The sequence below is a fragment of the Siniperca chuatsi genome, linkage group LG5, assembly GCF_020085105.1.
Source record: "Siniperca chuatsi isolate FFG_IHB_CAS linkage group LG5, ASM2008510v1, whole genome shotgun sequence".
Lineage (NCBI taxonomy): Eukaryota > Metazoa > Chordata > Actinopteri > Centrarchiformes > Sinipercidae > Siniperca > Siniperca chuatsi.
The window spans coordinates 6,021,181-6,093,269 of NC_058046.1; the positions used below are offsets into that span (position 1 = coordinate 6,021,181).

Sequence of the window (72,089 nt, forward strand, 5' to 3'; positions counted from 1 at the left end):
ATGTAAGGGTACAGATAGTTCATGTTGTAGCAATTACGTCCTGGTCTCCTCGCCATTTGTGAAAGGTGTAGCACCCTATCAGAAGTTAAGATTTAGGGTCTGGGTAGCCTATCCAGTGTGAGGGGGGTGGGCCGGAACAGGAGCGAAAAGGAGAGACAGCAAGGGAGCTAAAAGAGAGATAAAAACTCTGCTCTCGCTGGGGAGAAAAGGTAAATTACATTAGCCAAGCACTTGATAAAAAACAAATATACTGTGTGCGCTATGGACAACAAGTCAGTGCTGTGAGTTTTAAATGAGGGCCGAATCTGACATTGTGGGCTGGAGCACAGTTAAGTCCCTAGCTAGCCAAGGTTTGTGTAGCAATGGTATCATTAGGCTTGGTAAGTCACGGAGTGCAGAGAGCGTAGTGTAGCCACCTAACACGTGACCGTAACTGTGGAGAGTTGTAGATTAACAGTCAGGAAGATAAGAGCATTGTGAGCGTAGTCTACTTAGCTACCAGTCAGGGTCTGAAAGGGAGTTAAAGATGCATATGCAGCCAAATGGAGTTGGAGAGTAACCTCACGCCCCACAGACCTGCACCTGCGGTGAAGAGGAATTGGGAGTGTATCTGGAATGTGAGGGAGGAGAAGAGGGCAAGGATGGGGTTGCAGACCCCATCCTTGCCCTCTTTTCCATATCTATCAAGACCCCCCCACAACTGATACAGACATCCTGTAGATAAGCTGCTACCCCCACCCAACCCCTCCACTAGTTCTCTCCCCTCCCAGCATCCAGCACCGCATGGTTCGCTGCTGTTTAACACGACAACAGCCCAGAAAGTAAACAGGGACATTATTCCACACTGCTACCCAGCACACAGTCCGTCTTTAGCCCAACAGCCTCCTCCTCTTCCTGCCCCTCCTCCCCCTGATCTCACCCCTTGTTGTTTTCTCCATGTTCTTTCACTCATGCATGTACTGTGGCTAAAACGTGCGAGCAGAGCTCAGGGTGTAATCCAGTCAGATCCTGGGAATGCCTGCCAGGGGGAGATCGCAGTAACTGTGCTCCCATGAGGAAGGGGAGCAAATACACATATGCACGCATATACATTCCCTCTCTCTCTTTCACAACATGCCCTCTTTTCCTCAGTCAGGCAGCGCTGGCTGCACCTGGCAGATGATGTATTTCTCAACCTGCTGATTTAGATGGGAGTTAAGCTGGTGTGATGCATGGGACTGAAATGTGTAGGAGCAAGGAGGCATGCGAGACATGCTGGAGTTCAAAGCTGCTCAGCAAGACAGGGAGAGGAGGGTTTTCCTGGGCCGGAGAGGAAGCTGTGAGTGGTGGGTCAGCAGGAAGTGGGGATTGGTATGAAGATTGGGAGAGTAGCTAGAGGAACTAAATCCAATTGTTTGGACTTCCCTGTACTGGCAAAATTATGCATTTTACAGGTGTGTGCATACCTGTGAAGTCCAGAGTGCCTCGCGAAATCCACAATTTATCAAGTCTGCAAAGGGTCTCATGCACACTTTCTGAGGGCTTCCAGAGAGTCTGCTAGTGTGGCAAACTACCAGAGATGTGGACTCGAGTCTCTTGGACTTCAGGTCTTAATTTTCTTTAATTATAATACCTCAAGCCAACAGCAGCCAAATCACATTGCACAAGCAGGAGAGGAAGATGCAAATGGCAGGGCACTCCAGCAGAAAGACAAATAATTACGTTGGAGAAAAATGGAGATGGAATACAATGTCAAGATCTCTGCATTAGTCTTATCTTCTAGACCTTCTAGCCTTGACCTACTCTATAGGAAAAGTGCAATGAGATAACTTCTGTTATGAATTGGCACTATATAAATAAACTTGAATTATCAGAAACAGTGACTGAGGTGTTAAATCCCACCTCATAACGCATTTTCTCCCCTCGTGGATGACATCAGACACATCACAGTATGTACGACCAAAGTCCATGAGGGTACAACTCATATACAAGTCCATATATAAGTACCACACATGAACATTTGGATTCAGCCATGGACGAATGGATTTATGGGTAGATAGAAGCAGAACAGCAGCGATAGTGTGTGTCAAGATCCCTTTTGTGGCAACTTCACACCAGCAGGTCTCTGAAGTGTCAAAATCACAGTTGACCACAGAAACACTCCCTTTATCTGTTCCATATGTGACTGGAGGCTCTCCACACTTCCATATATCAAGCTCTATTATAGCTATCACATTCACTTCTGTTATCAAATGACTCTGACTGTGGTTTATCCAGGGAACATCTTATACTTCTTCTGCCTAATAATAACTTATTGCTCCCATCCTGTGACACCCCAGTGAAGTGAAGGCGACACTTCAGCAACCACCTGAAAACATGACAAAAAATGGAAACCAATCAATCAGCGGACAGGACAGTGGAGTGAAAGGGGAGGCGGAAGTGAATAATGAAAGGGAGGGAGGATCTTTTAAAGCTTTATGACATTCCTGTGTAGATGGAAGTGGGGGTCTGGTGGGATGGAGTGGCCTCTGATGTTCCACAGTGGTCCCAGAGCCCCACTTTCATTAGTGGACTGGCCCATAAAAGGGCACCCAGAGCATGTGACTGCCGGCCCAGCCAGCGCCGGTCCCCCTCTGCCTCCTTGCTTACTGCCTGCCTCCTCCATGCCGCCTGCCCTATAAAACATCTGGTGACACAAGACCTCAACTGTTTCAGCCAAGTCTGGCCTCCGCACTCGTAAACAGTCTTTGGTCTAATGCAAGACAGAGGTGCGGGACAGTCCAGGACCAGACCAGATTCAGCGCTCACGTACAGGAGACGGCGTTTAGCATCTGCAGCCCAGGACACATGAGGTCTGGTGTTTACTCTAACATCAGATAAATCAGCTCACAAATAATACATCAAACACACTGGGGGAAACACATACACAGTCTTATTATAGGCGATTCTTAACAGGTTGCTTGATTGGTTCAGAGAGAACCGGGACTATTCCAGGTAACTAAACAGGAGACTCTGGCCCTCAATTAGCCAGCCACTCCTTTTTAAGCACACTGCTGTCCATTGTCAGGCTAAGCAGTCACTCACATCAAACAGAATGCAATGTACAAAAAAATGCAACAGCTTATGAGGGGAAAAAGGCTGAACTCAAAGAGAGATGTCTGTCCATATTTAATTTAAGGCAGGCTGCTGTCGGGGAGGCTGTGACTGAGTGGATCAAAGGCTAGTAGCATGCTGGGGCAGCTCCTAACCACTTAGCACCTTTTCACTGCCTTTGATCTGATAATTAAGAGGCTACTCCAAGAGCAGGTGGCACTGATAAGTGTACCGCTAAACCAACAGCAGAGTGCATACACTGTCAAAGTCCTGTTGTATAACTGTGGATATACAACAGCACTCAGAAGAGTCCAGCTCATCTATTCGAAGTAAAGCTAAAACACTAGCTAGCTACGTGTAAATAGCACAAGCCACTCCAATAAATGACGAGGCAAAGATGAAAGTCATAATAGTCTGAGCCTGATGGAGGATGTTGACTGCTGAGAGCATGGAGAGGAAAGAGAAAACAGGGCAAGACAGAGGGGATTGTGGGAGAATAGGAGGAGGGTCTGGGGCATATTGAGGTGCCCTGTCCATTACTGGATGTGCTCAGCGATGAGGGCTCCAGAGGCGGATGTGAAGAGAAAGATGCCTGTTGTTTTGTTGGCCGCGGAGGAACAGGAAGCAGAGGTGTGCATGCCGTGTCATTATAACGGCTTTGAAGATGTCCCTGATCGAGAGAAAAGGCTCCACATTAAAACACAGCTCAGGGGAATGATCCAGCCTACCTGCAGTTAGGACAGATAGAGGGGAACACAATGCATGCTGGCAATGAATCTGTAAAGCACCTTGTAATACAACCCATTTGCCAAACCATCTTGAAATTATGTTCAATGCCAACAATTTTAAAATTCTTGCTTTCTACAATATCTGTGCATGGTAACAACAGTATGGTTAAGGTTACAGGAAGAATGTGCTTATGGCAAATAATAATATCAGGTTAATAAATACGTGAACACTAATTGCAGGTCTTTGACAGGACATAAAGTCTTCTGCATGGGGGGGGGGGCAGTTTTGCAGTTTTGACCGAGTCAGCAGCAGCTGAGCTTGTTGCAGGTTTAAATATTCTCGATTAAATGAATAATATTGTTTATTCTGCTGTAATATTATTTCCACGCAAGTTTCAGATTTAACTTTAGAAAATGTACTACAAATGTCATTTGTTTATTCTCAACATTAATACGCACATGCCCGTATCAAGGGCAGCACCCCCTACTGAAAATACATTCCTGTGCGTATGTTTATGTCATTATTAGACATTTATTATACACTGCTGTACATCTTACTTATTTTTTACTTCACCTCGAGAAATACTACCACATACTTTTGTGTCACCTACAACTAATCCAGTGCCCTTCTAAGCAACCTCTTGCATTTCCTCACATGTTGAATGGAAATATAAGACTGTGATGTTGCCTCTGCTGAAGCAAAAACCCTCTTTTAAAGTCAACACACACACACTTCTGTTATTTTGTAGCTGACTCATTCTTCAGATAACTCTTTAGTGTGTTGACTTTTTCAACCAAAATACATGGTCCTGTGCCTACAGTCAGCCAGTCCTGTGGAGATCAATAGGCCAGTGTCATTGGGATTATGGCTCCTATCTAAGTCCATGATGGGAAAGGACAGGGAGGAAGTCAATCCACCCAGCGCCCTTTTGAAGTGTGTTTATGGGGGACGGTGTTGCGATGCATCACGCCATGACAAATGAGAGGCGAGATAAAGGAGAAGATATCAGCCACAGGTAGTGGAGCTGCATCTTCAGATGGCTTCCATAAATCACTGCTGTGGCCTTTCCCCTTTCGACAGGGAAGCATTCAAACTGGGGAGAGGTGCCAACACTCTCTCTTCTCTGTGGTCAACAAAACTGTCCTGGGAATAAGAGATAGGGAGTAGCATATAGCCTAGAAACCTCCTCCTCCACTTACACAAGAAATTAGTCATAGCGAACATTAAAGAAACAGAGCAGAGCCTCCCAGACATGCATAAGAATGTAATGAAAAACTCTACCCAGTCTTTGGTAGATGACTTGAGAATGCATATAATGAAGGCATGAAGCTGATGGTATTGTCACATATGGATATTCCATAAAGAGGAAAATCCACAAGTGTTTGCTCAACAACAATGAACAAATACTCAAAAAAATTGCTGGACGTCTTCACATTCTCTAGCTCCAACAAAAACTAACAAAAAACATTTAAAGTCATTATCACTACGATTTCAGTCCTGATGGATTTGGCAACACCCGTGGTTACCATGGTAACAGCTAGTGTGGTTTAATAGTACAGGTATTCTGGGGGAAGCAATCACTCTTGAAGAGCTACTTTGTCAGAAATACAACAGAAGAGAAACTTCTGTACAGAGGTAAGTCGGTTACCTTACTGAGGAGCTGGAGGTATGCGGCTCACTGTGGCTGCTCCATCTTGTTCTTACATTCTGAAATATTCAAAACTGATCTGCTGTCAGAAAATGCCAAAAATGACATTTATGTTATGTTAGACCCAGTTTTGATGAACAATCGCGGTTAGCACCAATTGCGGTTAGCACTAATCGCAGTGACAAATACATTGTGTGTCCTAAGACTGCTTCAGAATAAAGGTCCATCTTTAAATGCTTGGATGGGATAGATGGATGTTCCATTTGCATTATAACTTAATAAAGCTCTGATACGGTGTATAGAGAGTGAACAGCAAACAGTGAGACTGCTATCAATGAGATCAAATTGCACTGGATTACATGCTGCATCATTTCCTGTGAATCCATTCTGCATGGTAGGGCAATTTGGCGATTACAACTTTAAGACCTTAGCATGCTTCAAACTAAGTGCTTGTAAGATCGTCTAATAGTGTCTGAAACCCCCTTTCTGATGACAGAATTGCGAGGGCTGTGTCCAGTTGTCTGGAGGTGTGAAAGACGGCAGGATTACAAGTCTACAAGTCAAGACTACAACAATACGCAAAAACACCCCAGAATTCTTAGGGAAAGCAGGGAGGCAATGGGATGCAGCCAATTAGGAGACTATGACAGCCGGCTTTTTGACTTGCTGTTGATTGTGGTTATTCAGACCAGGTATAAATTATTTTGACTTTAGACATGGTCAGTCGACACTTTGTACAAATTAGTTTTATGAAGCACACTGTGACCTTAAGTTCACTGATGTTTTATCGCAAGTTGTCCGAGGGTTAGTCTTCAAAAGTCAAACAGCAAGCCTTTACTATACCCTCCAGGACTGCAAACATGCAAAATTTCCAAGTGCAATTTCTCACCTCAGTGTATGCAGGCTACCTACATCCTCTCTAGGAAAAAAAGTGGAATAAAAGGAATATGCAAGATCATTTGTGTCTCCAAACCAGGAAGAATTTGCTTCAATTTTCCCTCAAATCATCAGAAAAATTATTTATCAGTTGAGCTCATTGCGTGGTTGTTGTCATATCAGAAATAGGTCAGCGTTTGTGTTAATGATAAACCAAATGATGAATTCCTTCCACACTCTGCGAATAAAGCTCCACAAACACAGAAACCTACCTCCTTGCCCCGCCAGCTAGCAGCACATGGGTGAAAAAAGGTTTGGGGCAAAAAAGAGAAGGAGAGAAAAATAATTGGACTTCCTTCCCCCCATCCTCGGCCACAGACATAATTAACACTGGCCTAGTCAGGAGGCCTGGAGAGAAAATCTGCTGTTTGGACAAAAAAATGACCAGTAACATATTGTCTCCTTTATACACATGCATGCAAATAGTGCTGATAGCTCTGACCAAGGCAATGAACCCCTGTAAAAAAAAACCTGGCAAAATCATTCATTCATAAAATCCCAATGTGTGACTATTACTCTAATTACAGAGCACGTCGGCCCCAATTAGCCCACTGCTTCTCCTCTGTTTCATTCTTGATTAACGGAGCCCTGGTAATTACAGGTTTCATGAGAGGGGGGTTTTAAGGCATTAGTCAGCCCACACAGCAAGCTGTTAACTCCATCCATGTCCTTCCACACTGCAGAACCTTCCTGTACAGCACCGATCCATCCCTGCATTACCAAGTGCTTGGCTTTCTTCGTCAAGGTGTTGTCTTTGTCTTCTGCACCCACTTTCACCACAGCATGAGTTGGACCAGAAGCCATTATGTTTCATAATGAAGAGGAAGAGGAAAGGGTGGAGAAATAAATCAAGAAAAAGAAAGAGAAAGAAAGTCATGGTGACAGGAGCAAGGCTAAGGCTATGGTGAGTGCAGGCAGCAGTGCCATGTGTTAATTACACATGTAAAGCCTATTATATCCAGAGAGGACACCTGCTGGCAGGGGAAATGAGGCCAGCCCCAACTCCTGCCACATAGAGTCAAGAAAGCCCTCTCTGCCGGGGAGATGATAGCACTCTGATTACATTTTCATACGGCGCCTGGATTGGAGGGCACACTTAACATTCAAATCATTCTCTGGGGAGCCGTCACAGGTTGAAATTGAAATGTTCCAGGTTGAAGGGTCATCACTTAGAGCACTCAGCAGCCACCAACACGTCAGGTCAGTGTCGCGATTTAAGGCAGATGAAGAGAGACAGGGATCAAGTGGGTGAAGTGTGCTCACACACACATACACACATCTGGCATGCACATACTCATGGATTTGTATTACATATTGTATTAAATATTCTTTGGACGCATTTATTCACTTACCTTTAACTCTCAGCCTAACCTAAACCTAATTCTAAAGTGAAATGGGACCCCTCAGCCCAGCTCATTACTATAACCTAACCTGAACCATAACCCAAGCCTAAACATAATTCTCAATATAGAAACTAATCTTAACGCTAAACAACAGAGGCGAGGAGCAAAAAATGGCTTCAGTCTGGATAAATTGCCTCCTTTCCATTTCATTGTTGTGAAAACGGCCAAAAGAAATACATGAAAACACACTCAAACACACACATGCACACGTACACACACACACACACACACACTTCACAATAACTCACCTTTGATCCACACCTTTACTCCACAAGCTCTAGTACAATCGTTGCTCTGTGGGGTACAAGGGCCTCCTTCAGTACATTCAAGATTTTTGAAAGCTATCATTTGAATGTAATCTCCTTTTTTTCAACTTCTTTCATGTATGTTCAAAATATCCCTGCTCAAATAATGTTTTTTATTGCCTGATGAATTCACCCTACATGTAGGCCTAACTTCTTAATGTTCTTACTCAGATTTGAACTTTTGTTAGCTAACCAAAACACAACATTTTTTTCAGTGTAATTTCTGCCAAGAATTGCTGTTTCCTAAAAACATTTTTTATTTATAACATAAATTAAATGGCAGTCTGTGGTGCAATCTAACATCATATCTTTCTTCCCCTGACTGCCTATACCTAGGCAAAATCTATGAACAATAGAGCAAAAAATACTAAGACAGAGATGATAAAAGTGGACTGTAGATTCACATCCTCATATAATTCAACAAGTTTAAGAGTTACCATTTTAATTGTTTTTATTTTTAGATTAAATGAAACCCTTGATTTGAGGGAGCAATAGCAGAAATCAAATGCACCAAATTCCACCCATCATGCAACAATTCTTCCTTGTGCTCCACTTCTTACAAAGCTATGCCACGTTACAATGAGCCCTGGATTAAACTCTGTACCAAATGAGGCTTGCTCTTTGGAAGGAAATGATATGATCAACTTCACACCCATCAGGGGAGCTTGTGTACATCTTGCCTAGGGTCTCGCATCCTCATACATATTCAAACGCCTTTCACAGTTCATTATAAACTCACAAAATCTCTGCTCCTTCCTATCCTAGATGGCCATTTTACATTCATTAAAAGGGAGGAATACAAAGCCTCCCCAAATTATAACGATACAAATTCCTCATGCAATTAGAATTTAACTATTCACCGTCTAACATCTAGGTCTCGCATCAAAAAACATCAAACGTAAGCCTGGCTAATGGATGTCTTTCTACGTTGCACAATTAACACTCAAGGACAAACAATAAAGGAGTGGGAATCATAGCTGTCTGATGTTTAGTTTTTTAAAGTTTTTTTTGTCCTTCAAGGCCATTTGATATGCAGGTCTAAATAGTAAACACCTTTGTTTCCCTCTATCAAGAGTCATCCCCTGAGAGAAGATAACTGGGATACAATCAGACCAGTGTTTGCTAAAGATATGCTGTGACTGAAACACTGTGTAGAGGGACAAATTAGAATCACTAAATCACACACACATTCAAAATGACACACATGGTGTAAGGAGAAGTAGTCAACTTTTTCATGCAACCCGTAAGTCAAAAGCCATTCTAAGTAATGGTGATAACAAATATGAGTAAACTACAAAAATACAGCAGTGTTTGAACACACATGAATGCAAATATTGCTTCTGCTCCATCGTCACCTTTCTCAAAGTAAACGCAGCCTCGCTTTTATCCATGCCATTCATTGATTCAGTTTTGTAATTGATTACAATGGATAAAGGGAGCACCGAATTGTGTAGGTGCAATAAATTAAATTTGGCTATCAAAAGTATCAAAGATAATCATAAATAATAACTTTAATGAATAAAGTCCTCGGGGCACCATCCTTAAACAAGGGAAAAGGATAGCTAATTAATTGATTCAGTCTCATAAAATACACAAAACCATCAATTTGGAACTTAATTAAATTAATAAATAGAACCAAAATTACCATTAATAGTTAGTAGGTTGAAGGATTTGGAGTTCAGCATAGACGCATTTTTCACTCTTGTGCAACATTAAAGAAAGCAGCATAATTATACACAAGCATTTATTAGAAGATAATAAAAGCAAATAACACAACATGAAATCTAACTAAAATGTGCTAACTAAATAACACAAGGGTGTGTGTCTGTGTGAGAGAGAGGGAGAGCGTGTGTGTGTGTGTGTGTGTGTGTGGGGGGTGATCCAACATGGCTGCTTGGATCCAAAATCCAAAAAGCTATTGCTGAGGCCGCATGGTGTAGACAAATGGAACTAACTCAAAATGGCGGCTGAGCCATGTTTGATAAAGAGTGTGGCTGTCAAATTGAAGTGTATATGTGTGATCGGTGTAGGATAATAGTGCCCAGTTAAAAGGGAGTTGATTGGCATTCAAAGACTCTGTGTGAAGCATAACGTTAACTAACATCAACTAACAGATGGAAAAACATCACAACAATAAAACTCAATAAACCAAATCAATACATATACATTCACAAAAGCCGCACAGTCCTGTGCTTAGCCAGGTACACTGTTAAGCTATGTGAAGCTATGTAATGCCCAGTTACGTTACCAGTCCATGGAAGGGAAAGAAGGTTTCTTTTAAGTCCTCCTTGTTATCCGGTGGTCCGTCTGTTGTAGACGGGCCAAGCCAAGAATTGTGGTTCCGGGAAAAGTCCTTGCTGTGCAGTATTCCGAGAATACTTCCGGAGAAACCTGGTCGCTCCGTCTGTTGTTCTACTTACACTTACTTCTTAAAGTTAGCCGGCAGACTTTGTGTAGTAGCTGTTGGCGCTAACTATTGTTGCAGAAATCTTACGCAGGCCCTCTAGTCGCTGCCGTAAGAGAGAGTATGGTCCTACTGTATGTCTGCTCTAAGCAAGCCACACTGGAGGACTGCTGCTGCTGAGCAACAGTGCTGAAGAAGCCTGGAGGGAAAAAGAGCTTGAGCTAACCACATTTCTTAAGACAAAGGCAGGCCCTCGTGTTGTGGCCTAATCGTAATCATCAGTTGACTGCTCAACGCAGACCTCTCCGAGGTCCGGGCGTCAGAACGAGGAGAAAAGAGAGAGAACAATTGCCGAGCTGGGGTTTTGTTGTCCTGGTGACATCACAGGTCACAGGTCAGACTGACCAGTGGTAGCTGGAGCCTGGGTGACCTAGCGCCTAGGTGTGAAATCCTGGAGGATTGTGGGGACTGAGTTCAATGGCTTTCCTTTGTTTACAGAACAAAAGAGCATGTTAGAAAGTCGTGCTGAGTGTCATGAAAAAAATGGAAAATTTGTGTACATGTACAAGACTATTAAGAGGACTATTTCACGATCTACCATGATACTGGGATGTACAAACACTCATATGAAGTAACCGAAATGAAAGTGCACTGAACCTGGGAAAAGGGAGAAGAAGATCACATATCTGTGTGTGCGTACATGTATCAGCTGGAGTCTGGGCGTACGGATCAGTGTATGTGTGGATGTTAGATCAAGCCAGATGATGATCTGGTTGACTGGTGTTAGCAGAGCTGATCTCACAGTTCCTGGGTTGGGGAGAGCTGAACGCCAATCGCCTCTCCTGCTGTTTCCCAGACCAAGCTGGCTGTTTTCTAATGAGACAGGCAGACAGGGAGTTGTCACACTGACGGGGGCGCCTGACACATGAAAATGAGACCCAGATCCGCATACTGGGATTGAGAAGGAAGACTGGGAGGGACCGGGAGGGTGAAGGAGTGAAAAGGGGGAAGGATGGGGAGGAGGAGGGAGGCCTACCAGCTGTCAGAGGACTGAGTGACAGGTCAAGGAAGGTGGCTGGGTAGCAAAACTCCTCCAAGAGCCTTTGAGTGACAAGAGACGAAAAGCACATCTCTGCAGACACAGCAGTAGCTGCAACTCTCCTGTCTGGCTTGTCTCTGTCATCTGACAGGCCTACAAGGACCAATCCTGTTCTACTCAGGGACTATTCACCAGCCAAGAGTATCAGCAGAACATTGCTTATTGATCTACATTTAGAAGATCATTTCTATTTATATTATGTTATTATATATAATAAACTTATTTTATATTATTACTATTCATTATATATTTTACATTATACTATACTAGGCTCATACTATACTTGTGAGCTATATTACAGTTCTGCACTTTATGTAATACTAGATCTACATTTCACCAGTTTATATGCCATACTATATTATACTATATCATGTTATAATAGTATGTATGTATAACATATATGTTATACTGTTTCTTGCAAAATGCACTACATCATATCTCGATATTAATACAGACTAAGTATAATTATATAGATAATCATATTATATAATATTCTGGTGTATACTGTTGTAGCAGCAATATCGTATTACTCTTATATATACTATAATCGGCTGACTTTGCTGCTACTAATCACACCACTACATCACTTTGCTTGAGTTGCACAGTTCATGTACAACACCGGTTGTGGGTACCGTGTGTGTACTGCTATTGCCTGTAAATTTGAGTTTTGAGTTTAATTGTTCTTGTATAGTTAAAATTTTATTCTATTTTTTATTTAATATACTTATAATTTATCTATGCTATTTTAAGTTTCTCTATTTATCTGTACTCATCTGTTTTTGTGTTACTGTAGCACCCGAATTACCCCTCTGAGGGATCAATAAAGGATTATTATTAGTATCAACTTTTGAATCTCTCATTACTTCATCCAAAATTCAGAGTGCTCTCAAAGTTTTTCTTATCCAAATTCCTCCCAGTATCACTCAGTTTTGATAAATACAACGGATTCAGTGACGCTAAATGTTGCAAAGCATATCTGGTTATTCCTCCAAGATGCCCTGCAGACATGCCTTTCTGAGTGATGACTGTGGGATTATCTCTCCATTACAGTGACTCTATCTGACAAGGCGTTCTGTCACATCTCAAACGGCTGCTTCCCTTGAAGAGCCAGGTGCTCTCTCCGTGTCGCTCACATCCGCAGATTGCCGGAGATTTGAGACAGCCCCGCGTTATGTTTCATCTGCAGGGGAGAAAGTGAGCACTCGTGCTCGGCGACACTCCCATCCTTCAAGGTGTTCTTGTTCCATCTGCCGAGGGTCCGGCGGGAATACTTCTCTCTGAGCTCCTTCCTCAGTCCCAGCGAGCAGTCTTTCATGTCAGACAGGATACCAGACAGGAATCCCAGCTAGCACTCAGCTTCACTTAAGACTTACATGTTGACAGAAAGAAAGAGGAGTGTTCTCTTATCTCTGAATGGTCTCGTTTTTTTACTTAGACAGCCCAGACTCAGATGCCAAACTCAAAACATATGCAGCATGGTAGAGGATGGATCAAGAGGTATGTACAATACTGGAGTTACTGCAGTAAGAAAACTATACTATAGGCGAGTATAGGCAAGGCAGTTATGTTTTGTATCCACTTCACTCAATTTTCTGGTGCATGAACTGGCCGTCTGCACTGGCCATTTTCACTGGTCTTTGGTACCAACTATGGTAGATGGCCAAAACCTGGTTTTCAGCCAGCAGCGTCTAGGAATGGCAATGCCACCACTTTATTCCAGACTGAAATATCTCAACTACTGAATAGATTGCCATGACTTTGGTGATCCCTTGACTATTTACCCTGTAATCTGGTGCAGACATTCTTGGTCTTTGTAAACTTTGTTGATCCTCTGACTTCTCATCTAGTGCCATCATCAGGTCAACATTTCAGTCTTTCCAGTATTTTGGTTTATGACCAAATACCTCCAAAATAATGACATTACTTCAGCCTCAGCTGTACTTTATACTTTGTGCTAATTAGCTAATCTTGACATGCTAACACTAAACTAAGATGGCAACAGTGTTAAACATTAATGGAAACACTGATGATGTTTAAACTGCACAGAAATCACAACCAGTACCACACATATTATAAACACTTTATGCCTAAATGATCAGAAAAAAACAAACAAAAAAACCCCCAACAACTTACATTTCTCTGTTCATTCTTTCAGTCTTTGCTCACCCAGCACTGGATATTAGGAAATAAAAATATTGTGGTTCTCTTTAAAATGAGCATCACAGTCTCATACAGCCACTAGCGTACAAGGCCTTGAGTTAGGTAACCACATCAATTACATATTAGCCCTGGGAGCAAACATTTTTAAAATGAAAGAGTTGTAATTTGTCAAGCTGGTGAACCAGGAGGGAATAGGACCCAAACACATACTAGGACGCAGAGCAGGTGCAGATCAATGATTTAATAAAATACAAAAAGGCTTACACAGGTAGTCTGGCAGGCAGTTGTCAAAATCAGAAAGGCAGTCCAGAGGCAAAAAGTCCAAGGGGGTAATCAATAATAATAATAATAATAATAATAATAATAATAATAATAATAAACAATTCTAATGTGAGGTCCACAAGAAACACTAAATCCAACAGACTGGAAAACAAGGGCCGGGACGCTTGACAAGTAGACAATGACAAACTGGCAACTAGACAAAGGAAACACACTGACGAAATACTCACGGAGTGAAGGACAACTGAACACAGGTGCAACTAATGAGGACAGGGCAGAATATCAAAACTGGAGGGAAAGCAAACAAAAGACAGGAGGTAAAACTACAAGACACGAGGGGAAGAGAATATTTCAAAATAACACAGGAAAAAAACTAAACTCAAAACCCTCAAACCATGACAGAGGCCATCAACAGAGAGACTGGCAAAGGAACCAGCAGAGCCAGAAACCAGGAGGCTGATGATGAACGGGAACTGGATGTTGCTGCAGCTCGTGGGATCAGAAGACTGCTGTGACTCCACAGGAACTGGTGATTGCATCAGTTCAGGAACTGGAGATGACTGCAGCACAGAAGAGGGGTCAGCTGCAGCTCAGGCTTAGCGGGTTGCTGCAGCGCATGACAGTCAGGAGACAGTTGCAGCTCAGGAACTGATGACTGCAACTTGGCAAAAGGAGCAGGTTGCGGCCCAACAGGAGCGAGTAAAGGAAGCGGTTACGGCCCAACCGGAGCATAACAGGTGGCTTCCGTGGCACAGGAACTGGAGATTGGTGAGGACAAAGAGCTGGGCAGCGGAAAGGACAAGGAGCTGGGCAGTGGAGAGGCATGATGTCGGCAGAAGCCACGCTTCCTTCTGGAGGGCTTTCAGGAAGGTTCCTCCAGGACAGGAACAGGCTGAGGTGCAGGCTGAACACTGGGGACCCGGGGCTGAAGCTTGGGTGCAGAGGAGGCTGGAAAGTTAATAAACACCTCTACCAATCCAGGTAGCAATCTAATCAGACATAGATATGGCTTGGAAAAAAAACTGTCTGGCGTTCCTTTGCCATGGCTGTCTCTTTCTCCTCCACACTAGCAGCGTTTTCACATGACTTAAGAAGGCACGCCATGGTGAAAACCACCTCATTCAGTTCCTCCACAGAAAACGATTCACCTGCTGGGTCCATTACTGGCCAGTTTGTACTGTCACGTTTTGTCAAGCAGGGTGGCAGGGAAAACAATAGATTGGACCCAAATGCAGACACACTGGCAGAGCTGGTGCAGTTTCATTCATTTATTAAGAACAAAAAGGCTTACACTGACATCAGGCAAGCAGGGGCCCAAACCAGGGATGTTGTCCAAATCAGGCAAACAAATACGACAGAGAGCAGGCAAAATCCAAAATTCCAAAAAATACGCAAGGTCCAAGAAACAAAGCAAAGAACACCAAGACAACAAAACACTAGGAAAGGGTGGAAGGCTTGACACATGTGGCAAAGACAAACCAGCAATTAGACAAAGGAAACACACTGACTAAATACTCAAGGCAGGGAAGAATTTTGGACAACTAGATACAGGTGAAACATAACTAGACACAGGTGCAGCTAATAAGGACAAGGCAGACAATCAAAACTGAAGGGAAAAGCAAACAAAGACAGGAAGTAAAACTACAAGACAAGAGGGGAGGAGAATATTTCAAAATAAATCAAGAAGTAACTAAACTCAGAACCCTCAAACCATGACAGAAAGTTTGCAGAACAGTCATCACCTACAATTCAAATCTCTGAAAGAAATCTAATAAAGTCAATACGGTTCATTACCATTTTCTTTTTATGACAAATAAAATTTGAAACAAAAGCAGTGTAAAAATCCTAGCAATTAGGAAATGGAAATGTACTAAATAAATACCAAATTATGACAAAAATGAACAAAGGCCTTTATAGAAGTTGCTTATTTGGGTCCCCTTTATCTCCATCCATCCATCCATTTTCTACCGCTTGGTCCCGTTAGGGGTCGCGGGTGACTGGAGCCTATCCCAGTGACTTTGGGCCTTAGGCAGGGTACACCCTGGACAGTGGCCAACTCGTCGCAGGGCTAACACAGACACAGACAAGGACAGACAACCATTCACTCTCACATTCATTCAATACGGGCAATTTTTAGAGTTATCAATTAACCTACACATGCATGTCTTTGGACGGTGGGAGGAAGCCGGAGAACCCGGAGAGAACCCACGGTAACACGGGGAGGACATGCAGACTCCACCCAGAGAGATTGTGCGACGTTGGTCTGGTCCGGGAATCGATCCCACGAACCCACGATCTCCTTATTGGGAGGCAGGAGCTTTAGCCGCTCTGCCACCGTGCACCCCTCCCCCCTTTATCTCAAACAAAATATTACTATCTGGAAGAATGTAATATATGACATTAAACCTGTTTAACTCTGCTTATTACAGGCGTTGCTTAAACAACAGTAAATATAGGCAAACTGGTGGCCTGTGAAACTTTGTGTCCTGTGTGACTGCATTTACTGTAAAATTTACAGCAGAGAAGGAGCCATTTTAGCTTACAGTATACAAATGTATGAATTCTCAAATTGCTTGTTTGAGGGTAGCAGACATCAGTTTGTGTTTTAACAGCAGGTTCTATTGTTAGATTACAGGACACATATTGTAATATCCAGTGGGCATCTTAGAGCACAGATCAATACACATTAGTGGGTTAAGAGAGACTACAAGGGGTATGTTTTATGCACCATATGGCAATATTATCCAAAAATGGGACTGCTTATGCTTTTCCACTGGACCATATGAAACTGTACGTTACGTTTGCAAGATGTGGTTTATTTATTGATGAGTGAGTGGGTCTTGAAAGCCAGACAGAACATTCTACCCAGGTGTCTTTTATATTTGGAGATGTCTGACAACACATGAGCTCCTGCAAATAACAACAACAAAGTGAATGGCATGGATTTTCCATCACAGTACAACTAAAATGGACAAAATGTGAAGAGTGTGAGAGCAGAGGTGGGGAGGGAGGGTGAGAGTGGCGTCTCTGGTGAGTGCAGGAAATGGGTGCAGATGACAAAAATGGCTGAGAAAAAAAAATGAACATGTTAGAGAAACATGGACAAAGACAGTCAGTTAGAGGAGCCCATAAAAGGCTGCAGCTGAATTGGCTGGAGCAGGAATCAATACAGGTGTTTCAGCTGAAGCTTGGCTAAAGAGATGGCTGGACTGTAGAGAACACATTGATGTTCAAGGTAGTTAAAACACTGTCGAGAAGGTGAGCAGTAAGGGCTATCTGTCAATGAAGTGTGTGTGTTGAATATGTGCGTGTGTGTGGTGGCCAGGGAGAGGTGGCCTATGAGGCCTCAACTCTCCAGTGGAGTGGTAAATCAGCCATCAGCCATGTGACAGGCTCAGTGCCCCCCTAGCCTGCCCAATGAGACATGACCCTCACAGCCCTCTTCTGCCCCCTCCTAGACAGAGCTTTGATATCCCTCTTCGCTCCATTGACCAACCGATGGGAGGGGGCACACCCACAGCATTCCTCCAAACCAGCCGAACGGAGCAGCTGAATATATCCCATCATGCAACAAAAGCCCAGAGGATCTGCATTGGCATTTGGAAGGAAAGGGATGGGGGGTGATGTTCACTCACCCCCCTTGGCCTCTTGGCCTGATAGAGCTAGCTGGAACCGCTGCTGAACTGGCGGGAGCCAACAACTGCTTCCTGTCTGCTAGCATTAGCGTAGCCAGCAGTGAGGATAAGCTGATTGTACTATAGGGCCACGGCACACTGACCTGGCTACAGCCCACTACCTGCCTCAATGTCTGACTGCAACCCTCTCAGACACAACACTGTCAACTGCCACATCAATCCAAGACAGACCAGAAAAATAGGAACATATGAAATTTCCACTTGATTTTAGGGAAAGTGCTGTGGAATGGCCTTAAAGGTTAGTTTACTCGTCATGAGGAATTTTACTCAACTTCTTTAACCCCTGATGATGCCATTAGAGTTATCTCAGCTTGGGCTGGAGATTAGAAATAAAAGATATATTTATATGAATAAAAGCATGTGTTTGAGTCTGAAAGATGTAGATGAGAGGGGACGCTACACTCTGGCGCTGGTTTCACAAATATATTTTAGACTGGTCTATAGAGTTAGGCCAGTCTTAATTTTACTCTAGTTTCACAAATTAATTAATTAATTAATTTTAAGCCTAAAAAGTTAAAAAAGAGCCATGTTTACATGGTAACAATCAGTGGCACCTGCTGACCAGTGGCACCAAATGACAAAAAAAGAAGAAAACATGGCTCGTAATTTGTGGTTTGTTAACAATGTTGTGGAGCAAGTAATGAGAAAGGAAAACATTTTAGAGAGTGCAGTAACCTGTGGGATATATACAGCCGTGAAGACATTGTCAGTCGTTTTCATTTGTCCAAGGAAACTATTCTGAACCTGACTGACGAGTTAGTATTCGCAGGGGCTGCCCTAGATGCATATTACTGTAATGTTTAGAATAAACAACTGACAAATGTACAAGATTATATAGTTAAATATGAAACTTGCATGGAAATAATATTACAGCAGAATAAGCAATATTATCCATATTGAAAACATTTAAACCTGCAACAAGCTCAGCTGTTGCTGACTAGGTCAAAACTTCAAAACTGAAAAGGAAAAAAAATCTTAAACATACAGGCTTACCTTTGGAGTGTTATTGAACATTGTTAATGATGCATCATGTTTCAGGTAGATGTCCATCCTGTCTGTCCTCAGAATGAGCACCTGATAGTACTTTGTCTGTGCAGAGCTTTTTAATTTATCTCCTTAACTCCACAAGTCGATAGTGGGTTAGTTGCTGCTCTTTGCGCACAAGAGGACACAGACATTCTGTGTCAACAAAATAAGAAAATGCTGGATTTACAGGCAAAAAGCCTCCAGGCAGCGTAAAATCCAGTTTAAATTCTGAATAAATTTGCCTGTGGATGTACAGATAACATGCAGCCTCACTCTATTAATGAAGCTTAGCATAAGTTCAATTAGGAACACCGACTATCTTCTATTTATTATTTTCTCTCTGTCTCTGTCTGTTCCTGCTTCAGATTTTGCCACAACCTCTTGTGAGCCAATCATCTCATTGCTGTCAAAGTTTAAAACTGTTTTTTTCTCAAGGAAAAAACAGCAGCCAGCTGTCATTTCAGTGTCAGATTGATGCAACCCTCCTCCACCCCATTCACCTCCAGTTTTCATCACAACCAGTCTTCCCAGTTGGTCCTTCCAGCAGCATAACAGGCTTCCGTATAACAACGCAAACACTAGCTCAGAGATGCTTTGGCTAGCTGCTGCAGTAACGTTAATAAAGTTCCACAAAACATGAAAAAACTGTTACTGGCAACCAACATACACTTGTTATTTTGTTGGCTTCAAATGAGGCTTAACATTCACACTGTTTCTCTTGACTGTCCCTCAATATTACAACATTATTCTAACATCACCCTGAGTACCAACTGTAGCCTATAACATTAGCTATTACGATGTTGGCCAAAACATAGCGTTGACAAAAATACTCCCTCACCAGCCCAGCTGGTCTTGGTTGTCTTGTTGGGACTCCACAGATAAATTCATTCATTTGTGTGATTTTAACAGAACCTTTTATTATGAGACTGCATGCTCTTTTGTTCTGTAAACAAAGGACAGCCATTGAACTCCCATGTGGGACCCAGGACTTCATACCTAGGTGCTAGGTCACCCAGGCTTCAGCTACCATTGGTCAGTCTGACCTGTGATCCGTGATGTCACCAGGTCAGCAAAACCCCAGCTCGGCCATTGTTCTTTCTCTCTTTTCCTCCTGGCATCTACAGCACTGCTGCTCAGCAGCAGCTGTCCACTACTGTAGCCTGCTTGGAGTAGACTCACAGCAGAACCAAACTCTCTCTTACAGCTGCGTAAGATTTCTGCAACAATACTTAGTTAGCGCCAACGGATGGAGCGACCGGTTCCTCCATCTGCACAGACTGCACAGCAAGGACTTTTCTTTAATTGGAACCAATTAACCAACCAATCAACCAACCAATTCCCTGCCTGGTTCATCCACATGGCCAGCTAACAGCAGCACGCCAATGATCTTCTTCCTTTAAGGACCGGTAATGTAACCACTGAGGATATAACTGGGCATTACATAGCTTCACACTGCTTAACAGTGTACTTGGTTAAGCACAGGACTGTTAATTTTGTGAATGTATATGTACTGATTTGGTTCATTGAGTTTATTGTTGTATGTGCTTTCCCCTGTTAGGATGGAGGAGGAGTCTTTGCATGCTAACTAACTCTCTTTTAACTGGGCACTATTATCCTACACCAATCACACACATCCACTTCAATTTGACCTTTAATAGAGCCACACACTTTTCAATCATGGCCTAGCCGCCATTTTGAATTTCCTTTCTTTGACTAACCATGCGAGTAGGGAATCTCTGCTGACCAGAAACTTTGAATGGGTGGGTTAACTATCAATCATTTTTTAATTTGGCCAATCAGTGGCTTACAATCCTCTGTCAATCAAAAACTAATTTCACCAATAAGAAACCTTAACTAGTTGTCAATCAGTTTTTACTGCAGTAAGAAAACTATACTATAGGCGAGTATAGGCAAGGCAGTTATGCTTTGTATCCACTTCACTCAATTTTCTGGTGCATGAACTGGCCGTCTGCACTGGCCATTTTCACTGGTCTTTGGTACCAACTATGGTAGATGGCCAAAACCTGGTTTTCAGCCAGCAGCGTCTAGGAATGGCAGAGAGGTTCGACACAAAGAAGCAAAGTTGCCTTGTTTCTCAATGTTTAGATCCTAAGTTTTCAGCTCTAGTCAAAGGATCAAAGTATCAACAGAGAGCAATGTTTTTAATAAACATTTTAAAGTGGAAGTAGAGAATTTTTGATCATAGCAGAATAATAGTAACTTTCACTACTGCTCATTTTAGAAATCGCACATCGCAAGTTTGGTTGGAAAGCTAGACGGCTAATGAGCTACCACAGACTGTATGCAGTAAACTGCAAGCTAATGTTAGCTAACTCGCTAACCTCTATGGGAAATTACAATAGTAAGCTAACTTTTAAATTAGGCCTTGTAGATCTAATATGAGTTAAGTTTTAGCAACTGGATTGCTTATCATTTCTGTGTTCAGAAACAGATTTTTGGGGACTGCTAAGGCGAAATAAGTAAAAGTTTACCTACTTCATACAACGGAACCCTACTAGGCATGCTCAAACCCTATTGGCCCACAGAACTAGTGGCCTCAGGAGGGAGGACTGCAGTTGGAGCACGATCCTGGGAAAATGAAGGCTCGCTAGCTAATGCTGGTACTATATTCTGTTATGATCAAGAAGTTGATAAGCCATAAGCAGACGCACTAGCTTGTTGAAAAGTTGTATGGTACAATGGAGTGTGAGTTGTTTGTGTACCTTCTCCTTTATACTCCTTTGTTCTCCTATATCCTTTTGACAGACAGTGGACTGTAAGCCACTGATTGGCCAAATAAAAAAATTATTGACAATTACCATGCCCTCTCAAAGGCTCTGTTCTGTAGAGATACAAACTTGAACCATGCGTCCGATATTCAGCTGCCATTTTGAATTAGATTTATTTTGTTTAATGCCATTTTGGATCCAAGCAGCCATTTTGGATCACAACACACACACCATTTGTTCTGTAGTTTAGTGCATTCAGAGTTAGACTTCATATTGTGTGTTTTTGCTTTGTTTATATTTTAATAAATGTCTATGTGTAATTATGCTGGTTTCTTTAATGTTGCACAAGAGTGAATAATTTGACATCCGCTTCTATGTTGAACTCCAAATCCTTTAACCTACTATCTATTAAGGGTAATTTTGATTATAGTTATTAATTTAATTATTAATCAGAGTTCTAAATTGATAGTTTAGTGTATTTTATGAGACTGAATCAATTAATTGGCAAAGCCCCCCCCCCACAAGGACTTTATTTATGAAAGTTATTATTTGTGATTATCTTTGATAATTTTGATAGCCAAACTTAATTGATTGCACCTACACAATTTGGTGCCCCTTTTACCATTGTAAATCCCATTAAAGGTAATCTTTAGATTATGAAAAGGGTATCCAGCACACCTCTGTGATGAGTAAAACTCCATCCATAGTAACGCACACATGGGCGTTGTCGCCTGCGACACCATCCAACAAAAACTGCCCACGCTGAAATTCATTGCAGCAGAATGATTCAGTTTCTGTTAGCGTCAGAATCAGAATCAGAAATACTTTATTGATCCCCGAAGGGAAACTCTTTTCTAGGACAATTTGAGCCAAGGCACCCCCAATCGCTGTTTGTTCTCGGAGGCTCAGGTTCAGGATGGTCCCTGCCAGCAACATCCTCTTGCATAGCTGTTGGAAATGTAGCTAGTTTGCAATACAAGTGAAGACAACAAGGAAGTTCTGTCTTTGAGCGGCATCTAGAGCACGCCCCCTGGCTACCCAGATGCGGAAGCTAGAAATCTAAGTTGAAATCGCTTGTAGTATGTCAAATGATGCCGCTGGATGCAGGAAGTACTACTTGGCAAAGTTAGCTTTCTCGGTCAACATATACCATCAAGACTGACTGGAAATCCATTTGAAAAGCGCCAAAGTTTCCCTTTAAGCATCTCTTTAATTAAGTCTCTCCTGATTGAACTGGACGCTTTTCCAGATTAAGCTGTCAGATTCTTCCAGAAGAATATTTTCTGCTGGAGTAAGCAGAGCTGAGCGGTTTGATGCATTTACTCGGTCAAAAGTCTTAATTTATGCAGAATACTTAGCAAATTTGTCCAATTTAAGACTATCAAGAACTAGACCCCATTTACACGGAGTCACTTCATGTGTCTGTAAATACATAAAAACTTTAAATGTATCCAAGAAGCATTCAAGACTGATTAATATACAATTGCTCAAACCACCTCAGGAGGAGGGAGGATAATCAAAGTCTATCTTTGTGGAAATCGGCCCCTGGAGTTGCATTATGAATGATCAGTGTTTTTGAAGCTTGGCCCATATAGACTGGTTCAAGACCTTTGAATCGCCGCCCACGTCTCGGATACTCAGATACCTCTGCTGCATCACCTATTTTATGTGTGTCTCTTGCGACACAGATGCAGTTTTGCTTTTTCAACCTTTATGGGAAAGCAAAACTGAATCAGGGAGCATTTTGTTAATAGCTGGAATGTTGAGAAGGACACAAACCGTACTGTTTCTGAGATACTGTACACTTACATCAAGTCACAGCATTCAGTGTAAATGCTACACTGCTGCACAGAATTGCTTCCAAAATACTTATAATACACAGAATAACATTTTGTATATTTTTCATTGCCACATGATCTTGACATAGTAAAAGCATAGGTATATCAATTTGAAAGCCCCGATCAGTGCTGTTTTACATGTCCACATGGTTGAATGTGTACTGTGTATGTGTACTGCAGTTGGAGTGCTGACAATTTAGACTCCAATCACCAATCGTGGGATGCTGCTTCTTCACTAAACAGCTAGTTAGGCTGTGAAATCAGTTGTTGCATAAGGAAAAGTATCTAAACCAAATGAAACAAATTTTAAAGGAATACCAACCAATACCAAAAAGTTTGCCACTTGCTTCTTGTCAAGTCTATTTTATTTATATAGCCCAATATCACAAAAGACAATTTGCCTCAAGAGGCAATATCACAAATCACAATTTGCCTCAAGGGCCATTACAATCTGTACAGCATACAACACCCTCTGGCCTTAGACCCTTGATTCAGATGAGGAAAAACTCCTCCTCAGAAAAAGCCCATGAAGTAGGATCTGAGCCACATCACCTCCTCTCCACCATAGAGACCTGGAAAGAGGACAGGCCACACAAACACTGAAGAGGACAACAACATTCACACACAGAAGGAGAAACAAACAAACACACAGAGGGAGAGAGTGCCATGATAAGATGCAAACTAGGGAGAGAGGGAGAGAAGGGGAGAGACTGAGTCTCCTGGGGGACAAAGATCCAGATCATCAGCATTTTGATACATTTGTGTTTTCACCATGGTCACCTTTGTAACCACTGTGAATCTAAACTCACTACAGCTGCTGTACTCCACAAAGGAGCAAGCTACAAAATCATGTACCACTAAAATGTTATGGTATCACTGTATCAGTGTGAACATCACACCTGATCAGATAATGCAAAACACAGCTTGTGAATGCTTCAATATAACTTTTTTAGATACAAAGTATCAAAGTAAAATTCTCCTGCTTCTTATATGATCTGTGCTCTCCATTTTATTGATAAAAATACAGAATTGTATTTGGAAAAACCTTGGCTAATGGCGGGATACCAAACCTTGCCTAACCTAACTAAGGCTAATACTAAATGGTTTGATCACAGTTAGAAACGTGAGCTTTGTAGTTCCAAATTATCTGTACTTGAAAGCTGCATGGGTATAATCACAGTAAAAGCTGACAATGCCAGAGTTAGTGAGCTCCCAGAATTATCTAAATTATTTGGCAAATTTAAGAAGGTAGCGCTATTTAGTATGGCACCTGCAATATCAGCAATGTCAGCTCCGTCTGACAGAGCTGACTGAGCTGGCAACGCAGACGGTGTTGGCTTTTGCAGTATCTATGGCATCAGCATCAGAGTGAAGCCACCGGGGTGTAACTCTCCGGAGGCTCAGGAGCAAGCTGCATATGTACTGCCTCCGATACCTAATGCCACCGGCTGCACAGAGCGCAAACACAGCCTCCGCCTTAGCACAGTCCTCTGGGACACCAACTCACTGTTGCACTCACACGCACTCAGCTTGCATCACTTTAGAAGTGAAGTAAACCAAAAGCCAGCGTCACAGAGAGACAGGGATTAAGGAATTTACTTCCCCCAGCCAGGTGGAGATGAGCCTTTTAGAGGATTAAAAACTCGAATTAAGAGTGCAGTGCAAGAATAAGATCAGCCTCTGTGTGAAGTTGCATTGCAAAAGTGGTAATAATTTCATGGACAGCCAGACTGCTCTATGGATAAAACAAGCAATTCAGCCTAAAATATAATTGTGGTCTATTGCCTGGTCCTTAGAAAGTAAAAGTAGAAGTTCCCCAACAAATTGTGCTGCTGTTAATAAGTAAGTAAGTAAGTAAGTAAGCAGTATTTATATAACACTTCAAAGTACTTCTCAGTTAATAAAAATGCATAGTCGTACATGGAATGAAAATAGCAAGTAAAATACAGTGTAAAAGCAGTATAACAAGCAAGCAATGCTTAGTAGTACACAGAATGCATAACGGTACACAGCATAAAACAGCAAGTGAAAACTACAATTTATAAAATGGTAAAAGCAATATAACAAACAAAACAAAATAAAAGACAAATGAAACTAATAGGAATTGCAAGCAGCAAAAAAAAAACAGTGTATACAAGTGGGTTATTAAAAGTTTTTTAAAATGTGGTACAGACTCAGCTGACCTGACAGTTAGGGGTAGGCAATTCGATAGTGTTGGAGCTAAAACAGTAAAAGCACGGAACCAACTGAAGTCAAGCAACTGCAGACACTTAAACAAGAAAATAAGGAGTTACAGCAATCCAGGCAGGAAGAGGTAACAGCATGGATGATTTGCTCTATGATGTTCTTAGCAATGCTAAACTGATTTGGGCAATATTTCTGAGTTGCGGAAAGCAAGACTGAACCAATTTATTAATGTGATGCTCAAAATTCACATTTTGATCAAACACAACACCAAGATTTCTAGCAGACGGTTTTTATTCCCTGTTAAATGCCTGAGGTATGGACTAATATTATTTGAAACTTGGTGTGAGCCAATGACGAAGATTTCTGTTTTGTTTTTTTTCCAGTATTTAGCTGGAAAAAAAATTAGTGACATCCAATCTGTGATAGCAGTAAGGCAACAGTGTAGAGTATCCAGATTTTTAAGGTTGTCAGATTTAAATGATAAAGCTGACATAAAGCTGGGTGTCATCCACATAACAATGGTAGGCAACAATCTTAAACTGACAAATAATATGACCAAGGGGGAGCATATACAAGCTGAACAAGATGGGACCATGGACTGAACCTTGTGGAACCCCACTCGACATATGAGAAACAATGTTCTCTGTAAGATATGAGGAAAACCATCTAAAGGCAGCGCCATCTATGCCGACCCAGTGCTTTAGTCTATCCAGCAAGATGGTATGATTGACTGTGTCAAAGGCAAGACAAGTCTAACAATACTAAAATGGAGTGATGGCATAAATTTGCATTCATAAGAATATCATTAGTGACTTTCAGCAGAGCAGTTTCAGCATTATGTAGTTGAAATGGGTTGAGAATATTACTAGCTTCAACTATTTCTAGTAGTTGTTTTGCAGCAGCCTTTTCAATGATTCTTGAGACAAAGGGTAATTTAGAGATTGGTCTGTAATTATGAAGGAGTGTTGGATCAAGGCCAGGTTTCTTTAAAAGTGGCTGAACAGAGGCTTGTTTGAAATATTCTCGGGAACAAACCAGAGGACAGAGACTCATTTATAATAGACAGAAGAGACGGGGCAGTGACTTCTAACACCTCTTTGAAAAATCTGGGGGGGTAGAGTGTCAAGGCCATGTGTGACACAACATCAAGCAGATTATTCAGGGAACTAGGGGTAAATTTACTCAACAATGTGGGGGAGTTATCTGGAGAATTTATATATGAGGCAGTTGGTGTTATAGAGGCTTTAATACCCTTAACCTTCTCAACAAAGTAAGCTATAAACTTATCACAGTCTTCAACAGAAGAGGTCAAAACAGTTGAAGGAGCAGGGTTTACAAGTCGATCAATGGTGTTAAACAGAACTCTAGAGTTATGCTTTTTGCCGATATGAGGTTTGTAAAATACTGAAGTCTCTCTTTTTTGATTAATAAATTATAAGCAGACAATAACTCTCTCATGTGAAGGAGGTGGACTTGTAGTTTGTCTTTTTTCCACCTTCGTTCTGCTCTTCTAAAATTTTTAGTTGGCGAGTATCATCACTTACCCAAGGTGATGGATTTGACTGGCACCTTGACCTTGCCCTAATGGGAGCAATGTAATCTAATGTTGATGAACATAGAACTGATCAACCAGGTAATTTACATCATGAAACTTAGTTAAGTGATCAGATACAAAATCTTTCAAGGTGAGGGAGTTAACAGATAAACCCATAGTAAAAACTAAATCAAGAGTGTGTCCTCAGTCATGTGTGGTAAGTATGACAAGTAAGTCTGGGGGAATTAAAAAATATATAGTTGGGGGACAAAGCTCAGCGAAAGAACTGATGTCACCGGACCTAAGCCAGGTGTCTGTTAAAAATAAAAAAGTCCAAATTGTAGTTGTAGTAAAATTATTTAAAATAAAGGTCTTGTTTACAAAAGATCTTGCATTTATGAGGGCTGATTTAACAGGCATGGTGAGACTCATAGGTTAAGGAGTAGCCTGGAGTTAACGAGACCTTCTGATTAACCATTCGGTTAGAATTATTGACATATCGAGGCTCTCGTCCTTGTGAGAACCGGTATAGTGAAAGCTGGGGTTTGAAAGGGGTGGGATAGGGGATTTCTATCTGGAGGAGGGTGTATGTAACTATTGTGGCCTATCCTCCCTACTGGTCAGGGTGTTTGCAAACTGTAAGTGATGTTTGTGTTTAACAGTTTTGTTAATTTGCGGTTAAGATGGAGATTATCCCGCTTGTAGAGATCCTTCCTAGTCCAGAAATAGTCAAAGTGGTTGATAAAACCAAGACCAGTCGCAACAGAGAAATTGAGAAGCCACTGATGTATGCTAAAAATGCAGCTAAAATTCTCATCTTGGAATGGGACCAGAAAAAATGCATATTTTTCCTGTTCATGTGTTGTAATGTGGTTGAGGGGAGACTGTGGCTTAGTGTAGAGTGGGTCGTCCACCAATCGGAAAGTTGGCGGTTCAATCCCAGCTTCCCCCAGTCTACATGTCGAAGTGTCCTTGGGCAAGACACTGAACCCCAGATTGTGTGATTGCTTAGTTTCTTTCTTCATCAGTGTGTGAATGTGATATGTAGTTGAAGTCCTTTGAGTAGTCAGAAAGACTAGAAAGGCACTAAGTACAGTCCATTTACTGGGCAGCTCTGAGGTTTGAATGTGAAATTTAGAGCTGCACTAATCAATTTTCTTTGGATCAAATTACTATGTGTAATGATGGTGTCGCACTCTCAATGCTTTCATCAAACTCGTTTCCAGGAGCAGCTGTTTTCAGTAAAAAAAAACAGTTCCGGTAAACTCATTATACACTACCTGCCCAACACCAAACGTTAGTAACTAGCTGTTGAAACCAGTGGAGCATTTAGTGGCTTAAGAGCCAGATATTTTTTCTCAGTGGAGACCAAAACAGAGCTATAAAGTGAATGAATATTGGTCTTACATTCGTCAGGTTCGTCAGGTGGATACAAACATGACTCCAAATGAATGCTAATGTTGCACTGTGTCTGCTGGATGTGTAAATAGGCAACTGTTTGCTAACAAATTCACTACAACAACATAACATAATATGTTCATGTTGTGTTTACAGCTTGTACTGCTGTCCTCAAGTGCCAAAAAAATTAAAATAAATAAATAACAATGCTGCTTTAAAAGTCATTCTTTTTTATAGAAATCTTTAGATAAACTTGAAAAAACAGAGATACATTCTTGAATTTCTGAAGTGTGATAAAATATTTAAAACTCAAGGTTAATTTTCTAGCTTTCTAGCAGCCGTATCGCACAACCCTCTTCAGTGAATAGAACTTGCTCAGGTGTCATCACGTGATCAAATTTGTGTAGGTATATTCTGTACTTAAGATAAAAGATCAGGGGGGACATCCACATCTACTGCCAGAGACCATCTTTGAACAGAGGCAAAGGTTACCATCTTCCCCCATATATGACCTTTTGGTAATATGTGACTGAAGTTCTGTACTTAGGTCATGTGATGACACCTGAGCCAGTTCCATTTGCTGAAGAGCCCCATTGGATATGGTTGACAGCTTTGGGAAAAAGCTTGATTTCAGAATATGTCGTCACTAATCACTGGATAATAAATGAAAAATTGTTTCTTAAATGCTCTGCAACAACAGCAGATCTCTAGGTGCCTTCAGGCATAAATGTATCCTGCCCATAAAGAATAGATGGTAATATCCACTTAGCCAATGCATGTCAAAAATAACTGCCTAAATGGTGGTAATTGGATGAATTTCTGTGGCAATGCAAATAAAGGCTAATTGCCACTTCCACTCTAGGCCACCGAGAAATCCTCCACTGACTGGAAAAGGAGAAAACGGCCAATGTCTACGCCGTGAGGCTCCCATGCAACATATAACCGCCTTCATTCCTATTCATGGTACACTCACATATCTTAAACAACTCATTTGAATTGGTGCACTGCCAAGCGAGTCTCTCCCCCTCTTAACAAACAAACACGATGACAATATTGGGAGTCAAGCTGTTGTTTGTTACTGGGCAGCGAGATGACGGCAGCTCTGTGACTCCCGCATCACAAACCAATGTGTAGTGACCTGACCTGCCGTTAAAGGAGTGTGTGAGGATGCTGAGGATGGGGAAAGGGACATCAAACCCAGGCAGATGGGATGAAACAATGGCACAATGCAGCACGTCTGTGACAGGCTGCACCAGCTGATCAAGGCAGCAGCAATTTACTGGCAATGAGAGGAGATCTTGCAAACACCAAATGTTACCAAATAGCAGAGCTTTGCTTTTAAAATTACTATAATTTGTCTCCTGACACGATCTATATGAGCAGTTTCTTTGTCTTATTATCTCCTCTATGGATGTAGCAGCAGTGACTGTCTTTTATTTTCCTGAGTATTGTTCTTTATTAAGTGGAACATTACTCAGTGACATGTCAACTCCTGCAATTTACTATGTAGGGTTTGTTGTCTACATACACTTAGCTAATTAAGATAGTCACAGCAGTGTAGATTTCAGGGCAGATCAAACAGTACTGTGTTGATATGGGAAACAGAGGAAGACTAGTCTCCGCCAACACCGTTATATCATAATCCCTGTTCCTTCAGCCTGATTAAAACATTTCAACAAGAGCCTGGGCTGCCTACCGTGGTAGCGTCGTAGAGAGACTTAGTGTAGAAATATCACAGCTCCCTCATTAGTGAGAGGGGATTTCATTTGGAATATCTCACCGAGCACTTTCAGAGAAGCGGCTGTATTTACATTTAAAAGATCCAAAGTGGCCTTCTGAAGATAGCTACCTCTTTCCTTAATTGCTGGCTTCAGTTGTCCATGAATACATCCACTTTATTACTGGCTCTCATTACTGGACGGCACTGAGGAAAGTCTCTTTCTCCTCTGTCTCCCTCTCCAGCAGGGCAGGACCGCATCAGAGTTCTCCCAGTGGCCAAAAGACACAAACAATCGAGAGGGATTAGACTGTAATCCTGTTTTTACTTTCATTTGCCACATATTCAGAGAAGAAGCTCTGTGAAGCATGGAATTCTTGCAGGATATGCTCCATGGAAAAATAAGGGTAAGCACGATAAACAATGTAGTAGGATGGGGATTACACGTTTTAAATGATAAGAAGACAACAAATTTGACAACAAATTTAGACTTAGTCACTACTGAATCTTTGCTTGCCAGTGGAGTTAGACAGTGAAAGATACTGTGGAGAGTGAACAATGTGAGGTCACTTTACTTCATATGTCTTTACTGACGGTGTGTATTGTCAAGTACAACATTAACCCTTTTTAACTTTCACTCCCTATATTTATAGGCTTTTCACATTGTCACTACACATCTTAGCTAAACATGTCATTTTTATTTTCAGATTAAGTTGCAAAGTCAGAAATGTTATCAATTGGCATGAAAGTGGTACTACACATGCTCTAGGACAGATAAGTTAAAAATTGAGAGTCCTGACTTCACATAACAGGATGCAGTATTCTCAGTTTGCAAATGGGACAACAGCGTCCACTTATGACAGTTTGGCAGCAACCAATTTTGACTCTGAGACCTAATTTTATCTTCCAAAATTATATCAAATGTTTGGAATGCTGCAGAGACATTAGAGCCACTAATAAATTACCAAAGGGATTGCAGAGAAAAGACTGTTTTCACTGGGAATGACCATGGAGGCTGACTAACTGGTCTTGCCAGGTAGTGGGCACCCACAACAGATATTCAAGAAGGCATTATTTTGATAAATCGACAATATGTTTAGCAAGTACTCACCCATCTTTTACTTGAGTGGTTAATCTCTCCAGTCTGATCTTGAGTGCACAGTACATAATTTGTTACATGACAACAGATGTGCATATTTAACGGATTCAGTGTGGACAGAGCGTCCGATGTTACTTGATGCGATGCGACGCAATAGTTGCACGCTTGCATTCAGTTAGGACACGGTGTTAAAGAAATGATGTAGCGTCTTATGTGGTTGGTTGTCATTAAAGTTGTTGTATGCGATTCTGGAGATGATATAGACCGAACAACGACCCAGAAAGTAATGTAACTAATGTTAGCTAGGTTGTGGGTTAGCAAACTGTTGCTACAGTTGCTTTTGCGAAGCTAACATGCAGAGAGGACGAGACGGTTTCCCAGAGCCAGCACAGCAGCTCCAGACAGCGATACTCACAACTCTCCTGCTACTATAGCTAACATCACAACAACAGCATATCTTGACAGACTAGAAAGTAGGCTGATTGTCCGTGGGCAAGTCATTTAACGTTACCAGATACACAATAGCTGGAATGACTGGAATAGTGTTGTGTGACTCGGTCTGAGCCACTTTGTTTGTTTCCCATTTACAGAGCCAGGGCTGTGATTTTTTTCAGCGCACACACTAAATGGACAGCTAGTGGACCATGATGAGATATTTGCTGAATTTCTTAAAGGTTTAAGAAAGGCATTTGGTAATCATTAACAAATACTTAATATAGTATACAAAATGTTATAATGTGTGCAACAATAAACTGTTAATAGTTTACTAATGTAATCAGAACGTAATTGTTATTGCCTCTTATCAGCTATGATACAATATATCATTTATAACCTCATTATTTTCTATTACACAAACTAATGATAAAATTATCATTTAATTGTTTGTTAACAGTAAAATAACTATTAACTTAAGTTTAACTATCAATTTACCATTTATTAATGATGGTTATTATAAAGTGTTACCCATCAGTGTTGTCACTCGATATTTTTAGAATTTGCATACTGGTTTTATGGTTTTTATATCCTATTTTTAATATGTGTGTCATTGATTTGTTTCCCTTGTGAAGCACTTTGAGCTACATTCTATGTTATGAAAGGTGCTATATAAATAAAGTTTATTATTATCATTATTGTTATTGAGTCCCACTGCAGGCTTGACCATTTCCAAGGTTTAACTAGTCAGACTCAGTGAACAAATGTTTAGAGAAGTTTACACTAAGCTTCTCTAAAGTGTTTAAAAAATGGTCATCAACTTTGACTGTAAATGGGTAAAATAAACATGTAAATTTGATAGTTTTCTTCTAGACTACTCATCAGTTCTTTTTCACATTATAGCCTATATAGCATATAATATTTGATAGCCAGTCCAGCAAATAAATGATTTGTTAAATACTTACTCAAAAACATTTTAACAGATTGTGTTTTTTTTTTAATTAATGATTCGTTGATCGATAAACATGTTATGTCAGTTCAAATTGTGTATCAAATTGGGGCAGGTTGACAGCAAATTCCCAGGCTGCTTTTTGTTTCAAGTCCGACCCTGGCAACGAGCTACCATGCAGGGTGCTGGCCAACCATCGGGAGCAATTTGGGGTTCAGTGTCTTGCCCAAGGACACTTCGACATGTGGAGGTGGGGATCGAACCGCCAACTCTGTGATCAGTGAATGACCCACTCTACCTCCTTAGTCATAGGAGGCTCCACAGGGATGCAGTTTTTGATGCAAATTGGTTAAATATTATTTTCCTTCCTGGCAAGAAAGTAGAACATACACATTTGGAGCTTTTCTGCAAAACTTTGCAGTCATAGTAGCATCAAACCACTGCAGAAATACAAATGAGCAGTTTGTGTAATTCTTGTGGGCCCCTAAGAGTTCATTACTGAGTGATCCAAGCCTGTGTGTATCATTGCTCCACTGCCTTGCAGGTCCCAGAGGGGAGATTGAGACTGCCATATCAACACAGGAATGACATTGTTTCCATCAACCCCCACCCATGCATCACACAAACACATTACAGCCTGGACAACCCACACCTGACCTGCATCACTCAACACATGCAACACATGCACACATAGTAGCCTAAACCAATGCTGCACTCATTCAAAGAAGTGTTTGCAATGTAGAAATCCCTGCATCCCTACATCTGCTCTGTAGGAAAAGTGCAATAAGATAATTTCTGTTATGAATTGGCACTATATAAATAAAATTGAATTGAACTGAATTGAATGTTCAGGAAATTCTGGTGTGAAATGATGCATTGTACTTTAAAAAAAACAACAAAAAATAAGAATACAGGTTGGTAGCATGAGCACTGATAAAGACCATGGCTGAACAAAGAACAAAGTGCAATCTAGAGACAGAAAAGCCAAGGGGAAAAAGACACCACAAAACACACCAAAGATAAACAAAATCGTAGAACAGGAGTTTGAGAGATGTCCACCTTAAGCATAAAACATCATCATTAATTCTAAATTGTAAGGAATTTGCAAATGCTGTTCCTTCAGACACTAAAAATATCACCTAAACCACCATGGAAATTAAGAAATCCTGTATGAAAGTAAAATGTGAAAAGTGCCTCTAAGATTGAGTTACATCTGGCAAATGTGTGCAGAATTTACATCTGTATTCTTTATCACATTCTTTAGAGTGCGGTGAAGGCTGTGTTGTCTAGCTGTCAACACTTTGCTCGGCCTAAAGCCCTGGGATTACACAGGAGCTGATGGCTGTCTATCAGAAAGAGAGGAATTGCATTTCAGACTATAACCTTCGTCCTCAATGCAGCAGGTAGAACTGGTGTTTTTGGTATTTCTTAAGAACACTTTGACAGGATATATAGCTGTATTAGCTGTAGTTTAGCATCAGATTTTAACACAGGAGACCATTGTTCATTTCCTGTTTCCTACCGACAGTCAACGTTTTTTTAAAGCATGACCACGATTGTTCCATAATCTTAACCACGTGTTACTGTATCCATGATGCCAAAGGTCCCCTAACCTTAACGCGGTAGTCATTTTAACCCAAAGCACAATGTCTCCCTAACCATAACAGAGTAATTATTTTAATCCAAACCATGATCACATTCTAAAACAGATTTATTTTCAACAGTGATTTGTAATGGCTTTGGAAGGAACAGACAAATGACGTTATCCTTGACGTTAGAAGCGTCAGATCAAAAAACACTTCAATGCCTCGTTCTACAGGGTATGGGTGAAGAACGTATTTTGTCTTTTAATTTGGAGGACTTGTTGGGAACAAAATTTTGCCACTGCTCAGGTGGTAATACTAAATCAGAGTTCAAGGTACTTTAAGGAGTTACTGGCAGTGCTGTGAATCATAATTGGTCAAACATGTTACGTATTATCACAACAAAGATGACTACAACAAACACAACTGGTAGAAATAGTGAAACAACAAACAGCTGAACAGTACTGGGGGAAAAAAGACAAATAAGAGAAATAAAGGGTCAAGATGCACAATCAGGCTTTGGGAATAGGTAGATAATGGGTTGTTATGTTTCTGTGGAAAATGGCTTTTTGACTAAAAAACATGTGCATTATATATATTTTAGTTAGATTTTTTGAGGCATTTGCAGCTTTTTTGGGTCTCCAATTCACTTTCTCTTAACTTCAAATCATGTTCTTTTAACTGAGTTATCCAAACCATTCTCATATCTCACATCTCTGTACAACCAATATGGTTTCTCTTTAGTCCATCTTCTCTATACTGCAACCATGTCAACTATATTCTATTCAGTCCACACCATCTTTTCTTCACCGTCTCCATTCCAAGCTATCTTCTTTTACTACTATTCTTACTACTACCGCAATTCTACTCCATTCTCCTTTTTTTATTTTTTTATTTTTTTCCCTTTCTTCTTTACTTTTTTCCTCTATTCTTCTTTCCTTTCCTGACACCTGGGATCCATCTTGCCTTGGGTCCAGCCATCATCCAGTTCCCCTTTGAAAAGCAGAGATGGAAGTGAGGCCTTAAAACTTTATGGTGAGAGCCTTGGAACCACATGCTGTTTCAGTAGCAGTGCTGCTTAGCAGGCCCACCGATTTATGGCTCATGACATGCATATATTTAATTTGTAACCAAACACTTCCTCTTCCCCTCAGTTTCCTCAGAACTCTGGGACACATCTTGTTTTCTCAGGTCAGAGGTTAAACAAAGGAAACATAGTGCTGGCTAGCTGAAGGGCCAGAGCTTGGGGGGTGTTAGGGTCACCCCACCTCCGAGGCCAGGCCAGAGCAGACTGTGGGACACATCAAGGTTAAATGATTTAGCGGTGATATCCAGCAGGAGGGCTGGACCATGGCAAAGACCTTAAAGGTATATAGATATAACGACATCTGAACATAAAATGTTGGACCCTCTCACGCCTCCCTCTCTGCAAGAAGCCCTCCGGCTGTGACATCTTTACTGCCCCATTGGCCATAAACCCCCTGAGGGGCGGGCTCAAACGCAGTTACACGCCCCACTAGCTCTCCACCTCTGTACGGTAGTGTATAAACATATAAGTTTATTTAGTGTGAATGTCCTGCGGTGCTCACTGCTCGTCCCCTTTTTCAAGCTCAGATCATCGTGAGCAAAGCAGCCATTGTGGACATCAGTACTGGAACTACTGGCTGTTATAAAGAGCTATTCCTCAATTTGGTCTCACAGCATGGGGGATTTTACCCAGAGTTACAGCACAGTAGAGAAACGATGGAGTTACTGTAACAGTCATCTGCATCTGATCAGATTTTGCACTTATAACTTACAGGTACTTGGGCATTCTGGCATGTACCATGCACGTACAATATCATGACTTTTAATCATTAGTAAGCAGCTCTGTCTTTAAAATAAAATATTTAAAGTAGGTTTGCACACATTGCAGTATGTCAAATAATTTATCCTAATGTAGACTTGCTACTTTCAGTTTAGAAAGCACTTTTAGAAAACACTGCCTGAGTCCATAGACCTTCTTGTAGCCCCTAGACTATACAATTTTCTTCATACCGCACAGTACTAAATTGGTAGTATTAGTAGTGCTATTCTGAGAGCTAATTATAGCATGAGAGGAAAAGTCAGGGCCTCAGCAAAATATTATGATTCATCCTAGATTTTATGGAAATATGTTGACCAGTTGTCAGTGTTTTAAGTATGGAAATGAGTGTCCCAAAAGGAAAAGGATCATCCTCTGGGGTGCATGAATTTGCTTAGTAAATGTCATGGAAATCTGCCCATTAGATGATGAAAAAAGAAAAAAAGTTGAAAGAGTGGAAATTTTGAACATGTATCCATTCATCTACAATTACTCTATTATTAATTATTATAATAGTATAATAATATGAGCTCTAGATTTTAGATTAGTGTATAATATCATACCAAAAGGGTTAGTTCATAAAAAAAGGAAACTAGGAACTCCCCCCCATCACACACACACATGTGGTATCAAGCGATGCTAATAATTTTGGTCTTATTTAACCCTACCGCCAGACAAGAACATTGATATTGGACAATTCTGCATCAAGTTCAATAACAATGTTTTTAAAATCCTCACTTTCTAAAATATCTCCGCTGTTATGGTTAAGGATAGTGAAAGATTGTAGTAAGTGCAAATAAACTGTAGAAAGTCAGAAGTGCTACTTCCTACATTGGCACTGGACATAAATCATGAGGTAAGAAATCCTCCAATATGGATGTAATTCCTAGGTATATTAGGCTAATTTTATTTGCCTAGGTTTTGAGACTTCTGCCTCTACCCCAATACAATGTAGGTGGATTTCATTTCATTTATGGTCCTCACAGCATTAAAATTAAATTTAAAAACTCAATAGCAACATGCTGATTCAGAAGCCACATGTGTTATTGTGGATGATCCACAAAACACACTTACAACAGATTTCATAAGAAACTATTTATTTTTGTATGAAAAAATTCCAATAAAAACTGTTTATCCAGAGTACCGAGTACACTGTCTCTGAAAAGATCCATTGTTGTTGATTTTCTAAATGTCATTATTTATTTTCTGTGAGCACCACAAATACAATTCCATTCACCTCCATTGTACTGGAGAGGAGGCAGAAATCTCAGAGACAAAGATCTCAAAACTCAGACAAACAAAACAAAACAATTCACATGGCTCGATACTAGTAGAGGAAGTGAGAAAATATGTTTTTTCGTGATTTGGGTTATCTGACTCTTTTCACATCTACACAAGCCTATTGCAACAATAACTGGATTAATGAATTGGCTAAATTTGTTTGTTAAACACTGACTCATTTTGTGTGGACACAAAGAAGTAGAAGCAGTTCTGAGAGAAAGCATATCTTTATATCACATGAAGAGCTGCAGCCAGAATCCCTCTTCACTCCATCTGCTCAGCACAGAGAGCTGCCAACTACAGCTCAGCAACACCACAAACACATGCACTCATTACATGTAAATCCATACTAACATACACTTTCAGCACCACATGTATCTAAATAAGTATCTTTGTTACCTGGTGACATAAATTGTCTGAGCTACATTTCAGTAGCAGCAAATAGGTAAGTTTGCTACATGATCATGTAATGTGAATAAATTAAGATGATCTGCTTGCAGTGTAAGTACTGTGCAGTCCAAACACTGAAGCCAAGCATGTCAGGCCCTGTGCTATAAACAGAGCTGAGGCTGTGGTCTGGGCTGCCTTTATAACTCCTGTCTCGTTTAGAGGCGTCTTTATGGGCCATTGTTCACCATATGGGGTGCGTTAAAGCCAGGGACAGCAGGTAAATCACAGGCCTGGGCCCAGCACACACTCCAACCAACAGAGCAGAGGACGACGTGGCCACCAGCCTGTGTGTGTGTGTGTGTGTGAGAGAGAGAGAGAGAGAGAGAGAGAGAGAGAGAGTCAGGTAAAGAGAGAAAAGCATAGTGGAGGGGGCTGGGGCTGTGTGTGTGTTAGTGTGTGAGTTTGTTGATGGGGACAAGGTATTGCTTAGGTTTTGATGTTGAAGATGGTTGGGTAACTCAATATTCATTCATTTTTTATTCTTTTTTGTTTTTGTTTGAATTTATGGGAGGGCTCTGGTTAAAGAGTCTTGTCTGTATCCCAAATGTCACCAGTCTGATACCTTTTGTCTGATCAATTTGCTAGTATTGACACTTATTCTTAGAGAGTTGTATATGGGCCAAAATGTAATGAATACAAGGTCAGTATAAAATAAATAATCATAGGCATAAACACAGAAAAATATAAATAAACTATTGAATTCAGTAAATTCTTTAAACCCAAACATTTGACTTGTAAAAAAAGGCTGCTTAGAAGCTAGTGGCATGGGATTGGCTGAAAGGGTGAGAAGGGAGCAGTATTGGTGACAATGTACCTGTTTGACATAATGAAATTACATATGAGAAACAGGCTACACTGAAATAAAAGCAGACTTTTGGAAAAGATTGTGTTATTTCACAATTTATTGGCTCATTCATCTACATATTTTCATTTATATGTTGTTGTTTTTTAAAAATAAAGTTTTATTCTTTTATTTGAGCACATTTGTAATGCCATATGCAGTTGCTGTAGATGACATTTACTTAAAATTTACTCAAACACACAGTCTTAAAATATCAGACCCAGGTAGGAAGCTGTAGATGTTGTGCACACCTTCCCTTCCTCTATACCCCCCGATGGGCTGCTCACCAGCAGGGGCCTGTAATTCCAGCAGCACCATTGTGCAGACCGGCAGGTATTTCCCCCGCCTCTGCTGAGCAGCAGACTCAGCTGACTGGCAGCGCTGTGGGAGCAGGAGGAGTTCTCCTCCTCAAAGCCTGACTTTCTTACTTCCTGTCTATCAGCCAGGCTATTCTAGAAACACAGAAATAATAAAGACAAAGCTATTTATTCCTAAGATTCACGTTTCAAAGTCAAAGTGCAGAGGAAGTGTCTATGTACAGTATGTGGGCTTAGGTGTTTTGCTGTTTCATTCCCAACCTTCCATCGGCCTCAGAGATTCCCACTTAGTCTCCTGCAGCTCTCCATTCAGACCAGTGGAGGAGTACACTTATTTAATCTTGACTGATCTGGCCTAACCAGCGAGTGGTTATTGTCCTGTGTGTGTGTGTGTGTGTGTGTGTGTGTGTGTGTGTACTGGGGCCTCCTCTGATCCCCACAGCTGCACCCTTTAGAGAAGAGGTTTACAAAGTGAGGTTGGGGTCTCCCAGGGGTCCTTGAGGGGTTCCAACAGGTCCTCAGCGATTTCACTACATTTCATTTTTTGACTGCTGCATGCAAGAGCATTGGTCATTTGTTGAGCAACCTGTGTTTACGTTTGTCTGACCAGCAACCTCTTGCCGGTGTGAGAGTAGGTACTGTCCTTTCTAAGTAGCAAAGGTGGAAGTAACATGCCAGTGATGTACCTTCACAAAATGTCTTAAAGGAAAACTACAGCTTATTACAATTTAGGATTTATTTTTGTAGCTCCAGCCATCGGTTCTATCAGTAATGATAACATTGTACTCTCCAAAGAAATTGCTGAGATCGTGGTACATGGAAACATTGCTAAAAATAAGCTAACAAGGAACAAAAATACAAGCTAGAACGTATTGCCAGATTAGCTACCAGTAGAAACTGAGCTTAATGTTGCTTAAAAAAATTATTGCACACAACTACAGCAAGCAGGGTAGGTCAAAGTTGAAACAGGATGTTGTTTTTTCTTCCATATAAGTGTGGGGATTTGTTTACAACCTGTCTCATAGTCCGACTGTTTGTTTGTTGCATCTCATCTCGTACCAACAGTCAATGTTGGTTTCCTTTAAGCACGACCACAATCTTTCCCTAATCTTAACCAAGTAGTTTTATGGCCCTTTCACACCTACCTCGTTTGGTCCAGACTTTTGTACTTTTCAGTTTGATCCGAACCAAAATTACAGGTGTGACACACCTGGAAACAGAGGTGGGCCCTGGAACTAGCAAGGCTCCTCCTAGCAGGACCTCTTTCAGGAACAAACAGCCCAACCTTGGTCCGACAAAAAGAGGTGGTTTGGTCTGGATTAAACTGAACCATGGTTTCGATTTTTTTTGGAAGGTTCGGACTTTCGGACCTTAGTTGCTTAAACTTAACCAGACCTTAACCAAAGAGGGGGCGGATCATAAAACACTCATATGAGTCGTTTTTGAAACGATCATGGGTCGTTTTGGGAGACACTGAGAAAAAAACTATTATGTCAATATGATTATTGTTTAGATTTCTAGAGATGATGCCAATGACAGAATGTAGTTTCACTCACGCCGCTTTTCCATGTAATACTTGTGTAGACAGATAGTGATCTTATACATGCCTGTGTTGTTGTGCTTGTGCATCCAAAGCTGATGCAGAAAGGTTCTGATTCAGAAAGGCCTGTTAAAAGTTCTGTCCTGCAGTCTGTGGCCTTTGCAGCCCTGGTGGGGCGCATTTGTCCCCCCTGCACCACTGCCCTGCCAGTTGGCAAGCCTAAGCCAGGAAACTGTCAGTGTCGATTGAGCTGAGTGGAGGAGGTCCTGCTAAAGGAGCCTTGCTAGTTCCAGGGCCCACCTCTGTTTCCAAAGCATGGGAATAAAGAGCTCTGCATTCCACAGGTCTGAGCTGCCAGCTTTCCCCCTGCCCACAGTTCACAGGGAGCCCTGAATGAGATTAACAAAAGCGTTCTGTTGGACCCCTCTTGGCCGGCTTCCACGTCAACAGCTCGCAGGGTCAGGGGTCACACTAACTACATTCATTCCCAGCAGACCCCTTGCTCCAAACACAGGCTGCCAGTCGCACAAACTCCCAGCTTTTCCTCTAATCCCCCGAGATATGTCTGATCTCTCCACATGTTTCTGCTCAATTAAAGTAATATCACACCTTGCAAATGGAACAGAGAGAAAGAGAGGGAAGCAGGACAGAGTGCAGCCGCAAAGACGAACAGAGGAGAGAAAGTGAGAAAAGCGAATGAATGGAACATGGAGAGTGAAAGAGAGAGAGGACAATGGAATTATCAATCTGCTCGTGTAAGGTACTAACACATGAGGCTGTGCACCTGATGAAACACCGGAGGCAAAAGCTCAATAGTTGATGGAGGACACATGACTGGCATGGTGGTAAAGCCAATACACACATTCAGCACAAAGCGTCTACTCACTCACACATATGCTATATTCTTTGGCTGAACGATGAGGTGTATATGAAATCCATCCATCCATTTCTTATTCATATTTCTTCAACAAAAATTAGAATTACTGTATCATCATTCAAGAATATCTGATTTATTGAATATAAGTACCATAGCAGTGTTTTTGCATATTTTATCCAATTAACTACATACCACTTCTACAACTAACCATTTTTATTTATTTTTCCTACTGTTCCAGGACGTCATTGGCTTTCATTAATTTCTGTACAATATGAGATGAAGTTGCAGACACTCCAAACTTGCTTGAGTTGTGGAATTTATCACAATGAACACTGTCTGCATTATTTTTTATAAATCAAAGTTACATATAATTATGGTAATTCACTGTAGACATTTCAAATCAATCTGCATTTGAACTGAAATATCAGATAATAATAACGTATTGTTAACATAGTGTGTAAAAGTTAACATAGACTGATAGTTTACATAACTTAAAGCTGCACCAAATATTTTTATATTTTTTTTAAAATCAACAATGGGTCAAAGGACTGTGTGTTATGTGAAAGGAGTCGCTCGTGGTGATAAACCCACAGAGAATTATCACCAGCTCTACAGAGCTTTTTAGCTTCTTTCAGCTCATTGTTTTGGTCATTTGGCCTGCAACTTGACTGTTTTGATTCTGTCTCACCGCTCTCATGAACTTCATTTCAGTACAAACACTCTAATAAACTCACTATATGCTACCATGCTTTCCCAGCACCAAACAGCAGACAAAGTAAGCAACTAGCTGATGAACATAGTAGAGTATTTAACAGCTAAAGCGCCAGATATTTTTCTCTATGTCTTTTTCTGACATTCCTATATCAGCTCTATGGTCACTGGAATACTATTTGGCATTGACCTTTGAACTTCTTGTCATTTGCTCATGATATTTGTCAAACTGAAATGACTCTCTCTGTTCCTGTCCGTAGACTCTGCAGTCCGTAAACATCGAGTCTCTGCCCACAACATGAAAAGGTCACTCTGTATTTCTGCTTGCAGAGAAGAGATGTCTGCTTTGTCCTGCATCTGAAACCAGTTAGCCCAAACAGCAGCGGTAAACCAAACTGGACAGGAGGAGACTCCGAGGGGGGGGAGAGAGGAGAGATATATAGAAACGGGGATGAGGGTGAGGTTTGTGGGGAGGTGGGGATGGTTGGTGGGGGTTGTTCACAGAGAGGATCATACATTACTTTTTTCTCCCCCAGTATTTCTTGTCCTTGATCTGCCTGCTTTTCTTTAAGCTGGATCCAGAGCCCTGCCCCCCTGCTGAGTCTTTAGCCCAGAGGAGGGGAGGCCTTGGCCAGCTGCAGGCTTCAGTGGAGCCCTGCGCACAGAGGTGGAGGGGGTGGGGGAGAGGTAGGGATGGTAGGGGTGTGTTGTGGTAGATGGAAGCAGAGATGCAGCGTGAGTGCAGCAGAGTATATTGCACTCAAAGACACAACACGGGGACCCTGAGAGATTGAGTTTCAAAGTGGGAAAAACAGCAGAGGATTTCCCGGCCGATCCACTTCCGTAGCTCAGACCATCCAAAAACGGTCAGCAGTAGTCTTTGACCTCAATATACTGTGTTATGATACCACTTACTCTAAATACATGTTTTAGGGTTTATAATAATCAATGAATAATGGATTATTAATAAATAATTTATTAATACATTATAGATCAGTTATAAGCATTAATAAGAAAACGTTTACATTTTTATTTGTTTATATAGCGCCAATTCATAACAGAAGTTATCTCATTGCACTTTTCCTAAAGAGCAGGTCAAGACTGTACTCTTTATAATATTATTTACAGAGACCCAACAAATCCTTTTGGGTTGCCAGGTTGCTAAAAACCATGTTGAATGAGAATAAACACCAGCCAAAGGGATTTTTCATAACCTGGCAACCCAAAAGTCTTATTAATGGCTTATGTCTGTTCTATAAAGCCTTAGCAAATTATTTATTAACCATTGAAAAATCCATTGCATTGAATTTGTGAAGGGTGCCCTATTATAAAGTGATACCCTGTGTTACTGTGTGCAACATACAGCAGATTACATTAAACAAGTGTTTCTTAACCTTCAGTGTGAATCTTGTTTTCAAGATCAAGGGACAACTGCAGATTTAGGGCAAGAAATACTTATTTTCATTAGTGACTACTTAAGATTATCTTTTAGATTAATCAATTAAAAATATGGTAAAGAAAACAGTAAAAAATTCACAATTTTCAAGAACCCAAAGTGAAATCTTCGTATTGCTTATCTTGTCAAACCAAGAATCCAAAACCCAAAATATTTTATTTACAATGATGTAAAACAGAGATAAGCATTTAAGACGCTGGAACCAGCAAACGTTTGGTATCTTTCCTTGATAAATGGTGAAAAAGATTAATCCGTTATCAAAATTGCTATCTGTTAACTTTCTGTTGATTGACTAATAGATTAATCGACTCATCATCTCACCACTAAAATGGATGATAACAAAAGGATCAATTTCAGACTTGTCACGTCAATTTTCTTCCAAAAAATTTAAACCAAATATTACACCAAATCAAAAGCTGGGAACACTATCTGCAAATGAAGCGACCTCACATGAATTCTTGAGCCTAAATTTGAGAAACTGTATTAATCCATGTACAGGAGGAATTACCATGACACATGCAACAATAAAGTCAACCAAAAAAAGTATGTATATCTAGAAATAAATATAATTTCCTTACATTTAGAAAGTTCTTAAGAATAAAAAATCACAGAATATCTTTTATTATTAGTACTGTTTTATTTTCAGTTTGTAAAGAAACCATTAAGTGTGAAGGCTCTCTTGCACCATCTATTTGTATTTTGATTTGATTGAATAGTGATCATTTTATTATTATTATTGCACTCTGTCTGAGCTCTTGCATGCCTAATAACTAAACTGAATTCAGTTTATTGCAGTTATAGACTTTACAGTTATAGGCTAGTTCAGATTCCACTTCACATCAACATGTACAGCTGGCCTGTTAGTTCTTCTCTAGGTCCAGAGGAGGTGTGATATGGTCAGTTTAGGACACTGTCCCCCTGCCATCAACAGAGGGCGCTAGGACTCAATATGTGGATCCGCTCAAATTGAGCAAGAAAGACATGTTTTCAGTAGATTAATATCTGATGTGAAAAGCTCTATCTAAAAAGACTAAATCAATGTGATAAATCAGATAGTATAAAATAAATTCAGAAATGTGGACATGTGGATTTCCACTTGTATGACGTCTAGACAGTATCATATCTACCTGGATTCACTTAAGGTGGATCAATCATGTGTTGGTTTAAGGAGGGATGCAGTTGCTCACATGCAGCCAAATCAAATTTTCAAAAAAGAAAAAAAAAGCAAGATCACAGACATCCTCTCTGTAGTGCCAACACTCAGTGAACCAGCAGCATTACCATAAGGCGCAGCTCCAACATGTGTAACCAAACAGTCAAATCCCAGAGATGGTGTTTTATGATCTGTTTGATAACTTGTGTGAAACAGCACTCCCTGTTCATTTATAAATCCCTGGTAATCCCCGAGAGACAGTGACAGCTGATTTAGAGACGCTCGGGGCTCTGTTGGTGAAGATAAACTGAGGTACTTTCTAGCAACGAGGTCTGCCAAGGGCCCGGAGAGCCTAAATCACTCTTTAAAGAGACAGGGAGCCTTGGAGTCACTGGGGGCCACGGGTGTTTCAGGGCCATTGGCCGGCCCATACTGCATGAGCTTCATATACTCTGCCGTCCACCACGCTATGGTGTCGGCAGTGGGTGGACAGAGAGTTTCTCCAAAAGGTTTCCTGTAGGAAAGAAAGGAAGATAATTCATACATCTAATGGGAGCCATAAATCCCTGTATTAACTTCACTGCATAGCATAGAAGGGCACGGTCTATAGAAATAAGAGACAGATGAGGGAAAGGAAGAAAAGAAACATCAATTAAAAGGTAGAGGAAGAAAGGAAGGGGGTGGGGAGGTGTGTGTGGTCAACAGAAGACAACACAACGAGGAGAAAAGATCTGGGTTCATATCGAGACGTAATCCAGACAATCAAAAGAAGAGGAGGAGGGGCACCACAAAGGCAGACAGGGTAGAGGGGACTAAGGGGTGATGGCGGGCCCCAGTGCAGGGGTGAGACAGGAGGCAAGAGGTGCCTGGTGGCAGGGCCCGGGCCTGGGTGGTGCGGCGCTAACAGGCCCCCGGGGACCCGGCGCTGCAGGACCATATGGGGAGCAGTGAAAGGGAGAGGAACAGCGGGAGCCTCGGGCTGACAAACCACCGCTGCCCCTGCTTCAGCTGTTCCCCTGGAGCCCCGGGGACCTGGGGATTAGAGACACACAACAAAGACAACACATACAGGACAACACACACTTACACAATGACACACACACACACACACAGGGTGGACACTAGTGGAGGGAGTCCATCCACTTATAGTACAACAAAGACAGGTACGCACTGGCACACACACATATAAACTCATTCACACACAATGGATGCACTGCCAAAATTAAGCAGAAAGCCCAGAGTCTATCCACTTATGGTCTGCAACAAAGACAACACTGAAAAACACAAACAAACACACAAGTACACACATGCACACACAGCGGACACAGTGCCAGTACAAAGTGGCAAGTCCAAATTCAGTGTCCACTTACGGTCTATATGATGGGTGCCACACAGAGGCTAGTACACACAACCAACAGGCACAGCCAGGCTCACATGCACACGCACACTCTCACACATTACTGTATGTTTCACTCACACACACAGACACACACACACATGTCATGTCATGTTGTAAACAAGCCAACAGTTTATCCAGATTATCTAAACCACTTTCTTTGGTGGTCAAGCTGAAAGTGAGCACACCTGAAATGCTGGTAATAAGGACTACTGTGTGCGCGCAACTATGTCACAGTAGTTGAAGCAGGAAGCTGGTCTTTAAACTGTGTTTACAACAGACAGTCTGGATTATCATTATACAGATCGCTTTTTTTTCTCCAATTTTCATCTGCAATCCCTTGTCAGGCCGTAAGTAAAACATATACAATGGCAGAACAGCACTAAACAAATAGAACTATTATTACTAAACTATACACTTTAGTACAATACACACACAATGTCATCAAGAAGTGTATGTTAGATAAATTCTCTGAAGAACCACAGTGATGTGGAGCTGTAGAGGACTGTTCGCCTGAACCCACACCTCCCTCACCTATGTTGTCACAGGAAGGGAGAAATTGATAGATTTGACCATACCCACACACATTTCAAAGTTACTCGATTAACTCGAGTAACTTGATTACTAAAAAATCGATTAAAATTGTTTGCATCAAAGCTGTGTTTATTCCATATAACCAGGTAGCTTAGCTCTTTTATTCATCAAGTATAGTAGCATCCACACAAGCTAACGTTACATCACCCCAAGCTTTTTGAGTAAACTTGAGCATTTCTGAAGCTCAAGCAGTGGAGCTTTCTGCTGTGGTCTGAAATAAAACTGCTAAGGATCAGTAAGTGACGCCACCATCATTCACACGTGTATGTGCAGCCGACAGAAGCTTCCGTATGACGGTGACATCACGTACCAACCCTTGGGCTGATGCCTACGACGTCTCTGCTGCAGCGGAATACAGACACGCGAGCTTGAGTTTACACATTCAGGTGATTTCCGAATAAGCTAACACGACTATCCATCGCCAACCAAGCTAACCATCACAATTCAGTGCAGTCTGCAAACAGCAGCCAGCAAAACACTTCTATGTAGTAAGCTGCTTTTGCCATGTTGCTGTAGCTTAGCTTGCTTTTCTCTGGGAGGTAGCTTCAGTGTAGTGCAGCTTCATTTAATGTAGAGTAACTGGTAGCTTAGCTCACTACAATTTCCAAGTAGCTTGCCCAACACTGCATATAACTACATACAGCGCACTGTGTTTTGCACGGATGATTATTACTGTCACACAATGCGCTTACGCTGTGTGTGATCAGAGATGGCTCAGAGCGTCTTTGGTGTGATTTGGTGTGACTGAACTAACCTACCACAACGACGCCTATGCTTCAGCATCTCAGCAGAAAGCATAATGTTACAGTCTCTGCATCCAGTCCATAGAGCGGACCGAAACAAGGTATATGAAGGCTAGTAAAGAGTGTAGGCTACATTAATTATGGCTATATGTAATGGCTAGTTAACAGCGTGTGTGGATATTATGATGTCCCTAAGTTAGCTAGGTTTTGTTCAAGATATTAACCAGAGAAAATAAAAAGGTGCAGTCATTTGGTTAAAGCCTGAGTTTCATTCATGTTATTTATTATTATGATAATTACAGGTCCTGTCCACTTGTTTTTGCCTCCTACAAATGCCACAAAGAAAACAGTAAAGGCTTAATTTATGCCTGAGCTGTAGTTAGGTTGAAACTTGTAGTTCTGAAAGTTAAGTATATATACTTTTTTTAAAGCAAAAGGTGTTTGTTTTTGCATTTCAGAAATGTTTTTCTTTAAAATCCAGAATGTAATATGGCACTTAATGCACGAAATGGGTTTAGTTTTGACAGATAATATCATTGTATGTAATTTAAGCAATAAAAATGTAGATTTTTCCAATTAGTTCATTTTAAGAGACCTGTCTTATTTTCTCTTTTGCATATGTACTATTGCTCTTTAATAAAGCAAAAGGATTCCTTATCCGACTACTCGATTAATCAATGGAATAATTGGTAGAATACTCGATTAATAAAATAATCGATAGCTGCAGCCCTACAACTGACATCCAAACACCTCTGACCCATGATATCACTGGGCTAGCTACAGCAACCAACAAGCTAATGAAGTCAAGTGCAGTTTAATATGATCTTATGTGTATGTCAAACATCCAAAAATGTCAGGATCAGTAAGTGACATCTCTTACACAACACTCTTACACAACAGACACAGTGGCATTAGATGTTAGCGATCCCAGCGTCCATTCACTTATTTCATAAAGGATAAATGTGCCTAAGTACAGCATATAACTTCCCATGGTGTAAAAGAAAACCGTGGAAAAGATACTTTTTAAGCCACCTGCTCTGGCAAGCTGACAAGTCCCTGTCAAGCCCACAACTAAACTTTCAACTTAATCTACTCTTCCCTAAAACTCTACCTTGTGATCGAGCTGGTTAAAACTACCTGCCTCGATCAAATAAGGGAGTGGGGTAGTGTGTGTGTGTGTGTGGGACCAAATCGGAAGCTTCACACCGCTGCTAAATCTACCCCATGGCAGCGAGTACCTGCTGCCTGCTATCTTCGTCCCTCCTGTAGCCCGAGGCCATGAAAGCAGCCTTGGCTAACATTAGGCTGCATTTCCTAGGGCTCAGTGAAACAGAGTACCACCTGTCCTCCTCTAATAACACAAAAAGTAGCATTTCCCTCCTCTCCGTCTTCCATCTTCACAAAGACAATGAGCTGCTCTTTTACAGTGTGCATTGAGGTCGGGCTGACAGGCAAACCCTCCTTCAGGCTCAGGAGGAGGAAGAGGGGGGAGGAAGAAGTCAGTGGTAGCACCTGCAGTGTCACAGCCCGGCCTGCCTGTCAACCAACCAAACAACCAACCAGCATCCAATCCATCGTGTTGCTTGTCTGCCATTGAGTTGCGAGTCTACTCCCAATTCCCCCAGTTCAGCTCGGGATGACAAACAGCTAATTAATTTCCCTGACGCCAGGAGAAGCAAGACTCAAGCTGGGGAGGAAGACTGCCTTTAGCAAAAAAGAAGTGGAAGTGGAGAGATTAATTCATGAAGCTTGTTTTTTCCTCCTGGTAGCATTTGCATGCAGAGTTCTGGCTATGGACATAACTATGTGCTGTCCTCTCCTCTCTCTCTTCTTCCTTGCACACACACACACACACACACACACACACCAAACACACCTCTAATTCACATTCACCTCCTCCTTGTCTGTATTTTCCTCAACTTTAGCCTTTGGCGCTCTCCCTCTCCAATGACCTCACATGAACCAAAATGCATACATTACACTCATTAAAATTCATGATAAATCCACTATATTCATAAGAATTAAGAAATATAATAAAATAATCTGAGGACAAAGAATGTGGCTTTAGCCTTTATTAGTCACATAATTAACTCCACTTTACCTGTTGAGCTAATGTTTGGGAGACTATTTATGTAGATTTAAAAAATAACAATTTCACCCCTGTAGAAGCGGACAGAGAAAGTTGTCAGACCAAAATGAGTGCAAAATGCATTTTAAAAATCTGGTCTTTATCATCTGGATGGAGATAAACAACTCGAGCCCTTCCTGTTTTTCTTAAAACGAGAGAAGAGACTGATTCAGTGAGGTGATTGATCTCATTATGCCACTGCTGACTAGTTGGTCATTACATCACAGCCCTGTTTGCTCCACTGCTTTATCCGTATTAAGATGTATTGAATTCAGTTCCTCCGCTTCGCAGATATACAGAGGATGTCTCCGTTTCTAGTATGTCACATGAAACAGGCCATTATTAGTTTCACACTCAAAATGATGTACAGAAAGGTTACTTTAGTGAAACTATCGGCCCTTTATTTTTAACGAGTGCATATATCATAAAGCAATCTGAGGGCAATAATTGTCATCATTGAGACGACGGCTCTGCTTTGGGGACCTGGCAGCAGAATGGAAAACAGATTTCCTTCAGGCTGGGGCGGAGGTGTTGGAGTCTCTGTTCACTCTGCTGCAGAAAGAGGATGAAATCTGATTTTTACTCATGTCTCATCACTCACATGTAATACAGACTGAATGTTTTCCAATCAGTGTGAGGAGCACCGAGGCACTTTCTTTTTTATTCCAATTTGAACCACACGCGTATGTACAAAACCAGATCCAGAGGCAATCTGAACACTCAAATTGGAATTTGCCAGTGTTCCTATGACAAAGTAGATCTTACACTTTATGTCATTCACTTAACACAACTGTTTCTTTTGTGTTTTAGCATGAAGCCAGGGACATAATGCAATTGTTTCTAGCAACCTGAGGGGAGTTTACGTTCTTCAATTAAACATTTGGTGAATATTTAGGCTGATTCCGGTATGTTTAGACTAAAAATGTTTAGCTTAAAAATTTTTACTACTTTTACAAAAATTTACAGATAATATAATCAAACTGACAACTGAATAAAAAAATGTAACCCAGTGTGAAACCACAACTCATTTTTTCACTTGGATTTTATATGAATTGAACAAATACGTTATGTGTTAGTAAGCTGGTCTGACTTTTTTTTTTTTTTTTACTGTTGGACAGAGCCAACCCAACTGTTTCCCCCTGTTTCCAGTCTTCATGCTAAGTTAAGCTAATGGTCTCCTGGCTGTAGTTTCATATTTACTGTACAGAAGTATTATCGATCTTCTCATCTAACCCTCGACAAGTTAAGTGAAATTAGTGTATATCCCAAAATGTCAAAGTATTCCATTAACCAAGTTTTTTAGCTCCTTAACCATATTTAATTTGCAGTAATCCTGATCTTTTCCTAACCTTAAGGTTTTGTCTTTCTGAGAATGGAGCAAGAAGAGAGGCAGAAGTGTCCCAGCTTGTGTGTCTGCATGTTTGTGTGTGTGTCTCAGTCCCTGAGCGTAAGGTGAGAGGGTTGTTGTGCTCTGTGTTTTATTGCGCTCCAGCCTGCAACTGAGCCAGACTTTTAATTGCAGTAGCGGCAATGGGAGGGGCTGCTGGGGTGGCTCGTCACCCTGCTGCCGTGAGCTGGGAGGTTGGGAGTCAGGGCAGGTCCTGATCCCCTCCCTGGGGCCCTGGGGCTTAGCAAACTGTCACCTCTTCCTCCTGACGTTGCACACCTGAGGCTCCTGGCGCTGCTGCCATGCCCCCCCTCCACCCTTTACCCTCCCCTCCTCCACCTCCCCTCCCCTCCAGCCTTGCACCCACCAGCCCTGCTGACATTATACAGCTCACAACGTCTGTCCATACGCGTCTGCTGATCAATAGACTTGACTCGGAGCGCATCGATGCTGGCATCGGCCTCATTGATCACATCCAGCCTCCATGGTTGGGTTTTCAAAGATAATTGGGCCCAGGAACCTGCCTCCTTATGAGTGACAGTGAGCTGAAATGATAATCAACTGGATCCAGTCCAAGTACAATCCCAGCAGGACTGGCTGGACTCAAGGTAGACAGCAGGGTTTACTATTTTTACAAGGATCTTTTAGTTAAGCTGTAGCCTTCAACAGCCATTCAGGCATCATAAATACTGTATATATGGCTATTGAAAAGCTGCTAATACCACATCATCTGACAATATGTGTAAGAATCTCAACAAAAATGGGAGTTTTATGATAAATTCCAATCAATCTGTGACTATAAATAACAAAATACTAATATCTCTGAGAACCAAGGCATTGATTTAATACTTAGGGCAGAAGTGCTACAACAACCACATACCAAATATTGTCCCTCTGGACACTCGGTCCCCTCTCAAATTGAGTGTCTGAGAGATGATGTAAGGCTTTAATAAAAGGCCAGGCTGCTGATATTGATATTCATTATTACATGGCCTGAGCTAACCCCATTATGTTCCCATTAGGGCTAATAACATATACAGCTAACTCATTTGTTTCATTTAGCCATTCTGCATATACAAAATTAAATGACCGGGATGGTGACAAAAGGAGACAGAGTGGTTTCACTTGATTCGTGCACATTTTCAACACGTGACACAGTTTCAAAGGATTTAGTCATCTGAATATCAAAAGAGATCTATGGAGGATAATGAGAGTGCTAAATCAATATTTCATATGTGAAGAGTGAGATTTATAGTATATTGTGTGTCAAGCTGTTCTCCTGACACAACCACACCACAGCAGGTAGCCACAACACAGGATCAGCAGCACTAAAATAGCTTCGTGAGGTAGAGATGTAGCTGGTGAATTGGATGAACGACGGTGAGCCCAGGGCATAGGCCTACATATTCAGAGAGAAGAGGGCTCAACCTGCTTTTGAAGGATGAAGGCTGCTAAAAATAAGCCAGAAGAGCTGAAATCACAGAGACTGAGAGAGAAAAAGAAAGAGGAGGAGCTGCCATCAGCAGGCTGGGCTTGGTTTTGCCCCTCGCTGATTTAAGCCAGAAAGCTCCCACATCTCGACTGCAGCCCCCTCTGCCCCTGCTGCCCCATCTCTGAGCCCAAACCCCCTGTGAGATGCTGTGCCCCTGTGCTCAGGCTGTCAGGCCAGCACACCAGCTCGCTACCGAGAGGCATTATGCTAATGGAGGGGGCCTCCTTCCCTCTCTCCCTCTCTCCGCGGCCCTTCACTGCTCAGTGGATCGGCTTGCCTTAGGGCCCTGCTGCTTGTTTTGACAGAGCATCCCCTGATAGTTGGGATTAGTCCAGCTTGTTTGGCTAAACTAGGAGAGAGGGATCTTAGGCTACTTTGAGTTTTTGGAGCTCCGCAGGAGCCAGATGCCTCCTGCTTTTATCCCCACCAGGAAAGGGCCTGCACCCCCCAAGGCCTGCCTACAGCCATGGGCAGCCATAACCATCCAGGCAGTGTCAGGACCCATTCTGCACAATTTTACACACACTCCTCATACCATATCCAGAAGACAAAATATTCACAGTACATAAATAGTCATGCAAAACCCTGAGAAAAGAAGGCAGATGCAACCCTCAACCAGCAACCATCACAAGCCTCCTGCGATGCAACCTGGAGATACATCAAGAGTTGTACTATGTTCCAAGTCAGAAACCAAAAATCCAAAACAAACATGAAACCGTTTGACACACAATAAAGAGAGCTAAAGAATTATAGTGATTGTTTGATTCTTTCTTTCTGGTTGCAGTATTCCTGGCAGGATGAAGGATAAAACACCAGGGTCCCGGCGCTTCCCAGGGAAACCTTACATGAGGAAGTGCTGTTTTACGGCTACATTCCTGCTCTACATTAATGGAGGCGTCGGGCTGCTATCCCTTTGAGAGAGGCTTGAACCTCTCTATTAAAGTGGCTGACCTGTGGTTGGCGGTTCAAACAGCCGGTATGCACATTAACGTCACATTCCCAACGTTAGTGTCTGAAGAAGGAGGAAAAGAGAATAAATAAAAGGAGGTGGAGTGATCTCCCTTTCAGCAGCCGTCCCCAACAGGAGGCCCACGCTATATTTTATTCACTAATGTCAGGTGGGTTCAGGCACACTCAGGATCGTGCTCAGACCGGCCTGCTCCACTGTTTTCATCAAGGTCAGCTGGATGAAAATTTGAACTATCCCCCTGTTAGATCGACTACAAAACACTGCTGCAGAGGCGAAATGCACAGAGAGGAAGATTTAAGAGGAGGAGAGGAGAAGAAAGGAAAGGAAGGGAAAGGAGAGGAAAGGCGAGGACAGTGGAGGAAAGGAAAGGTCAGTGAAGAAAAAGAAAGGAGAGGAGAGGACAGTGAAGGAAAAGAAAGGAGAGGAAAGGAAAGGAGAAGACAACCAGTGATAAAAGGAGAGGAACAGAAAGGATGGCATAAATGTAAGGGACAGGAATGAAGGAATGATGGTGAAAGCAAAGAAGAAGATAAAAAGAAAATCATGAATGGCAAGAGAGGAAATGGATGAAAGAAAATTGGAAGTGGAATTGGAGTGGAAAAAAGAGATGATGGAAAACAAAGGGAAAAGAAATTCAAAAAAGTAGAAGAAGAAAAAGGAAGAGACAAAAAGGAATGGGTAAAAAACAGATGTCAGGAGAGGAGGAATGAAGACGAAACAATCAATAACAAGAAAAGAGAAGAGCAGAGAAAAGATGAGGTGATGGAGGAGAGGAAAGAGGAAGAAGAAAGTGAGAGAAAAAAGGAGAGGAGAGGAGGGTCTCAGGAGGGCCGGGTCACCGAGGCCCAGGGGTGATGTCAGCCTATTAAACTGATTTCACAGGTTCCCTTAACGAAGCCTCTGGCATGTTAAAGGGCAGGAAGCATCCTATTTCAGCCTTTTCTTCCCCTCCCCTTTAAAGTGGAGCGAGTGCGGGACTTATCGACAGCTCCTGACAAACAGGCGTGAAGGAGGGCAGCTGCTAGGGCACTCCTCTCAGGACCCAAACACAAGGTGGTATTCAATGGCGAACCTGCCGATCTTCAAACCCCAGCCGAAGTCCATCTCATCGCTCTGCGCTGCCCTGACAGAAACCTAATCCTGACTGTTGAGCAACAAGGTTTGACTGATGAAGGGTTATTCCAGGCCGATGCCGCTGTTGATATTTTTGAAAGGTAGCTGGTGGGAGGAGAGTTTGCATTTTACTGTTTTCAAGACTCAAAGTCTAAAGCTGGGCAAACACGGTACATTTTAATTTATCTTTTACATCAACTCATACTACTAAAAGATGCAGATAATATGGTCTGTCTGCTCTGCAGTGAAGTTCAGTTTTAAAGCATTAAATCATAACCCTATCTCCTACAACATTCATGTACTGTAATTTGCTTTACCAAACACGCTTTGGTGGAAACATCATAGCTGCCTGGATCACAACAATCTTTCCAATCCAGGAAGTTTGACATTCCTTTACTGCGAAAAGGTATGGAGAATTTTGGCGTGAGTGGTTGGGGGTACATCCACATGACTTTGACATCAGTGAGTGGGGTTCAAATCCTGTGTCCCACATGTTTTTAGGTTTAGGCAGCTAAAACACATAGTTAAGGTTAGGGAATTATCCTGTTTACAGCATTTACAGGTGTAAACTGCAGGTCTGTGATGGGACGTGAACTCCAATCTTCGGCATTAAAGTCCGACAAGGATCGTATCAGTTTGTTAAGATTTTGGAGGCGCACTCACTGGCAGATATGTCAAATACAAATTTACTTCATCACATTGATTAAAAAAACACACACATTATGTTTCCTCCACAACATATTTGCTATTTTAAATCATTTGTAAAGCAACATAATTTTGAGAAGACAGGGCTGTAAATGGATGAGTATTTCAGATATATATGTGTGTGTGTGTGTGTGTGTGTGCGTGTGTGTGTGTGTCCTCTTGCTCCCAAACATATACACAATCTGCTGAATCGTCCTGTCTGTTATCTGCAGCTGGCACTCTGTTGCCTTGCTATCAGTCCCTGCAGCATATGCTACCAGGTGTTACGCTCCCTCCAAACGCAATCTTTCATCAAGGAAACCCAACTGCAGACAAATTAATTAGTAGAATATCAAGTCAACAGAGCCAGGCCCAGAAGTTGAAGGTGCACGTATCAAAGCAAAAAGCCAGATTTCCTGGCTTCTGTCCCTTTCTTTACTTACCTCCCTATGAAATCTCACAGCCTAATAAACACTAGCTACCATTCTCCGCTGAGCTTTCACAACAAATCTTTAGTGAAATGCCTACTCCTAAGAGAAAACACTAGAAATATTTGAACATATTCTGCTTGCTTTGTTCAGAAAATTCATGTCAAGAAGCATGTCATAACCCTCTCTCTCCCCAACCCATTCTTATTCCCAGGGCGTCAAATACCGACGTTTTGTCAGACAGACGCACATGGTACCCTTTAGTGTCTGTAGGAGATGCCTTAAGCTACTACTTGGTTAGGTAGTAGAAAGTCACATGATGTAAGTGACATAAGTGACTTAAGTCACGTGACATGACTTAGTATAGAGTACGGTCTAGACCTGCTCTATGGGAAAAGTGCAATGAGATAACTTCTGTTATGAATTGGCGCTATATAAATAAAATTGAATTGAATTAAATCTGAGTCACATAACAGAACTAAAACTTTAAATAACTACATTAACATTTGGTTTACATGGGCCACAAATCCCGGTCTCCTGGGAGAAAGTCCTCTGTGTTTTACTGACCCATCCATCAACCCCCACCTCCACATGCAGACTTTCTCGCTCTTTATGCCACTTCGTCACCTGACTTCCTTAAGGCTTTCTGTTTGTCTGTATAGAACGCAGAGGGGCGTGACAAAACATCGGTATTTGACGCCCTGGGAATGAGACTGGGCTGTTCTCCCGTAGTTTTCAACATGTTTCTATACCATCAACTGTCCAGTAAATTTGACATTGCCCAATACACACTGCAATGTCAGACTGAATCTTTGAGTAGTAACAAAAGTGCCACTCAGTCTGAATATCAGGCTAGCTTCAAATCTTCTAGCAGAGAAGATATAAATGGTCAAATACAGCAGTGCATCAAAGCTTTCTTTGATAAATGCTTTTTCTTTTGATAATGAGAACCCCCCTTTAGATTTCACTCTTAGTTAAATGTGCTTTTTGCAAGGCAAATATATCTTCATATGGATTTGAAGATTCAATGGCAATCTGCTCATCACCATTGACACACACACAAGCACACACACCTCACCAGGAGGACTGGCTGTATGCACTCACTCGTAGTCTTTTCACTGTTCAGCTCTTAGCTAAATGGATCTCAGCACCATTCCACAGACACTAGTGACCTTCAGTCATTTAGCAGGCAGTATGATAGGAACATGATATCAACACCTGAACAAAGCGCAGCGTAAAGCACCACATCAAGCTGCTGTTTATTCATAGCGCAGTTGGTTGGGTCTGTCATCTAGAGGTCAGTCATTTGAATACTCCCCCATTACGGGCTACCGCCGTCCCTTTGCCTTCCAGTTAAAACAGCCCCACATCAGCCACTTCAAAAGAGCCCGGCTTCAAACATCGCGTTTCCAATATGACAAACGTACTTCACAGCAACAGCTCTGACAAAATATGCAGCAGCTGCCTAACGTAAAGGATGAAACGTGTAAAAATCAAGACTGCGCTGCGCTCATGTCAAAGAGGAGACACAGAGAGGCAGAGAACAAGAGAGTGAGAAAAGGAAGGCAGAAAGACTAGGAGGAGACACACAGAAAAGACAGGAGACGGAAGAGAAAAGCCCAAACAGGCTTTGTTTTAATTACTGGTGCGGGAAAGGCGGAGAAAAGTAGAGATTTTTGCTCGTTAGACTATCGCTTTGGATCAAACGCTATATTTACATATCAGATTAAATTGCTCCCACAAACGGTGAGATCTGAGCTGTGAAGGCACGGCTAACGAGAGGAAGCCATCTTCCCGCTCACATTTAGCGGGGGGAATAACACTGGCAAAACAACTCATCTATAGTTATTAGAAAGAGCAGCTTACAAAGACCTGATGAAGGCAGAACTCGGAGCAGAAGAGCTAGTTAGGCAACATATACTGTACAAGTGAGCCAACAAACCCCAAGCGCACATCACAATTTTGGAAAATTGGAAGACAGAGGAGTGGACTGAAACCTCAATATTTTGCGACTCCTCACCGAGACAGCCAATTACATGTCCTGGCAGGTCAAAGTGCATTATGGGAGGTGGTAGGAGTTTAGTTACAGCACAAATACACTGTCAGAAACGACTCCCCCTTCTTTCATCCTGCCTTTCTTCTGCGGCCTTTTTTCTCCCCTTCTGTAGAGGGGATCCAAACGACCGGCCATCATTATTCCCTCTCAGATGCCAGTCTCTCCTCCACCCCCGCCCCAAACACCACCACCACCAGGCCTCCCTGACCCCCACCCATCCACCACCCCCTGCACAGACAGCTACATAAGCTACAAGAGGCAGAGGCTACAGCATAGTCTCTTTACTGTGTGGAATAAAGACTTCTGAGGGTGAAAACTCCATTACCACAGAACTGCCGCTTCTCTCAGCCATCAAATGAGTGAGAAAGAAAGTAAAGGACAAAAACAGCCAGTGACAAACAGCAATGACTGATTACTGAAGTGTGTGTGTGTCTGTGTATTAGTTAACCAAGCTAACACTTGCAAGGCTGCCTCCAATAGGCAAAAGCAAATTCAGCATCTATTGGAATAACAATGGAAGTGATAGGAGCTAACAATCCGAATCACTAGGCGCAGGGATTTGAAACATATGTCATGTTGTTGCGCATCAGTGATAAAAACTAATAACAGTATTCCCTGACTGCACTGTATGAGTGAGAGTCAGACACAAAGCCCTAGCAGAGCGCAGCCCCCGCCGCCCCCCATCCCGCAATGTCAGATATATCAGCAATGCTAATGCCCAGGCAGCATCCTGTGCCACTCGCCCTGAACCACTGAAAAGACAACCATTTAGGCTTTAAAAGACACACATAAACAAAAAAGGAAGGAGGAGATGAAAAGAGAGGGAAAAAAAGAAAGAAAACGCAAGAGGGGGAGAAGAAGAAAGAATGAAGGGAGGCCAGGGTGGGCAGGGGGGGAGGGCGAAAGAGGAAGTCAATTTCGTATTCTGAACCTGGCCAATGTAGTCCTCAGGGATCTGCCTCCGCACCTCAGGATCTGTAAATAATTGACAGATAATATTAATTGGCTTTGGATTAGTGAGCAAGCTCAGTATCACACATTAATATTTGATCAGAGGATGATAGGGACCCTGGCAGGGGATCCGAAGGGGCAGCTGAGGCTGTTTTGTTGATTAGGCCAGAGACGGGAGGAGACAGAGGCAAGTGGTAGCAGCAGCAGCGGCAACAGCAACAGCAACAACAGCAGCTCCAGACACACACACACACACACACACAGATGGAAACACACAACCGTGGTTCGATGCTCCTGTTAGCTCCAGGCTGCTAAACCTCCTATTGCCAGCAAACTGCCTCCTTGTTTCGCCACAAAGAATAAGGAAAGAAAAAAGAGAGGAGAACTTCTGGAGTTGCTTTGACTGCTTTTTTTTATTAGGATATGTGAGTCTGGTCTGGTAGTCAGCCAAGAGTATAATAGTGTTTTACTTGCAGTACATGCTATGCCAAGATTGTCCACTTAGTAAAAATGGCATATATTCTATTTTTATTCACAATTTAAGTGGAGAGTTTTAATGTCCCATGATGATCTAAATGCTGACTCACTGACACCAAGAATACTTTTATAACTTAATAACTTATTTAGCTCACAATTACAAATTTGTCTTCACAGTGTGTAGGACACCCTCACCGCTACACACCTGAACTCATCTAGTTGCTCTGTAGTGTTACCAGGTATTTTTATTTATTCCATTTTATTTTTACCTATTTTTTTTATAAAATAGAGATATAAACATGTCCCACCACAAATGGGTAAAATTAAAGCTATTCAATAATAACACAAGGATATGGGAACAAAAAATATGCTATAAAGACAGCTTGATTCAGCCCTCTTTCACGTGTATCTGTTGATTGTCAAAAATGTTGTAGTTAAAATGACTTGGAAAGGAATTTTCCAAAACATCATGCGAAAAATCATGCATTGTTGAAATTTCACCAAAGCTTATGTGGGAGACATAATGGTACCCTGAAGCTATGAGACACCTCTACTCACAGTATGATGTGCAGAACCATGCAAATCTTGTTTGAGTAAAAAATAAATAAAAAATGAGGAGTAAACTTGAAGGTGCACAGTGTTTCCTGCAGCAGCAGCAGAGGCAGCAGCAGTGATACTCAAAGTGAGAAAAAACAAACAAGACAGATTTACGCAGCAAAACAAGCTGGCAGACATACATGCACAATTAAACTCATGGAGGCTAATTAAAGTGTTACTGGAAGCACGCAGCTAGAGTGTGACAACATAATGAAAGATTGAAGAGGGGAGGAGAGACATGGGACCCTTCCTCACTACACCCCCCTTCCTTTCTCTCTGAAAACAATGCCACCTCTCCCTTTCTCCACTCGCTTCCTCTCTCTCATCTACCATATGCTGCCATTTGCTTAGTCAAATCCCCTTTAAGCAGTGCAGATCTATGGCTCTGAGGCAGTGCTTTGCTATAACTTGGATCACTCTCCATAGACACATCGGCAGCTCGTATCCCTCATGGCCGTGTCACTCGGCCAGCTAGAAGAGTCTCTCGGGAGCAGCTTTTTATTGCTTTTCCACATAATTTGTCTGGCGATTACAACTAGCCTTCCCTGAACCAGGGGAATAATCACAATATTTCAATATAAAGATAGCAGGGGAGAGAGGGAAGGGCTAGTTTGGCTTGGAGATTGTTTCTGCACCATGCTGTGAAGAGGGCACTGATAGGACAAGTTATAGATCATCTCCTGACACAAATGACTGCTTAACATTAGCAGAAGATCTCGGTCAAAACTCCACTGCCTGTCCCTGTACATACTCAAAGTGCAGGAGAGGTGTCTGTGATGCTTCCTGATATAAGGTTAAGAATGTTAGAATGTAAAGAAATCATTGGCAATATTTTCATGAAATGTCAATCTCTAATCAATATGACAATGAGTCACTCTAGCCAGTTTCATTATTAATTTACTACTACTTTATTTTCTAAACACCTGGCACTCTTCCCAGTTTCATAAAGTATGAATACTATGGACTATGTATTATGTTGATATTTCGGGTATTTTGGTTGGTGTACAATAATTTTATATATTTACCACTTATTAGTTGTACTAATTGCTACTATTTGTATTTGTATGTATTTTTACCATTTACTGCCAACCGCAAAATATTCATGAGAAACATCAGTCAATCAACCTGAAACTTTGATGCACAAATTTCATTTTCAAAACTTCAAAACAGTCCAGTTCCTTGCTTCATAACTTCCATACACTGATGAAGGATGTGAGATGCTGTTGAAAGCAAATGGAAAAAGCTAGTAAGTGGACCTTGGAAGTTGCTGCTGCACCACCATTCAGAAAAAAAAAATCACTAGTTTCCAGCTGTGAGCTGCTTCAGTTCTGTCCAAAGTCAAGCAATTTTAGTTTTCTGATATTTGTCATGTGATCATTTTCCCAGTCTGACATGAGCTCAAACCACAAGTAAGATGTAATTGGGAAATACAGTATGTGCTGGTTTCAAATTCTATACACACGTTAATCTATAATATACTGATTTTGCAGTTGCTATACAAGAAATCAGCATACTTATACTAACAAGAAATTATCAATAACTTTTGAATGTCACTGCCAAATAAAAGATAGTAAAATGTTTTCCCTAAAATGTAATTGTTGTTTATTTGTTTTTTGAGGTGTCCATGGAGCTGCTTCAGCACGATTTACAATTAGTTTTATTCTGGGACAATAGTGTACATTAACAGCACACTTAAAACTCAACAGGAGTTTTAGTATGCATACTGACTGGCTATACTTACCAGTGTGAACACAATACATACACAAACCTTACTTAGAATTGGTATGTAGTATGGAATTGGGACACAGCCATTGCCTTTTTTGAGAAAAATCGTTTGCAGGACAGGACATGATCTTTTTGAATGAACAAAAAAGAAGAACTGACAGCACCCCCAAAAGAAATATCAGCAGCAATACAGGCTAAATACAGAAAATTGACTTACAAAATCACAACCATAATGAGAATTGTGAGTGTTTTAATAATAGAGACAAAAACAAGCTCAACCACACAGGTTCCAGAAGTAGTACCTGTGCAGTATGTTACTAGCACAGATATATGATGATATATTAATTTAGCCATTTCAATATAATCTCTTGACATGACAGTGTACAGCTGTGTAAAAAATAAACCAGCATGACTCCTAAGAAGGATGTCACCTCTTCAGGTGTGACTGAGTGACTATGCAACACAACTGCAATTAATGTAGGTATACACCAGATAATAAAACAAAAAAATCCAGGTTTGCCTGCTGTACATGCACATACACATATAAAGTCCAAAACTGAACCAAGACTAAGTTAAAAGGAGATAAAAGAAAGACAGGATAATAAACTTATCTACAATGAGACTTTATTTCATTTTCCTGCACAGGTAATCTTCTACTGTGATAAAAATTATAATGAGCTGATGAAGTTTCAGTATTAGTAATGGTGGAGTAATTTGCTGTAAAGAGTCAAATGGCAATCCAAACAAATTACAAACTCAGGAATTTCTTTTGACCAATGCATGACACTACACTAAACTGTGTTTTCTATGCTACATTGTGCATTAACTGCCTATGATCTGTCTCATCATCATCAGGATTATACTTTGGATATTGTGCCATTTATACATATATTGCATCATTTGCACTCCAGTACTATGTACTGAACACTGCAATAACTCATCTACTGCACTACTTTATATTCGTTGCACTACTGTTCTGCCCAGTCCAATTCATTATTGTACATATCCATCAGTATACTTCTGTTTATAGTAGTGCCATCTGTATGTAATGTCCACAGTACCACTTGTAAAATATTTTCATAATACTGCTCTATCCTGCATTTATGCACACACTTTATATCCCGCACTTGCTTATTGCACTTCTGGTTAGACCTAAACTGCATTACGTTGCCTTGTACTTGTACATGTGTAATGACAATAAAGTTGAATCTAATCTAATCATTAGTTGCAAGATAATTCAAACTCATAACATTTGGCCCCATCTTGCTCTACTGCGTTTTTCTTGTTTAAAGTACTTGAACTCTAAAATTGCCTTCAATCTTTCTCTTAAACACAATTTCTGTGCTGTTTTTTTCTTCTTCTCCATTTTGTTTAGGTTAGACCTCATGTATGCTGACCAAGCCTCCAGGAACAGAACTGGGTTGTGAGGCATATTTGACTTTATATATTGGAATTGCAAGTCACGTCACACTGGCCCAAAAACATTTCCCCACACAAAGTTATTACAAATCAAACAGGAACATTTTTCTAAGCCTCACAAACACTCTGAAACGACTCTTTGTGTTATCATAATGAGAGCCATTTGGTCCAGTAATAATTAAGTTATTATTAGTAAATTATTTTTTTGCCATTCATGTGTACGGGGAGCCAGCAGGAAGTCAGCTCGCTCAGCCAGAGAAGGATGTTGCTAATGCTAGGCTAAAAAATGCAACTTTCTTTGGAATGAATGGGGTGCCATCTTAGCAAACAGTATCCAATTCTCTTGCTACATCTATGATACTAACTATAAAATTTGCAACTGGGCCATTAGTTGTCTGATCACATCTAAAAAAAACGCACCTGGGCTTCATCAGTTCTGGAGAGGTCCTTCATCCCCTTTTGGAAGTAGCCTTATTTGTTCAAAAGGTATGAAGGGGCTGTGAAACTGCATCATACCACATATAATCTACCCGAAACTTGAGTTTCATTCCCTCCTATCTCTTAAAATGTGAACAATAACACACCATTCCACTCATACTGGTCAATTACTCACAAACACAAAAGATGACAGTACTTTGACAAAAAGCTATCTTCTTAAATTTGTACTTCATTATTGCATCATTCAAACATGATGTCAATGTTAAAACTTAATCCCTCTTCAGGGAACATGGCCCTGCTAAATTTAATCATGAATCTAATCACTTTACTGTTGCAGGATATCATGAATACCACTTTTGCACATGCTGACCTACAGTAACCCTAGATTGAAACATTTTTCTTTTTCTTTAGCTTTTCTGTTGTTTCAAACCATATGTGCTGACGTGCTGCAAGGAATGTAATGATAATGTGCACCAAATCTGTGTGATCTTTGTCTGTATAATCACAGATTATTTTCATGAGATGGATATGAGTTTATGACTCAGACCAAGACAAATTTTTTTGGATTGGGATGCAACCTTAAAATCACAACACAACATGATCTGTTGTGATCTACCCTCCCTGTACAGGTGAGACATTCTGCCAATAGACCGCAACTGTTCATCAGTGTTGGAGTCTCTATTGACAAGCATTAATTTAAGCCAATGGATTCAGGAGAAAAATAAGAGATAACACAAAGAGATGAAAAGCAGACGTGAATGAAGGCAATCCGTTTCCTAGAGGATATCTTGAGACTTGTGCACGGACCCTGTAATCCCATTGTTCCATTTCATGGAGGTTTACCCAGAAGAGCTTATTCCCAGCATCTAACCCCTCACATACTCCACTTGGTAAGATGGGAACCAGAATGAGAAAAAGCAAGGGACTGATGGGAAGGTTCCTATGGAGGACTGTTGAGTCCCATGCAGTTCTCTAATTAAATATGCAAGTGAAAATATCAAATTAAATAAATAACATTACATAAAATAAATTTATTAAATTGATTGGCCCATTGGCCTGCTAACCTTAAACTTTCACACACGAGGTTTAGTGGCAATGGACTATACGCTAACCCTAATTTATATATTTCTGCAGAAATATCTTCTTCAGTAGATAATATTATTGTTTGCTTTAGTGAATATGGAACAACTCTAAAAATAGAGTGGAATTAATATTTAAAAAATGACTGAAGACAGGCATATTTATTGTCAACTTTCCTGTTTAGTGATGTATCTGATCCGTGCTAAAGTAAGTTGAGTGATAATTAGCATTATTTCAAAAGTAAGACAATAATAACTTTTACTAGCTCCGAAGCTAAATAGCAAGGAATCTTAAAGGACCATACCAGGATCATTTGGTAAAAAGGTTGATCCTTGACCAACATTTACAACTGTAAAAATCGTGTCATTGATAATTCAACAATAAGATAGGTTAATGTTACGGTTATCAGTTTAGATTATTTCTTCTTCTATTCTGAGAAATTAAGTTTTTTGTTTTCAGTTTTGGATAGCGGAAGGCTAGGCTACATTACCCATGATCCTTAGCCACAATTGCAAGAAGAATCCAGCTTGCGGTAAAACCTGAAGTCTGGTGGAAAAAGGTTAAATTACTTAATAAAGTGCTTATTGTACAATGAATTTACAGTCAAAATCAGCCAGACATTGTGCGCAACATAGGTTTTTACACAGGTGTCAGTCGTTGACGCAATGTGGAAGCTGTAAACTACAGGGTATTCGACTCCTGTTTTGGCTAAAATATCTTAAATAAACCAACATTTTACTTTTTCTTAACATAGATTAACTACCTAGATGAATATCTAACATAGATTATCTAGATGATTATCTAGATGAATGTCTTTTTACAACCCTATTTACAATACTACTTTGAAAACAAGAGGAACTACAACTGTGGTGCTGATTTGTATCAAGCTGCATGGCAGGCCTCTAGGGAATTGTAGTTTTTAGGAGATATTAGTGTTTTTCAAAGGAAGTTGTAAATACTGAATTGAGAGTACACTGGGGGCTTTAAGGGGATGGTAGACAAATTTCCGTAATCAGATTTTAAATATCTCATTATTAAATGGGTGAAAATTGTGCAAATGTCTTTCATATATATCTATATACAGTATTGTATTGTATATTCCTATATATCAGTCTCTATACATATCCTTTTCTGTGCAATTAAATTTATTTACACTGTACAACTACCTCCTGCTGTATCAAATCAAATCTTGTGCAATTCATCCATCTCTCAAGGCAATATATATATATATATATATATATATAGTATAATGCTACACACCATGTGTGTATTACAATGTCTGTGCAAGTATTCTGTGCAATTATCCATCACAGTGTTTCTAGCTCTTGTTTTCTATTTTATTTTTTTTATGTGTGTTTTTTATCTATCAACCTTTTTCCTGTACATGTTGAATCTTGAGCTACTGTAACAAGCAAATTTCCCCGGTGTGGGATCAATGAAATGTATCTTATTTGACCGCCCCCCAAATTGTTGTCTATGCTTACGTGATATCTGAAGTCAAGAGCTCTCTATAAAAGTTGATCCCATCTCTGTAGCCTCTTTTGTTGCTGGATTATAAGCCTTCAAACATGCTCCAAGGTCAAGGTTCAAAGGTCAGTATCTGGTTTTCAGTGGAACTTGTGACCAAAATTAGTCACCTTCAGAGGTTATTATACAATATTGCTGACAATCTATGGCATTACCACAGGCTTGGAGGAAGGCCTGAAGTGCTTGGGTTATGGCTGAAAAGACCAACTGGTTCTCATTCACAGGTCATCAAATACTGAGGCATGCATAAGCAACTATTTACACAACTCTGGCGATTTTCTTGATGATTCTTGGTTTTGGGATTTTATGTCAGACATTATGACACAGCCCATTCAATCAGAATCAGTTTTATTAACCAATGCAAGCATACAAAGAATGTGTCTTGGTGTTTTCTCCCAAAAAACGCAACACAGAAGAATAATAATAGACAAAAGTAAAGTAATGATAATAATAATAAAAATAAAGTAATATTAAAATTAAATTGACATTTTAAAATCAATTTACAGAATGGAATAGTAATAGTTGAAATGGGATATAAAACTTGAAATTAAATATTGATTTTACAAAGGAAATCTGGACTGTGCTATGGACAAGGAAATTAAGTGTTTGAAATATATTAAGGTGACAAGAGCAAAAATTAAATGTACATACATGTATAATAAATTATTAAATGATGTAAGAGTGGAGGTTGAATGCAATGCACAATATAAAGTCCAGTTTGATAATATATATGAACGTGACAAGTGCAGGGATTAAATGAGGGATGTGAAAGGTAAAGTCCAGTTTGATAACCTCTTCTTAAGAAAGGTAATTTCATAATTAAATATCTTCAGCCACATATTCTTGGAAATATGAAATTAAATGAGCAACTTCACATTTTACAATCACAGACTATAAAACGCATTTTTTTAAACAGAGATAGTGGCGTTTGGATTCAGGTTATGGCCGACTGGCAGAAATCTGAAATGGAATGAAGCCCACTGATGGCAGACAGCCCAAAACAGGATTTGAACGCGCCAAGCCCACCCACAATTCTCTGCGTACGTTTAGCAGCATCCATAGCAACCACCATAGCAACGATCTGAGACCTAAGAGAATTTTTGTAATAACTAACAAAACAAAGGATCATATACATTCACTGAACGAAGATTATAAAAATAAAATGCACATTTCTCACTAGAAATGTTATCAAAGCATTTTCTACTGAGAATAAAAGAAATGTCCACCATTTTGGTTTTCACACAAGAAACTTGGCAGTCACGTGACATGGACGCAGGCCATTAGAAAATAATAGGACATAAAAACTTTTTTTCTCAGATTTGTTGGAGAAATCATTCAAACTGATAGCCGTAATATGTACCTATCTTATTGTTGAATTATCAAGGACTCTTTTGTGTTTTTGTGTGGACAAATATTGAGGATATCATTGAAAGAAAACCTTAACATGGGAATTAACAGTGAGGAAAATACTGCCGGGTGGCGGGTCCTCGGTTTTGCAATGGTACTGATGCTCACAGCGTCTTCTAACAGTCAGGTTAATATTGGAGTGAATGGACGGCCAGAGCAGTTCCTCTGAGCATTTAATATTGCCGTAGATGATTTTACATTGGAGTTAATTGAAAGCCTGGTGCATCTCATACAAATGCTAAAGAGTACCTTGTGAGACGCCAAGGTGCGTGACAAAACGTCGGCATTTGACGACCTGGGAATGACAATGGGTTAGTTGACCAAATATGCCCATAAATATGTGAGCACATACCAGGTTGAATACGTCAGTCTGTACCATTTAGCATCATTCCAATTCTGCTTTGTATACTATCAGAGTATCATGTTGACTAATTTTGCCTTACTGAAACCTGGCTGGGTCATGAAGAACCTGTTAGCCTAAATGAATCCAGTCGGCCCAGTCATATTAATGCTCACATTCCTCGAGGCACCGCCAAGGAGGTGGAGTTGCAGCCATCTTCTAGCAACTAAATTATAACTCATTCGAAAGCCTTGTTGTTAGTCTTTCACACCCAACCTGGAAAACACGACAGCCAATTCTATTTGTTATAGTATACAGTTACTGGTCCTTATTCTGAATTTTTAACAGAATTCTCAGAGTTTTTATCAAGTTTAGTCCTTAAAACAGATAACGTAATTATTGTAGGTGAATTCAATATTCATGTGGATGTTGAAAATAATAGCCTTAGTACTGCATTTATTTCATTATTAGATTTGATTGGCTTTTGTCAGAGTGTACATAAACACACTCACTGTTTTAACCACGCCCTCGACCTTGTTCTGGTATATGGCATTGAAATTGAACATTTAATAGTCTTTCCACAGAATCCTTCAGTATCGGACCGTTATTTAATAACTTTTGAACTCCTATTACTGGACTACACGCCATTACTCACTCATTACACAATCATACTCTAGATGTCTATCTGATAGTGCTGTAGCTAAATTTAAGGAAACGATCACATCTGCACTCAATTAACTAATTCAATTCTATGTCTCAGTTTAACAGAGGACTCCTATTCATCATCTTCTTTAATAATAAAATTTTAGAGAACTATTTTTTAGAGACTATTAGAGAAAAAATTCATCACGTTCTGACCTCAGCCGGTACAGATTTATCTTCAAACACAGGAACCTTAGAAACAACTGTAAAACCTGATATATATTTTGACTGCTTTGCTCCTATCGGCCTTCTTCAACTAACTTCAACGATTAATTCATCTAACCTCGCTCTTAGACCCCATTCTAACTAGGCTGCTTAAAGACGTTTTACCCTTAGTTAGCACTTCTTTACTGGATATGATCAATCTGTCTTTATAAACAGGCTATCTACTACAGTCCTTTAAAGTAGCTGTAATACAACTATAGACCTATATCTAACCTTCCCTTTCTCTCAAAGATCCTTGAGAAAACAGTCGCCAATCAGTTGTGTGACTTTCTAAATAACAATAGTTTATTTGAGGATTTTCAGTCAGGATTTAGAGTGCATCATAGCACAGAGACAGCACTGGTGAAAATTACAAATTAACTTCTAATTGCATCAGACAATGGACTTGTCTCTGTACTTGTCTTGTTAGATCTTAGTGCTGCATTTGACACCATTGACCATCACATCCTATTACAGAGACTGGAACATTCAGTTGGCATTACAGTAACCGCACTAAGCTGGTTTAAATCCTATTTATCAGATCTATCTCAGTTTGTACATGTTAACGGTGAGTCATCTGTGCACGCCAAAGTTAGTCACATAGTTCCACAAGGTTCTGTACTTGGACCGATTCCATTCACCTTATATATGCTTCCTTTAGGCAATATTAGGAAACACTCCATAAACTTTCATTGCTATGTGGATGATACCCAATTATATATATCGATCAAGCCAGATGAAACTAAACAGTTAGCTAAACTTCAAGCATGCCTTAAGGACATAAAAACCTGGATGACCTGCAATTTTCTGATGGTTTCTAGAGTCTCCAAAAGTAGAATGGGAGCCAGAGCCTTCAGTTATCAAGCTCCTCTCCTGTGGAATCAGATCCCAGTTTGGGTTCGGGAAGGAAGACATCATCTCTACATTTAAGAGTAGGCTTAAGACTTTCCTCTTTGAAAAAGCTTATAGTTAGGGCAGGCTTGGGTGAGTCCTGAACCATCCCTTAGTTATGCTGCTATAGGCCTAGACTGCCGGGAGACTTCCCATGATGCACCTCTTTCCTCTCTCCTCCTCTCCCTCTCCATTTGTATGCATTTTAATCCCATTATTGCATGTTACTAACTCAACATCTTCTCTCTCCCGTAGTTTTGTGCTTTCTCGTTTCTCGTTTCTCTCCTTCTGTCGCTTTCAGCAGGTATTTCTCCAGAGATGCAGAGATTGGATCTGTGGTTGTGGGCCACCTGCTGCCCCCGTGTTCCTGCTCGACAACTGCTACTTGTAATTGGCTCTGTTACTATTATTGTCATTATTATTCCTATGACTTTCATTCCTATTATTATTACTTTATTAATATTAATATTATCACTACCATTATATTATTTCTATTTAAAAAATTCTAGGTGGTATTTGCATGCTCCCCCTACCCCCTCCCGCCCTCTCTCTCTCTCAAAACCTAACACAGCAGCGGCGGATGGCTGCCCACCACTGAGTCTGGTTCTGTCCAAGGTTTCTGCCTATAAAAAGGAAGTTTTTTCTGCCACTGTCACCAAGTGCTTACTCATGGTGGGATTTGTTGGGTCTCTGTAAATAATAATATAAAGAGTACGGTCTAGACCTGCTCTATAGGAAAAGTGCAATGAGATAACTTCTGTTATGAATTGCCGCTATATAAATAAATTGAACATGAAATAAATAAATTGAACATACACATCCCAAGTGTCTAGACAGAGATGTTAATTTAGTTAGTTAATTTAGTTTAAAATATTGGATTATAAGAAACATTATTTTTTTTTAAAATTACCTTCCATGTCTAGACAAATGAAGTGAACCCATGTATGTAAGAGAGATGGATACAGCACGAGTCAACCTTCCTGCCATTTTGTTCCAACGACCAACCACAGAATTTTCCCCCACCATCACCGAGAGACCTGTAAAACTGCAGTCCACCTTAAATTGCAATTTGTATTATTAATTTTAAAAACACAAAGGTTTAATATTTGTAAAACTTTCCCATATTTTTCATATTGTAGTAAAATTATTTGAAACCACTGACTGCCTGGAAAGTAGAAAGAGCACATTTTGAAACAGTACAGTGTGTTTTGAAAAATAGTATTTATATGGGAGGTGTAGTAAATGGTTTTTAAAAAATACAAATATGTCCATTAAATAATATCCAGTGTATAATCTGGCAGTTGTGTGGTATTCACTAAAATTAATCTACAGTTTGATAGTAATCTTTTTTTTTTTTGCAAATCAACAGCAAAATCAATGATCAAAAAATGGAATTAAATACACAAAGTTAGTGCTCTGCATCGTGTTCCCACTAAGGTAAAAGTTAAGGTAAGGAGTCAGATAAAGGGAAAATCTTGACAGGGTCCAGCTTCACAGCAACCAGATAATGTTCAGTCTCTGAGGAGAATTTGATGTGAAATCATCATGATAACATGAGCAACAAATCTGAATTAAGATGACAGATAAATATCTTGCCTCTGGCAAAGAGTACAGGCGGGCATCCTCCATCAGAGAGAGGTAAATGAAGAAGCTGTCAAACAGGAGAACATAACTTTCTATCTGTCTTCACCCACAGAGGCGGGGTGTAAGTCCCTGGACCAGAGGGAGGGATGCTGCTGTGATCCAGTCGTAGCCTTTGATCCCTGGGATGACCTGAGCCACCGGCTGGAAATGAACACAGCAGAGACCTATGGGACCCAATCCATCACTGTTCAGTCCGGCACCTAGCTCTGCTGCAGTGTGTGCATGCAGCAACACACACACGCACACACACACACTTTTTGGTGCCCAAGCAAATTAATGGCACAATTTGCAGGCCTAGCAACTCACTAACATGTCACTAAGCACTACAGTATAATGATACCTGGGGTAAACTCTTTGTAAGTAGCTAATATTTAATATATTTAAACACATACACTAAAGAGCAGGTCACACACATACATACTGTACTATTAGAAGAATACAAATAAGAAAGACAAATCTAAAAATACATGTACATACATATTGCACACAAACCGCATTATCATAAACACATTACACCAGCTTGTTAGCTACACAGGCACACGCTCCATCAGAAAACCAGCATCGCTATCATAAGCAATCAAGCAACGAGAAAAGAAAATCCATGGTGTGACAAATTAAAAGACATGCAGTTATAAATGAACAGAGGAAATTATGTCTCTCTTTCCAAAAGATGAGTGTTTGAGTGGTGCAGTTGGGAGTGCATGCTAAATCTCATTAGACATAGCAATACCCAGAGCAAATTAAACCATTAGCCTCCGACATGTTTAAAGGAACACTTTAAGATCACTTCCTATTAAGGCTTGCCAGTAAACAGGCCTTTGAAATGGAGCCCTCAACTCGGAGCAGAGCAGTGTTGCAGACATCTGCCATACCCAGCCAAGCCCACAGTAAACTGCAGGGGAATGCTTTCTGTGCTACACATCGCTCTACATAACACTCCACATGCTTGTACAAACCCTGGGGATTCATGGCCTCGTAGAGTAAAAGGCATAAAAACATGACTTA

The 72,089-nt window shown here is 40.8% G+C and overlaps 2 long non-coding RNA genes across 2 annotated transcripts in view; one reads left to right on the forward strand and one right to left on the reverse strand.

Annotated features, from left to right (window-relative positions):
- LOC122876088 overlaps positions 1 to 10,837 on the reverse strand; it is an 18,826-nt gene extending 7,989 nt beyond the window's left edge. Inside the window, exon 1 of the long non-coding RNA XR_006378004.1 lies at positions 10,342 to 10,837. This is a non-coding gene — a long non-coding RNA (uncharacterized LOC122876088). The remainder of the gene's footprint in view (positions 1 to 10,341) is intronic.
- A 9,036-nt stretch (positions 10,838 to 19,873) lies between these two features.
- On the forward strand, positions 19,874 to 31,877 carry LOC122876089. The gene is made up of 3 exons (XR_006378005.1): positions 19,874 to 20,162; positions 30,405 to 30,566; positions 31,849 to 31,877. It is a non-coding gene; the product is annotated as an uncharacterized LOC122876089 (long non-coding RNA).
- Positions 31,878 to 72,089: the final 40,212 nt, after the last annotated feature.